The 72,089-nt window shown below is 36.6% G+C and overlaps 1 protein-coding gene and 1 non-coding gene across 4 annotated transcripts; both read right to left on the reverse strand.

Moving 5' to 3' along the window:
- Positions 1-18,198: 18,198 nt before the first annotated feature.
- On the reverse strand, positions 18,199-53,328 carry XIAP (X-linked inhibitor of apoptosis). Of its 3 annotated transcripts, none has more exons than XM_032475941.1 (7): positions 53,176-53,328; positions 35,276-36,184; positions 34,085-34,184; positions 32,495-32,573; positions 31,759-31,801; positions 27,165-27,365; positions 18,199-22,687 (listed from the first exon to the last, which is right to left on the reverse strand). In XM_032475941.1, exons 2-7 carry the CDS (start codon positions 36,150-36,152, stop codon positions 22,494-22,496), a joined length of 1,494 nt encoding a protein of 497 aa, XP_032331832.1. In that variant the 5' UTR covers positions 36,153-36,184; positions 53,176-53,328; the 3' UTR covers positions 18,199-22,493. The 3 variants fall into 3 exon arrangements, with proteins under 3 accessions (XP_032331832.1, XP_032331831.1, XP_006193946.1); XM_032475940.1 differs by lacking the exon at positions 53,176-53,328 and adding an exon at positions 52,783-53,113; XM_006193884.3 differs by lacking the exon at positions 53,176-53,328 and adding an exon at positions 52,548-52,772.
- On the reverse strand, positions 38,066-38,137 carry TRNAA-AGC. Its single transcript has one exon. It is a non-coding gene; the product is annotated as a tRNA-Ala (tRNA).
- Positions 53,329-72,089: the final 18,761 nt, after the last annotated feature.

A 72,089-nucleotide genomic window follows, 5' to 3' on the forward strand; every position in this document is an offset into this window, starting at 1 on the left:
CAACTCATTTAATCCTTAAAATAATTTTATGAGGTAGGTATCATTATGAATTTCCATTTTATAGATGAGAAAAATGAAGCACAGAGAGATTAAGTAATTTGTCCACACAAGTGGTAACATGTACAGCAGATATTCTAGACTGCCTCTGGCTATAATGTTTGTGCTCTTATTCACTGCACTGTACTACCTCTACTACTGATTGTATGATACCATTTAATAAAGCTTAAAATATGCAAAACAAAGTTCTATATAGTTTTTGGATAAATACATATGTAGTAAAAATTTGAAAACATGCATGGAAATGACAGGCATCAAATCCACAGATGTGGCCCCTTCTGAGAAAGTGAGACAGGGGAAATGAATGGAGGCAGGACACTTCAACTGTATCTGTAAATTCTTATTTCTTTTTTTTTTAACTTTTTTTTATTAAGTTATAGTCATTTTACATTATTGTGTCAAATTCCAGTGTAGAGCACAATTTTTCAGTTATAATGTAAATTCTTATTTCTTAAAAAAAAAGATCTTCAGTAAATATGACAAATTTTTAAGATTTGACAATGCTGGGTAGTGGGTACAATGAAGCTTACTATATTATTCTCTATATCTCTCTGTATTTGTAAAACATTTCATAACTTTTAAAGCATAAGTTTTGAAAGAAGAAGAAAAGAGAGAAAAGGTATGTTATAAAGCTGAAACATGTGTCTTGGATCTCCAATATAATAAACAGCTCTGACTGTAACTTTAAATATTTATACAAATAATACAAAATAAAGATTCTGTGACATTCAGAAACCCTTTTTCATTTCAGTTGAAATGCACTTGGGTATTTAATAAAAGCTCCCTGATACAATCTAAAAAAATTAGTTTCTACATATAAAAGTAATGAAAACTTCACAATAAAATATTATCAGCATCTATTCGTATAAGCACAACATATACAGTCTCTTGAGAGACCATGTCCAAATTCAATCCATAAGTCCACATAACCATTTGGAATGCAGTACTGTTGTTTACACATTTAAATTATATTGTTTAAAGAAAGTTGTGCTTAATCAGGGAAAAGGAAGAATTTTCAAAACAGCTTTCAGAAGTATCCTGATAAATGATCAGGTTTGAAAAGATGCATAATTCTACTTGAATAATAGGACATTTTATTTGTGTAACAACTAGTCCCACGTTTTTAATTTAAAGGTCAAGCCATTGATTTGGAGCAAGGCAGAGGAGAAAAGACACTGTCCTATCTCCCTGTTTGCAGACATTCAAGTAGTTACACAAGACCTCCCAAGATCTAAGATGCAATAGCTTTTTCTTAGTTTGGTGGAAAGGGGACTTCTGTTTTTGCTGACAACAGAAAGAAACACCTTTATTCTTATTTTTCCCTTTTTAGTGAAGTAGGAAATCCCACAGATTTCATGTCAATATATCTTTTCTTCGAAAATATAGCCAAGAGAGTCAAGAGAGCAAATATTTTATAAGTATTCCCATAGACTTCCCCCCTTTTAATTTTTTTCTGCCTCCCTCTTACATATTTCAAAGCACATTTTTCCTGTCTAGAAGAATTATTCCTAGCCTTTAACCTGGGAGTGAGAGGAATTTTCCACTGCAAATGTTGTTGTCTAGCTACTGTGCCCATGAATTATGTTTCTGAAGCATTGATTGTCAATGATTTCCAAAGCAGTATTCACTCCACACTCGGGGGGTCAGACAACTTTTGGCACATCCTCAAACCTTGAAAGTAACATGGAGTTAATTACCATGTCTATGAGACATTTGTTGCCTCCTCTCTCTTCCTCTTTGTGTGTGAGCTCATTCCTTTGGTGTGGAAGATCTGAGAAAAGAAGGTGAGAAGGAAAAATCAAGAAATGATAATACCCTTAATTTCTATGTCCTAAAAAGGAGCTCCAAATACTGCTATTTTATAATGTTTCATTTCTCTTTGCAAGTGCGAATGTGTATGTGGGAGCTGCTGAGGGGAAGGACTGTGCCCATCATTTAACCTTTCAGTTTCATTATCTGTTAACTAAGAATAATAATACAGGCTTGACATAGTTTGGTTCTTTGAAGATAAGGTTAATAATAAATATAATACATGAATCCATTCTCATTTAGAAAAAAATCAGAACATTAAAAAGATAAAGGTAAATCCTTGTATTAGTCAGTGTTCTGCAGAAAAACAGAATCTACAGGATCTATATGTGTATCTATATATGTATTTAGGGGGGAAGGGTATAGTTCAAGTGGTAGAGTGCATTCTTAGCATGCACAAGGTCCTGGGTTCAATTCCCAGTACCTCCTCCAAAATCAAATGAATAAATAAACCTAATTACCTCCTCCTCAAAAAAATTTTTTAAAACAGTTTTTAAAAGGTGAGAAAGATATAGCTCAGTGGTAGAGTGCATGCTTACCATGCACAAGGTCCTGGGTTCAATCCCTAGTACCTCTGTTAACAAACAAACAAACAAATAAATAAATATAAATAAACCTAATTGCCTCCTCCATCATAAACAAACAAACAAATTTATATATGTATTTGGTATTTGTGTGTGTGGAGAGAGAGAGAGACAAAGAGATTGATTGATTATAAGGAATTGGCTCAACACAGTTTTGGAGGCTGAGAAATGCTAAGATCTGCTGTTGGAAAGCTGGAGACTCAGGATAGGAGACTCAGGAGAGCCAAAGGTCTAGTTCCAATTCGAGCGCAAACAAGCTTGGAGACCCAAGAAGAGCTGATGTTTCACTCACTCAGGCAGGAGGGAGGGTCAACCTTTTTATTCTATTCTGGCCTTCAACTGACTGGATGAGGATCACCCACTTTAGGGAGGGCAATCTGCTTGACTCAGTCTACTGAGTCAAATGTTAATCTCACCCCAAAACATCCTCACAATCACACCCAGAATAATCTTAGATGAAATATCTGGGAAACCCATGGCCTTAGTTAAGTTGACACATAAAATAAATCGTCACAGTCTCCTTGGCCACCTCCCCAACTTGCTCCCTCCCTTCTCATAGATAACCATTTTTGAGTTTGATGAGCATTCCTCCAGATAAATCTTTTAAATAGTTTTACCTAAATAGATATAGAAAAATACATAGGATTGTATCATAGTATTTGATACAAATGGTTTCATATCATACATATCCTTTTGTGGCTTGTGGTTTTCAAACAGTTAGGTTTTTGAGATTTATCCCAGTTGATACATGCACTAGTTCATGACTTTTAATCAGTGTATAGTGTTCTGTTGAATGAATAAGCTACATATTATTTAGTCATTCTTCTGTTGATGGACATTGAGGTTGTTCCATACTTGTTACTATTAACAACAGTTCTATAGTAAACATCTTTCTGTACATGTGGGTGTATTTCTCTGCTAGAAGTGCAATGTATGTACTTCTTTTGATGGGAGAGAATTAACTAGTTTAATGAAAACTGATTGTAAAGTTTTAAGCTAGTCTTTTTGGTTTGTATGTAATCTTATGAATTGTTGTGGTTTTTTTGAGGGGGGAGTGTAGTTAAGTTTGTTTATTGATTGATCGATTGATCTTTCATTATGGAGGCACTGGGGCCAGAATCCAGGACCTGTGCATTCTAAGCACACACTCTACCACTGAGCTATACCCTCCCCGCCCCTCACCCCAAACTGTTGCTTTTTGACAGAGAGTCTAGAAATTGAGATAGTATGACAAGAAGCCAGCTCTCCACCCAAACAGAACTTTTCAAAGAGGCTGTACATTAGAGAGAATCAACATAATTCAGGATCCAGAACTCACTTCTGCAAATCCAGGACCTAATTTTTTTCAATGAACCCTCTGAGACACCACATCTCCAGTATTCAGGTACTGTTGAAGCCATCTTAGGTAGAAATAGGTAGATTCTTATTTCCCATTTTCCAGAATACTTCATATTCTTTTTACAAAAATTTCTTCCAAAGTCTTTGGGATCGCACCAGATTATTTGAGCCTTTTGATGCCTGTGACTCCTAAATTGGGTTGTTATTCATAAGTACAAGCTTTGTTTTTTCCAGAGCTCACAAACTGAACTTTAGTTTTCTAACTGGTTTTTAGACCTGTTGTGTAAGTGAATGAAACCCCTCATTCTGTAAATAGGTATTATTATCTCTATTTTATAGATATAGAAACTGAGGATCAGAGAGGTGAAGGGAATTTGCCCCAGGTCACACAACTCTGAAATGGTTGAGCCAGGATTGAGTCCCTGGTCAGTTTGATTTCATGTCCAGTGCTTTTTTCACAGTATACTGCAGGCTTTCATGACATATTTTCTTTCTCTGTCCCTAACTCATGTTGAGACAATATGTATGTATTTGAGGTGTATAAATGGCCAAGTAAATAATAAGTGAAACTGCCATTTATTGACCACCTATTCTATGTCAAGCACTGGGCTAGGCATGGTGTCTGATCTGTAAAACCTCATAATGTCCCTCTAAGGTAAATATGATCATCTCCATATTACAGATGAGAAAACTGAGGTCCTGAGAGCTTAAGTGACTTTCATAGAGAGTGCCACGGCAGGATTCAAACTCATATCTATTAGGATGCAAAATGTATGTGCTTTCCACTACAACCAGGCCACCTTTCAGTGTATTATTGTATTATAATTCTATATATTATTAATATCTTTATTCTGGTCAAGGACATATCTTTCTTAGGCAGCCTTTGTGTCCTTCTCTAGTTTCCCTTAAGAGTGGGTTTCATTTCATGTCTTACCTTAATGGGGAGGAGTTAAAGGAAGAATTAAACTCTCTGTTATCTAGTGTCTTCTTCACTCCGTTGTTGTATATTTTTTCTTAATAAAATGATTTTGCTTGCATTTTTTAAACTGCTGACAGAACATCAGTAAACAGAAAATTTATCACCTGTGTGCAGTCCTCTGTTGTTTTCCTTAATGCAATTTGAGTCTTTATTGAAGTATGTTTCTAGTTCTATAAGCAGTTTTTATCTTTTAAAAAATGGCTAAAACAAGAGCAAGAGGAATCATTCATAAATTTCAGGAGTCATTCATTCATTCGTCCTTCCAACCATTCAACACGTATTTATAGATTATAAATTATGTCACAGGCACTATGTTAGTTTCTGAGGATAAAAAGATAAGTGAGACATAATTTCTATTCTCAAGATACTCACAGTAGGTGGGAGAGACATACAGATAAATTGACAATTACAATCCAGAGTGATGAGTGCTGTGTCTGAGCAGGAAAGCAATATAGTACTTTCAACAGTAGTTCTTTAGGCCACCTGGGTTCAAATCCCGGCTCTGTCATTTACTAGCCATCACTATAAGAATCTACTTCATGCAGGTGGTATAAGAATTGAGTTTTTCATATGAGTGATCAATAATTATTGTTATTCTGATAACCATAAGCTCTAGGTGCTATCTCGACACAGAAAAGGGGCAGCTAACTGAGATTGAGAGAGTGTATGGGAAGTAGTCCTAGAGACTGAGTCTTGAAAGAAAACTGGGGGTTACCCAAGCAGAGAAGGCAATGGTTTTTGACATACAGTCTAGCATGAGCAAAGGCACCAAGACATAAGACAGCATGGATTGAGGAGTTACAAGAAGTTTGGTATTGCTGAAATATGAAGGGCAAGGGCAGGGGGCAGTAGAGTGAAATTAATCGGGGGCCAAATCGTGAAGGAGCCTTCTAATCAGTGCTATCAGTGCTAAAGACTTTGAACTTTAGCTCGAGAGTGGTAGAAATCCATGAAGGCTTATAATCAGGCGGCTAACATTAGCAGATGGTTTGGGTGGAATCATGCAGGATGGAAAAGGGGGCAAGACTAGTATCAGGGAAACTGTGACAATAGGTCAGAGGAGAAATAATGAGAGAGGTCCTGGACTAAAGCTATGGCAGTGTAGATGGGAGGATGGGACAGAGTCAAGAAATATTTAGGAATTGTAAGAAGTAGCACTTAGAGGCCATTTGAATAAGACAGGTAGATGTGAATCCTCATTTCTGCCATTCACCCAGATAGGAAATATGGGAGAAGCAGTTTGGAGAGAGATATTCTTGACTTCAGTTCTGAGTGCTTGCAAAATAAAACCTAAATTCCTTTGTATGGCATTCAAGATCCCCCATGTTCTGGCCCCAAACTGTATCTTCAACTGTATCTCATCAGTAGAGCTTTCCCCAGTCAGATTACAGAACGTGGTCCTTTCAGACTGTTTTCCTAAACCACTGCCTCCTTCAAACAGACACAGACACAAATAATGAGATAATGTGATCTTTCTCTCTATCTCTCTGTATGTGTGTGTGTATATATATACATATATCTCACAGATGATGAATGAAGAGATGACGTTTCAGCTGAATGATTGTTAAAATGGCTTCCAATGAATTCTACCTCCCTGCATCACATCCCTTCACAAAGTGATGCTACAGCTCCTCCTATCAAGAGGTGAAGTCTATTTCTCCTCCCCCTTGAATCTGGGCTGACTGTATAACTTGCTTTGACCAATAAAATGCAACAGAAATGACATTCTGGGATTGTGGAGCACAGGCAGGCCTTAAAAGAACTAGCAGTTTCTGCTTTTGCTCTTGGAACCCAGTTGCCATGGAAAAAAGTCCACGCTATTCTGCTAGAAAGAGGATATGTGGAGACAGAGGCCATGTGGAGACAGAGGCCCTGGGGGATGAGAGACCACATGGAGAGAGAAGACCAGGTGTGGGAGTGTCCCTGCTGAGCCCAGCCCCCAGATGACCCACCAGCTGACTACAGCCACATGAGTGAGTCCAAGGAGACCAAAAGAACTGCCCAGCCAGCCCATAGAATCTTAGGAAATAATAAATCAAGTTGTTTTAAGCCACTCAGTTTGGGGAGAGTTTGTTATACAGCCGTAGGTAAGTGAGACGAGCTGGCAGTGGATAGGTGAGTAGGAATCCTCCAGAAGACAATGGAGACAAGAGCTTTCCCCGGCAGAGTGAATATAATGAGCAAAGGCGCAGAAGAGTCAAAGTGCACAGCCTATCTCAGGAAGGGCAAGTGGTATTGTGTGGTTAAAGGGAAAACAGAAGGTGCACGGCAGGGAGTAGCTGATGAAAGGGTAAGCTGGGTGTAAGTCTGGAAGGGAAAAAGTGTTGTTAGCAGTCGTAATTTAATATTACAGCGTCATAGAACATCACACAGGAATTATGCTTCTCTTGTAATGTTCCTTTCCTTTGTGTTTTCTCCCAACCTCCTCAAAGAAATTGTTAGGTCATTATCTAGTTTCTTCAATGTCATCTTGTAGAGATTATTAAGAAGCACTTTCAAAATTTAGTTGCCTACCCAGTGGGTGGGTTAACGTTGCCTTTCAATTTTGCTAAATTTGCTTTGCTTTTCCTTTATGAAAGAAGCAAACATTTATTGAGTGTCTAGCATATGTCAGGGACTTGGGATTCAGAAAAAGTAAGCCACAATTCTTACGTTCTAGAAGTCTGTAAGTCTATCGAGTGAAATTGACAGGCAGTAGGAAATTAGAATACGGCATGCTTAGCCCCAGAAAGGATAGAGAGGCTTTCGAATAATTATTATTATCTAAGACAATACTATATTTATGGGAGAATTGCCATCAAAATCCTTTTTTTGTTTCTGAAATAGTAAACTCTAGGTTTTTAAATGGCCATGAAACTGTGATTGGCTTGATGCCACCAGCTTTGGTTAGAGACCACCTGGAATACTTGAATGTCAATGTAAACTTTGCTCCAGAAATGCCAAATTACATATGGCCAGACTCCCTTTTCAGTTCCTATGTAATACTTCTCTGAAATCCTCATTTTAAAAATTCTTATTAATAATTTTCCTTTCACTTTCTTCTTATAGTCTAGGACCAGTGCTACGTTTTATACAGTTTCCATTTATGTAAAATTTCTCAGCCATTTGGAGGTCTTGGAATCAGTTCTGTGATAATATTTGCAGCCTCTGGATCTGGAGCTCTTCATTGCTTCTTTCTGCCTTTTTGCTTTCAAGAATCCTGTTTTCAGTTCCCTACACCCAGTCTTTCTTCTGGCTCATTAGATATCACTGTATAGCCCTTTAATTCTTTTATCATGTACCTAGCAGACAGTTCCCTTTTGCCCGTGTGTCTTTGAAAACCTCTAGGAGAGCAGCCCTTCCATTTCTCCTATGTTTTCCCCAACGTGGTAATCTTGATCTTGTGTCTGCTAAGTATGAGCTCTCTCCTATTCCACGCTGGCAGTGAGATCCCTAACTCAGCCTCCAGGAAATTATTTTCCTTCTTGCTTGGATGATATCCTTCAAGTCTTTGTGGGGATGGAAAATATCATCCTGTTGAGACTTCAGGATGTTGTTTGAAAGAATGCTGTTATTTGCCAGGAGTAGCTGTACAGTAGTTGGACTTTCAGCATATGTATTATTCATTATTGTTCAGCCACGCCTAGTCTTGCGTATTATACCAATAGGATACTAGGCAGAGATTTGACTTTGACCTGGAATTCTTTTCAGTTCTATATCAAGGTGTTTATTAGTTTGATTCTATCTGAATTACCTCATTATTGACTCATACAAAATAATTTAATTGGAGAAGTTTTAATACTTAAACAGATGGGCTAAGCTGGTTTTTCCTCTTTTATTCCCTCAGGATAGTAATTATCTAACAGAGAATATCAATGGCTCCAGCTAGTGTCTTTTCCATCTCACTTTAGTCCTATCTACTGCTTCCTTTTTGGTTCAAATATATATTCAAAACATAGGCTTAATATTTTTGTTCATTTCCAAAAAAAGTCTGTGTCGACAACATTCGCTGTCACTTGATACTTAGTGTGAAGATTTAACCTTTATAAGTTTTATTCATTTCTCCAAACAAATCTGAACTAGTCATTTCCCATTGATGACATGTGGGTTCAGACAAATTTCTGCCCAAACATCAGCATGATTTCCCCAACCTTATTCATAAAGATACAATTTTATAATGAAATAATGGAATAGGCATTAGAAAGTACAGCTATTTGTTTTTTTGTTTTGTTTTGTTTTTTTCTTTTTTTTCTTTTTTTTTTTCTTTTGTGGGGGAGGTGACTAGGTTTACGTATTTATTTTTTTAGGGGAGGTACTGGGGATTGAACCCAGGACTTCCTGCATGCTAAGCATGCGCTCTAGCACTTGAGCTATACCCTCCCCCCCAGCTATTTGTTTTTTAAAGTTCATATCTTAGATCAACTTTTAAAAGAAATAAATATTAAATATTTATTTATAATATTTCTTTATATTATTATATATTTATTTACAATAAATATTTAAAACAAATATTGTACAATTCAGCATCTTTTTTTTTAACTAATTCGTAACCTAAATCCTTTATCTGGAATGTTAAGTTGTAATCAAAAACCATTTTTTTTCTTTTCTGATTTATCAAATTTTGGTTCTGGGTCACTCAGTCTTCAGGGTCTAGCTTTCCTCTCTTGGTCTCAACCATGGGTAGTTTGTCTCCTTGCCTATACTATTTGAGTGGGGCCTAGAAAAGTCCTGGTTAACTTTTTAAAAATTGAAATTGTTATTGAGATAATTATAGATTTGCCTACAGTTGTAAGAAATAATATAGAGAAATCCCTTGTACACTTTGCCCAGGTCTCCCCAGTGGTAACATCTTGCAAAACTATAGCATTATATCACAACCAGAACATTGACATTGATACAATCCACTGATTTTGCTCTGATTTGTGTGTGTATGTGTGTGTGTGTGTGTGTGCATGCAAGTGTAAATAAATTATATTAATTTATATACAATTTTGTCACCCATGTTAATTCATGTATCTAGCATCACAGTCAAGATACAGAACAGTTCCAATATCACAAGGATTCCTCAAGTTGCCCTTTTATAACCACATAACTTCCTCTGCCTTCTCCTTGTTATATAAAAAAAGAAATAAGTCTATCAAATTAAAAATCTTGTCAAAACATACAATGTCAGAGCTACTAATAAAATCTATTTCTTCTGATTTTTAGTTTAGTGACCTTTACACATTGTTCTTTTGGGGGGGGGTGTAAAAAGGTAGGTAATTAGGTTTATTTATTTATTTTTAGAGGAGGTACTGGGGATTGAACCCAGGACATTGTGATTGCTAGGCATGTGCTATACCACGTGAGCTGTACCCTCCCCCCTCCAATTGTATTTATTTATTTTTTTGGAGGGGTAAGTAATCAGGTTTATTTACTTATTATTTTTTGTGGAGTTACCAGGGATTGAACCCACGACCTCGTGCATTCTAAGCACACACTCTACCACTGAGCTATACCCTCCCTCCCCTATATGTTCTTCACACATCACTTTTTTGGAAAAGCACTGGCTAGGCGGTCAGATTAGTGGTATCATTTCCAAAATGTTATATAAATAGATATTTTTCAAAAGTTTTCTGCACTTAGAGTGAGAAACATATGCAGTGCTACAGTATTTCAAGAACAGTAAAAGCCCTCTGTGTTTTTTACTCCATTTGAAGGAAAATACTTCCTACCAGCAAAGTAAAAGAGTAAAACTGACCCACTCTCTGGATATTTTACTCTGGTAAAGTTCTCGTTTAGTGACGGTAACTGAAGCCCTTCAGCAATGGGCACTGCTACAAGTAGTGGTTTGTATTAAAGGAAATTGCCCCCCAGGTAGTGCAGACAGAACTTTGGGGATAGGGGTGAATGAGAGAAAGCTGTTGCCTGAGATTTGTATGTCAAAATTGTCACACGTATTGGTAAATGACAGAACCAAAAGGAGCTTAAGAAAAAAGCTTGATTTATACTCATAGTCTCGTATTCCATTTCATATTCCATCTTGGAACCAAACGTTAAGAAAAAGTGTGCTTTCCTTTGAACATAAAGATGTCACTGTGAACCCAAGGTCCTTAGGATATATAATCTTGACGTTGTTTTTCCTGTGATGAGCAGCGATACCACAGTCTCTTGCTTCCTTCTCTCAAATGGCAAAATGGCAAAAGGAGTTTGTGGGAAGGCGGCCTGGAGTTAGGGGTCAGTGGTTCTTTTCTCACATGTTCTCAATTGGCTTTGTTGTTCTAGGTTTCCCCTTACTACCCGGGTGGACTCAGCATGTTGTCACAACATCTTGCTCGCATCTCCCCTCTTGTTTTCTGCTTGGCCAATCCCAGCCTCTTTCCTCCGCCCACTCAACAGCTCAACATTGGGATTTCAGCATCTCTTTTCTTCTCCTGCTGTGGAGTCATCTAAAGAATTTCACCTGCTGGGTGTTTCCAACCGGTCAATTAAAATGGGGAGGAGGGAAAGAAGAGGAATAAGAACAGCAAAGAAGAAATTATCAAGTATTAAGCAAAGCAGAGGGGCCTCCTGTTTGGTTTTGGTGAAGCCTTTGAGCTGATCTTTTATAATCTTTTGGGACTATCAACAGAGAGGAGATAAGTGAGCCAACTGAAGTGGAAAAATTCAGAATGAAGGTAGAGAGTGATCTGGAAAACTAAACTCCTCAAAAGGAAAGACTTTAAGAATCCTAAAGCCAAAGGATTAGTGGTCCTGACTACTACTGTGGGTTGCATTCTATTTTAAAGGTAACTGGTATCAGTGGCTAAATAATGTAGTAGTAACTTAAGAACAAAGAAAACCTACCTAAATTAGGTCATTTTAAATACCTATGAAAGAGTGAGTAGAGGAAGCCAGTCTGAGAGACTCACTGCAGTGTGTAATTACAGACTTTGAAAGTATGGTTCGTCCTTCTATCTCAAAGCACATTACCAACTTTAATTATTTTTCGTAACACCTCTGTGAGACCAGTATTTCCCACAGACGGATGAAGAAACTGAGACAGAAAGGGAACCAGGCCCCTTCAATCACACCATGAATCACCTGCTGAGTTGCTCCTGTTCCTGATTTGTCATTTGAGTTAATTGACCATTTCCAAAAGAGGGAATACTTGAGCAGGGCTTTGAACACATTTTGGCTTCTATTTTTCGCTTGGAAGTAAAGGAGGCTGAATTCCTTTTAAGATGGAAAGCTGTTCAAAGAGTCATTATTTGATGGAATGTGTATGGAAATATATTAAAATGTTATTCAAGACACATGCCAGAACACACACAGAAGCCTATAGCATAACAGCCCAAGTTGGTCCTTCTGTCCTCCATCATTAACCTTGCATAGAAAACAAAACAAAATGACAACAACAAATATATCACATACAATCATGGAGTTTTAGTATCTGGAACAGCCTTCAACAATCTGAGGTCCTGTAGCTTTAGCCATACCACTTTCATGAAACCTGCTCCAATTATTGGGCTACGCCCTCACTTGTCCTTCACTATCGTCCTCACACAGAAGGATGATAGTCTATACCACAGAATCTAGTGCTCTGTCACACTATATTTACATTCTTTTGTTCCTTTGATTTTTTTCTTGCATTAAATAGCACCGTGGTTACCAACGGTCCCTGTACTATGTTTGGAATGGGGAAATACCTTATGAATGACAAATGTAAATCTTTTTTTTTTTTTGGTTTTTGTTTTTTGGGGGAGGTAATTAGATTTGTTTGTTTGTTTGTTTGTTTATTATTTTAATGGAGGTACTGGGGAATTGAACCCAGGACTTCCTGTATGCTAAGCACATGCTCTACCACTGAGCTATACCCTCCCTGCTAAAACTCTTTCTGCTACTAAGACCGTAAACTCCAAGAGGACCTATCCTGGGTCTTATTTTCTTCTATCACTACCTCCCAGAATTTCTGTGTACACTGCAAGCACTTAATACACACTGTTGGTACAATTTAACAGGATTGAGAAGACATTGGTAGAGGTCAACAATGAAGTGAAACAAGATTTTGTTAAACTTACTGAACAAGGTGGCTGAATTTGAATATGTATTTCAAATAAAAAGAAACCTGTGTGAGCCTTGTGTATACTATCCAGCCTCAGCAAAGGCCTAGAAAAGGTGATGGTTGCCTGGTGAATGAATATCCTTTCTCTTATCCCCCAACATACCTCATGAAACCTGCTTCAGAAAATAACTTACTAGTTTCTTGCTCAGAAATTCAAAACCCATCAAACCACCTGGATTTCTCTGATCTATAGGGGGAAAGAGAGACCAAATTTATCCTAAATGTGTACCCAAGGAGACCTAGTGCACATAAAATGCCCTTGAGGATTCCTAATAAATGCTTTTGGACCTCTCATTGAAAACCTCCACTTTTAGTCTTCAGATGTGTCAGACTTTCTGGATTCTGAGTTCTGCACATGCTTCTCTCCTAGGCAGAACTGCTTTCCACTACCTTCTTGACTACTTCAAGGGCCCACCCTCCAGAAAACTGCTCCCCAAGACCCTCCCCAAACAGTTTGAATTAGATCCAGTTCCCATTCTCCTTCATGTTCTATGATAGAATGGACTCCCCAGCATCTAGCACAGAGCCTGGCACATAGTAGGTGTTTAATGTTCATGCATTAAAAAAAGTGAAATCTGTAGAAAGTCAGTATTGATTCCAAGTTTTATTTGTCACTGCACAACTTTTAGATGAGAAGGCTTTCCTACTTCATTCATTTATTAAATTTTTCATTCATTTCTTCACTCATACATCTATGTACTGAAAAATTAACCTAGTGCTTATTAATGGACGACACAGCATCCTAGTCATTGGGAACATAGTGATTAGGAAGACATGGTTCCTGACCTTCAAGTTTTGCCTTGGCAATATAGGGAAAGGTTGTCTTTCTCATTTCCAAATCCTTGAGGTCAGAAACATAGTTATTAATTTTGGTGTTTTTTTTTTTTTTTTTTTACAATTACTTTAATTTTTCAATTCTAGTTGAGTAGACATGCTAAGGACCACATATACCCATTTATTACTTCTATTTGGTTTTGTGGTTTGGTATCATATGGCCAGCCAGGTCTTGCCATCCAAAAAAGAGCCTAGATTTGGACATATATACTCAAAGTTCAGACAGTGAGGCAGCCAATTTAGCTAACTCATGCCAAAAAAATTAGCTAGAAACATTTTCACTGCCCATAAGAACAGTTCAACTGGTGATTCACCATATGATTTAGGTGAGTCACATAACCTCTATGTCTGGGGATCTTCAGCTGTAAATTACAGAGATGCTATGAATATAATGAATGAGAGACACAATGGCATAGTGCGAGAGTACCAGACCAATTATTTTATCATCCCCGAATTTATGTTTTATATATTCTTGTTTTCATATGTTAGAAAACATAGCTGACCCAACTGCCCAAGCAAATCTATTTAAGGGCCACTTGAATGGCAGAGTTTAATGAACATAATTTCCACAATTGTACATAGCAACAATTTATCCAATTATCTCTGTGCCATTACCCGTATACTTCTGATTTAAACATAGGATTAACCATGTAGAGAGTGGAAGGCAAAGAGATAATGTATGTAAAGGATTTTGAGAGCCATGGAAATGGCTAAGAAGCTATATAAATGAATTTCATCACTATACACCCTTGATTAATCAGATACTGGTCCACAACTGTTTCATTTTGTGTGAAACTAAGCCATAATTAGTCTAGTAAACTGAAATTAGAGGAATGATTCCTTGAGCTTATATAGTTTATAATTTTTGAAGCTCTTTTTTGTGCATTTACTTATATGAGCCTTGCAAAAATCCTCTAAGGTAGGTGGAGTAGGGATTCTTATCCCCATGTATTAATATTTTGTTACATTTCATTACATATAAGTGACCAAATACTGATTTATAACTCATACATAGGATAGGTCTTTTTACTTAATTCTTATAGCTCACATAAGAATATAATGTATCTGAAATACTTACAGTAGAAAACCAAGAAAGGTTTAAGTACAGTAGAGTATATTCTTTTTAGTAATCAAATAACAAACAAACAAACAAAAGTCTAGTTGAAAGAAAACCAGGTTTTTCTAGGTCAGTTAGGTCATTCTCTTAATGATTAACACAGGACTTTGTTAAATTTCTGCTAGGAAATCCATGCACAATGTTTATTTAATAAAAAATAAAATGATTTTTAGCAAGTTTTTCTCCACTTCAGTTTAATTTTACAGAGGAGATTTGGGGTCTTTGTTATTCATTTAAGTTCCTCTGAAACACCAATAAGTTTTCATGAACATACTCATGTGTTCTCTTTTCCTGAATCCAATTTTCAGCAATCTGGCAGAAGGGGAGCCTAGTCACTGCCAAACAAAATTCCAATATTTAATGAGAAAATACATTTTTGATGCTTTAGCCAAAAATGCAAAGCCCCTTATTTAAGCTAATGGAACTAAAAAGAAATCCCTAGTACCCAGTAACGGAATAAAGTTAAAGAAGCACAATGCACAGACTTAAAAGAAAGAACTCTCAAAAGTTTTGTTAACAAATGGACATTTACAATTTTGTATGTAAAAAACAGTTTGGGAACATAAAAGTCTTTGAAACAAGAATTAGATTTTGAAGCAAGATCATTGTTTAAATACTACTACCTCAATTAATTATACCATAGTCTTTTTTGAAAATTTAAATTCTTCTGGGAAAATAAAAGGGAGGAATAAAGTTTGGTTTCTCTTAGGTTCTTATTCCTTATTTGTTTTGAACCAGTATCCTTCCAATAATTTATTCATAAGCCTAAAGTTAGCAAGTATAGGCCCACGCAAAAGATTTCTTATGCTGTACTCATTAGTTATGGTGCTTATAGGGTCTTGGAAATACCAAATTAAACCAAATAAGATTGGGGGGGGGACCCTCTAAACAGACCAAATCTATACAAAGCCAAATGGCTAGGTTTTAGAACTGTTTTTTATAAGCAAACTAGTGGTTTGCGGGGAAAGAAAGAAAACTAAATCTGACTTTCATCTAGCCTTACCTACCTTAAGATTTTTATTTTGGTTACAGTTAGAGACCAATATTGACCTTAGTGTGGATTTACGCAACTCTCCAGGCCTTTAGAGACATAAGATCACTGTAAGAATTTTCTTTGGTTCTTTTGTGCCACAGCTTTAAAAATTTCAGAATTCAGAACTGCTAGTTTTTATGAATTAGAGGCTGAGCCCTTCCAACTCAAATTCTATCATTTGTAGATTAACTGCTCACATTTTACTGAAGCTTTGGCTCTTTCTAGAAGTGCAGATCTGTTCTGTACAATTTCAACTGATTGCTGTCACACTAGCGCTTACAAGTGAGTCTTCAAATACTTAACTCTTCTGCTGCTTGATTGGAGGATAGTTTAATAGCAGAGCAACATGGGGCTATTTAGCAGTGTAAGGGCTGAAGATTGATTTTCATTACAAAATTCAGAGTACTGTCTGGAAGAAAACTCTGTTGAAAAATGGAATCAGAAGGGACTTTCAGGATGTTGCATTTTATGTCTTCGCATTTTGGTAGCAAGAGAAAATACAAGTCTGGATCGTCAATGAGTTATCAGAAGAAAGGTGAGGACGACAGCCATCTGCAGAGTGACATCAATTTGATTTACAGGTTTCAGCCATTTAGTTATTTCTGGATTCAGACCCCATACCATATTCCAGTGGTTTTTCAAACTTTAGCCTGCATCAGAACCACCTAGAGGGGTTGTTAAAACACAGATTGCTGGGTTACATCCCAGGGTTTCTGATTCAGTAGGTTTGAGTTGAGACCCAATAATTTGCATTTCTAACAAATTTCCATGTGATGCAGATGTTACTGATCCTCAGATCACACTTTGAGAACCACTAGGTATCCATACACCATGCAGTTAGCGAACCAACTCTTATTTAATTTTTTAAAACTGAAGTATAGTTGACTTACAGTATTATATTAGTTTCAGGTGTACAACAATGTGATTCAATGTTTGTATAGCTTTTACTCCAATTAGTTACTACAGAATAATGGCTATATTTGTGTTGTACAATATATCCTTGTTGCTTATCCATTTTATACATAGTAGTTTGCATTTATCAATCCCTTACCCCTATATTGCCGCCCCCCTCCACTGGTAACCACTAGTTTGTTCTCCACACCTGTGAGTCTGTTTCTGTTTTGTTGTATACATTTGTTAATTTTTTAGATTCCACATATGATATCATATAGTATTTATCTCTCTGACTTATTTCACTAAGCATAACACTCTCTAAATCCATCCACGTTGTTGCAAATTAGCCTACTAAGTACATTTATTCTACAATCTATAAGCAAACTACAAGTGAAACAGTGAGAACATTGTTTAAAAATATTTTTAAATGATAATGTCAGTTTTGAGGGGATTTATTTCCCTTAATCTTCAAATAGGGAGGAAGAGGGAATAAAGTTGATTTTAAGTCTTGTTCAGATGTCCATTAAAATTTAGCAGTGATACTGGTGAGTTAAAAATTCACAATTTATATAAAAAATGTTCTAATCTAGTATAGGTACATAACAAGGCAATTTTACAGGAGAAATAACGTCTAGGATTTGCTCTAGAATATATCAGTGAAAAAAGAAAAAGAGGGGGTGTCCTAGATCAAACAGGATTGGCAATGTTATTTGTTGAAGCTGAATGATGAGTACCATGGGGCTCATTATACTTTCCTTTCTACTTTTATGTAAGTTTGAAAATTTCTGTAAGAGAAAGCTTTGAAAATTCACATCTTCATCAATATTCATTGAAAGTGTAGTTGACATGTAAGAAATGTGGATTGCATTTAAGACAAAGTCTTATGGTATATCTCAGATAACATTGATAATAGTCAAGGATTCAATAATCAATCACTATACAGACTAGGCCTGAAACAGAACTCTCAATTTAGGAACCTCCACTGTGGGCAGGAAGGGGTAGGGGAAATAGCCACTTGAAACACCGATTTCTACATTTCTCTCTCCCTTTAATGATCCTTTATTCTCTCACTTTTTATCCCACCAGATTTGCTTGCAGCTTCTGAAACTCTCTAGGAAACTACCTCTACAGACTCACAAAAATCCTTCTCTCCTGTCTGCCTCAAAGGGGCAGTGGCTTTTTAAATCTCTGGCTTGTTCAAGCCTTGTTATGCTGACTTTACTGTCTCTTGAGTCAACCAGGCCAATCTTTGTGGGGGAGGTGGGTTCATATTTTTAAATATGTTAAAAACTAACTTTTCATGCACGTATAGAATTCTATAAATTCATGTGAAAATGGGTGTCTTTTTTTTTTTTTAAACATGACATGACTTGATGTGTACCTTAATGCCTGGCCCAGTGGCATAGAATATATTTAGGAGGTTACATTTTAGTATTTTTAAGAGGTCTATTTTATTTTTTTCTGAGAAGGTGAAACAAATACAAAGTAATATCATTTTAAAGAATAGTATTTTATTGAATAAGCTTTATTCACAGAAAAATAAGCTTTAATCTATGATGACTGCCAGATTATACAGTAGAAAGCTATTTTCTTAGTTTTCCATACTGATGGAAAGGTTTCTACTAAACGAAAAAAGTCATAAAATTATATTCACAAATATAGTACTCTATCTCAAACATTTCACTTGATTATTCACAACACTAATACAACGACAAGAATCAGTCATTCTGTCAGGTTAGATAAAGTATAACAGTAATGAAAAAAATGCAAAATCTAAAAGATTAAAGTCTTTGTTACATCAAATCAAAAATGCAAATTTGGTACTAAGTATAGACAGAATGACAAAATATACTTATATAGTAATTTTAAATGTTCCATTAATGATACACAGTAAGAATGTAGTAAATGCCAAAAAACTATACGCATATCTGCAAACTTTAGACTTCAAAATAGAATCTTACCACCCAAACATTAATGTAGTATTGTACAATTTGAACCTATATGTATTTAAGATTGTCCTATTGTATTAGTTATAAAGTGTCATTTAATATGTAGTGAAGATTATGGTACAGAAGAAAGCATAGTTGAAAAAATAAACATTTGAGGCCTCCCAGGAGAGGAAGCTTGAAGTTTCTCACCTTTAAACTATTTCCCAGTCTGGGCTACCACTAATTAGCTATACAGCTTTGAACAAATCATTTCATCTTTGAGCCTCAGTTGCCTCATCTGTAAAACACGCGGGATGAATGAGATACCTCTCTAAGGTCACTTCTAGCTCTGACACTCTATGATTCTATTATGCTGCAAATGAAATTCACATTGTGCTAAGTGTGTAAGAGTCAAATTGAAACTGATTGTGAAGGTGGGAATAAGCCAACTGTTTTTATTAGGAAAGCTCAACCAAACTTGGTAAGAATAATTTTTTCAAGTTTTTAAAAAAGGAACTTAAATATTTTTAAGGACTTGACCTACTTGTTTAGTGTAATTTGCATCTTAAGTTATGAGAAACTCCGTAAAACATAAGAGTTACTGAAAGAGTTATTATCTAAGTTTTAGCCCAAATTTCCAGAGTCAAGGCAAACCCATGGAGGGTAAAAGAGTATTAGGAAGGGAATTAACATTTATAGCAGGTATCTTACATATATGGACTCCTTGAACTCTTATAACTTTGTAAGACAGGTACTATTCTTATTTCACAGATGAAATGGCTATATCTTTTTCCTTTTTTAAAAAGCAGTTTTGGCTAAAAATAACTATCTATCAGATACTCCCTCCCATTTTCTTATTTCTCCAATGGAAATGATATACAATCTATCCCATTTCTCCCACCCCTCCACCCTTTCCCCCCATATTCAACATCCAGGTAATCAGGAAATAAAACAATGACTTGGGTCTAAAGGGTACAATACGTGCAACTAATGCTGTGGTGGTAGTCTCCATTCAGAGAGTTCAAAATACCAATTTTAACCACTAAAATGAAAACAAGAGAAAAACTACCAACATTTAAATAACATAACAATAAAAACAACAAAAGATCGTAACACACAGGGCCAAATCACATTATATACATTTGCTACACCCCTTCTACCTGATCTTAGCTCCTAACCAAAGGGGGAAAAACAAAAACAAAAATCTAGCAGGAAAGGCAATACAAAGCCATGAATTAATAAACTACAGTTTATAAACACTAAACCCATTTCTCAAAAATTAAGACTTTTGATCAGCATACTAGATTACTACAAATAAAGAAATTATTATAGAACAACTTGACTCTTCACATGTTTAAAATGCTGTAAAATAGGTGGTACCTTTGAAATCTTAGAGGAACTTTATACAGAAAAGGAATGTCTACATGTAGATACTGAAAACTATTTTGGGAAGGGGAGGCAGAGATTTGGATCTGGCTGTATTTTCGACCTTCCAAGTGATTATTCTTTGCACAATTAGATGGGAAGGATCCAGTGCTTTTTCGAGTGTGAACACAGACAAACATTGGTAAGTCTTTAAAAATCTGATTAGAAGTTGGAGTGCTGAGTGATTTAAGAACCTGAAGCAACAGCACTTCTAAACAATTCTTAAAATAAACTTGTTAGCCACATCAGCTTCATGCATTAAATTTCACAACTCATGGGGAGAAAAAAGATCTTGCTTAATTCTAAACATACAAAGCTTTAAAAGAGTTGTAATGAACTGAAGCTCCTAGAATGGGCAAAGCCTTTTGTTAAAACAATTCAGTCCTCGGCCAAAAACTCAACTGAACTAACTACCTGACTTGGAGCTGACGTGTCCTGGAAAACAGTTTAAAAACTTTAACACTTTTCTCCCCTTGTAATTTAAGGTTAAACTTAAAGCTTAGACTATACATGTAGAATTTACCTTAATGAATATATAACTAAACCTAAATGGAAGAAAGTGCAAAGGTAAAGAACTGAGGATTTATATAATAAAATAAAAACAGGGCAGTCATTATTTGAAAATTTTCTCATTTAAGTTTGCAATGCTTTAAATGAATATCAAAGTAGTAACCAACAGAGGTTAAGAGAACATAACAATACTCTTTCCCTTAGAAAACACAACAAAAATATAATTTTTAAGTTTCACTCTCAACAAAATGCCTCACTCACCTCTACAATAGGTCATTGTGAGAATATTTGCCTGGGTGTTCTACGAAGCATTTTTAAACTTTCATTTTTTATCTATATGATTCTTATTCAAGTTTTTTTCTCTTTAATATTCAAACAACTGTTCTTTTCTTGTTAGTATTTTATAATTTCCAAGAGGTTTTTAAGGATCTTGAGAGAACATTTATTTCAGAAGTATCTATTACTATTACTAGACAAGAAAACAAAACAATTTAGGTAAAGACTTGACATTTTGTCCTATATACATCTTAATCATCTTAACAGCAAAAACTTACATGAAACTTTAAGATACAAGATGATACGAGAATCTCAACGTGGAAAGCTGTCACTATAACTACGAGCAGTGTACAAACATGCTTCTACTTTTACCTACATAAGCTGACAGATGTTTAAAATACTGGGTTAACAAAGATCTTTTAGTAAAGTGACTTAGGCAGGCTTAAACTAGCAAGGATTAAGGATGAATCCTTACTAATTAATTGGAAGATCTGAGACATATTTTATATTTCATTTTACAAAATCAGGAATATTTATTTTGAAACAAGAGAAGACATGGTCTACCTGTCAGAAAACTACCACTCAGAGATATTTTTCATCCACAAAGCAGGAAAAACATATAAACATTTAAATTTCACATTGGCACCAAAAAGGTTAACTGCCCTGCCTTCTTGGATTAGAAAAACTAAAGCTGAGCAATAAGTAGTTTTGCAGGCGTTTGAACATGCCTAAGCCTTTAAATCAGTAACATACTTTCTAAAAATTCTGATTACAAAAGTAATACATACTTATAAAAAACTCAAACAGAACAAAATGAAAAAAGTAGAAACCAAAAGGCCCCTGTAAAGCCCCAGTGGGACCCATCCCCCCACCCCCTCAAAAGAAACCACATTTAACAGTTTGGTGCCTATCTTTCCAAATCTTTTGTTCTATACATATATAAAACACACATACACACACACCTTCATTTGGCTCATTCTATACATAGTGTTTTGCCACTTGGATTTTACACTTAATATACCTTTGATATCTTTCCTTGTCAGTACATGTAGGCTAGATCGTATTTTATCATTAAATACCCTTTTAATAATGGCAAAATCATTTTTTAAAATCATCCACCCAAGTACATGTGCATAACTCTAAAAGAAATGGACAGAATCCTAATACACAAAGACAAACATCCAAAAATAATCTCTATCTTTCCAGCAGTGTGGAACAGTTCATTCCTTTTTCACACAAAACAAATTATATGATTGGGGAGATTAACTCTAATCCCCACATTTACACAGAATGCTCCATTTGTTAAGCCTATCTGAAAAGAATGAAAAAGTCGGTTGATTAATTCACTTACATTTAGAAAACTAAGTCAGTGTACTACAAATACACATTGTGATCAGTTACAATATGTTGCTTCTTAGTCTAGGGTTTCAATTAAGTAACAGTGGAAAAAATAGGACAAGTAATACAGCTAAAATCATGAAAAATCCAGAAATTCAAATTTTAAATTGCCAACTATAACACTGCAGTTTACATTTTTTTCTACTTGGTAGCAAATGCTAATGGAATTCAAGGCTGATTTCTTAAAGTTGGTTCACATCACACATTCAATCAGGGTAATAAGAACATAACACACCTACTGTAGTTAGATTAAGACATAAAAATTTTTTGCTTGAAAGTAATGACTGTGTAGCACATGGGACATTTGTCAACTGCTTCAGCACATTGTTTACAAGTGACCAGATGTCCACAAGGAATAAAAACTACAGCAATATTTCTATCCATACAGATTTTGCAAAGCTTCTCCTCTTGCAGGAGCCTTAGCTGCTCTTCAGCACTAATTTCTGTACAAAGAGAAAAAAAAAAGTGGTAATTTTAGACTTTTTTAGTTGTTTAAATTCATTAAACATTGTGAACCCCTACTAAGTGCCAGACACTAATCAAGTGTTGAGAGATAGGATGACTCACACATGGCATCTGCCCTTAGGCAGCTCGCATGCCAGTGGGAGAGGACATGAGGTGAGGCTACGGAAGTAAGCACACAGTACAAAGTGATGAGTGCTATAATGAAGTTACGTACTAAGTGCCCTTGGACAAGATGAGAGAACAAGTTCTTCTGTTCAGACTAGTTGGGGAAGGCTCCACAGGTTGGTGGCTACTGGGTGGGGGGGAGGGGGGAAATGCAAGAGTGACATTTAAAACATGGCCAACAATTTGCTAAGCAGAGAAGCAAGGGTTAGGTAAAAGTAGCACCATATGGAAAAGGCATGGCTTATCCCAGACACAGAGGAATGGATTTGAGTGACTGACCCCACATGAGGGATGAGGAAGAAAGAGAAAATCAAGTCGATTTCAAGATTTCTACCATCGGTGACAAGGGGATAATGATGCCAATAAGAAATATTAAAAGAAGTACAGGTTTGAGATTTTCAAGATATTTTTGAGGTGTTTGCAGGGAATCCACATAAAAATGTTCAGCAGGCCGTTGAAGAGTCAAGTCTTGAGGTCAGGAGAAGACAGTGCTAAAGATAGAGATTTTGGTGTCATCAATATACAGGTGGCACTGAAGCACTTGTTTAATTCAGCCTTCCTCAAACTAAGTTTTATGAAATGTTAACAAATATGCCACAAAAATGCGCTTCACGGTCAAATAAAATTATAATGACAACAATATCAACAATAGCAGCAGTTAACAGGAATAAAGCATTTACTACCATATGCTGGGCACTATTCCAAATGTATTACATATTTTAACAATCTTTGTAATCATTGTATACCTGTAGTTTCCAAATTTAGCCTCACATGAGAATCACTTGGGGCATTTTTTTAAAACAATAGACTCCTAGGCCTGAAACACTGAATCTAAAATTTCTGGGGCTGAGCCCACTGTCATTTGGGAAGCATGGCTATCAAGCTCAGGGCAGTAAAACACAGTGTTATGTCCTCTCTGAGAAATTCATAATGCATTTCCCTGTTTAACTACAGAGCTCCTTTTTGACAGCACCTCTTTTAACATCCCAGAGAACACTATTCTGAAAACAAGTTTGGGAAACAGTGGTTTAATTTTATTCAAAAAATAACTTACTGAATACTTAGCTAGGTTCTATGTACTAGAGATAGAACAATTAACAAATACACAGACCCTGGGCTCCCAGTTGTTCCTAGACAAGTAAGGAACACAAGTAGATGATAAATTATAATACAGTGTGATGATAAAGGTAATTACAATGTGTTATGAAGGACACAGGAAGGGTGTGTGTGTGTGTGCACACACACATTAAAGGGAAGGCCTCCTAGAAAAAATATACCTAAACTGGGTCCTAAAGAATGAGCAGCAGTAAACTAGGACAGGGAGAAGGCCTTGAGGGGAAGGAGCAGCGGAAGAAGAGGGTTCTGGTAAGAGGAAATGGCATAAGCAGGCTCCAAGGGGAGAGACAGAACTGGGCCTGCAAGTGCACAGGTAAGGCATGGGAAAGAATCTGAGAGGGAAAAAGCATGAGATGAGGGTATAGAAGGTTAGCAGGAGGCTTATCAGGAAAGATTTGGCAACCCATGTAAAGGAGATTGGACTTGACACTGAGGGTCCTGGGAGCCAGGGAAGGGTTTTAGCCTGGAAAGAGATATGATCAGATTTGTGCTCTAACCTTTAGAGTAACTATAGGATTCTACAACCTTCCTTAAGGCACCTTTCTCCTTCCACTTCCTACAAGGCCCTCTTCTATCTAGCTCAGGAGGTTCCGGGCACATAGCAATAAAGGCAATAGTTACATAATTGTTTATGTTATTTGCTAATATTTTTACATTATTTTATACCACTTCTAGAATAAACTGATGATATTCATGTTCCTATTACAGGACATCCATATGGAAAGACAGACTGATAAGGAATGTGTATGGGGGGCAGTAATAGCTCAGTGGCAGAATGCATACTTAGCACGCATGAGGTCCTGGGTTCAATCCCCAGTATCTTCATCAAAAAATAATAAAATAAATAAAATTTATTTTAAAATGTATGTGGGTAATTTGATTTTTATATTATATACTGTAATATACACAATGAGGATTAAAATAAATGAAGTAAAAGGCTTTATATCATACTATGCTATTTTTAAAAAGAAAGAAAAATACTGATTTGGTACTATCTTTAGAAGACTAGGGCATTCTCTGTCACAAGCAAATAGGATAAAAGCTAGTATCGAATCTAGGATCTCTGAGTGAGTAACAATAACACTGTAGTTTTTCTAACAACTTCCATCTGCTTTATTTCAATTAGGCCCACCCTCTATTTTGTACAAAATTAAGAGATTCCTAGTGCCAGTCTTTCCTCATCAGCTTTTGGGAAGAGAAACAAACAGCAGCCCTTGCATGAGAAGATAGCCTGGATCAATTATCTGCTTTTCAATTTTGTGAGACCAAGGAGAGGTCAACTGATGAATTCCAACCCATGCTCCTGAGAGCTGCCATCCGCTTAGGCCCTCTTTCCCACACCACCCTGGCTTGTAGTCTCAGTGATAATAAGAACTCCCCTACCAATTCCTGTTGGACAGAGAGCAAACAACCCCAATGCACTCTGTCCCTTGTTCACTTCCTACTGCAATCCACTAAATCCTTCAGTTGCAAACACATTCAGGTATAAATCTAACACCTTACTGTCAAACTTAATTAAGCCTGAGTTGTAGTTAAGATGCAGGGCGAAATGACACAATCACTTGCACTTCCATTGCAGTAGAAAGATGACGAATTAAATGGTTTATTTACCATCACTAAGACAAGTAGAATTTTTATAGGTTTTAAATAAATGCATCCTTAGGAAAAGAGTAGTATGTTTTCTGCTGAAACTTTTACATCAACTAATGTAATCTTAAAAATCATTAATGTAACAATGTTTTACGACTTATGTAATTATCTGAATAATGTTTCAAAAGCATCTGAAATAACTTAAAGATCAAAATTTTTAATTTTTTAATATAAAAAAATAAGTAAACTTTTAGGTTCATTAGCACTAGAATTCTCATCTTTTGGGAGAGGTGGTCAAAAGCTTAGAGAATAATGATTATAATAAAGTACCCAAAAATGTATTCATTTTAAAACCTTTTCTTTAACCTTCAGTGTTGCTGGCAAGTTCTAAAGTAGCTGTCATCCTTAAAGGAGGAATTGGAATTTTTTATCTCTTTTTTCCCCTAAAAGGAATTTATATACTTTTATATTATTTAATACACTTTCTATATATGATTCACAGTATTAAGATGTCATTCATTCAAGGCTCTATTTAGCAATATGACCCTTTTATATATTTATATCATATAAAAAGTTACAGAACACTCTAAATCCAAACAGTTCCAACTACAAAACTTAGAGTCTACACACAATGACAAAGTTTGCCTTTGTTGTTCTTTATCTAAAATAGAGAAATAAACTCACACTTCTAAAATTAATGGATCAGTAGATCCTACTTGGATCCTGATTAGAACAAATCAACTGTAAAAACATTTTAAGACAATGAGGAAAATTAAAACCAACTGAATTTCAGACGGTATTACGGAATTATTGTTAATTTTGTTAAGTGTGATAATAGTATGTTGTGGACTAAATGTCTATGTCTCCTCAAAATTCATATGTTCAAGCCCTAACACCCAATGCAATGTGTACTTGGAGGTAGGGCTTTTGGGAGGTAACTAGGTTTAGATGAGGTCCTAAGGATGGGACCCACGATAGGATCAGTGTCCTTATAAGAAGAGGAAGAGAAAGCAGAGTGCTTTCTCTCTTGGCCATGTGAGGACAGAGAGGGAAGGAAGCCATTTGCAAGCCTGGAAGAGCATCCTGACCAGGAACCAAATCTGCCTGCACGTTGACCTTGTACTTCCCAGCCTCCAGAACCATGAGAAACAAATCTCTGCTGTTCAAGCCACCCAGTCTATGGTATTCTGTTATAACAATCTGAGTAGATTAACACACAGTATTGAAGTTATGTTAAAAAAAGTTCTTATCTGTTAGATGTTTCAGTCTTCAAAGGTAAATGATAGATGAGGTGTCTAGGATTTACTTTGAAATACTACAGCAAAAAAAAAAGTTGGGGGAAGAAATGAAACAAGATTGGAAGAGTGATGATAATTATTGATGCTGGTTGATAGGTACATAAGGGTTCATTATACTGTTCTCTTCACTTTTGAGTATGTTTGACATTTTTCATAACAGAAAGTTATGAAAAAACATTTAACCTATGAGAGGAGGGAAATGAATGGGCCACAAGGTCATATAAGATAATATTCATAATGAAGTGTCAATAGGTGTTTCTTGCTTTTTAAAAACAGGCATGCGTACCTTTCTGTAGTGAAGTCTGACTTGATTCATCTTGTGTGTTGTCTTTCTGAGCACTCACTAGATCTGCAACCAGAACCTCAAGTGATTTATAGTTGCTCCCAGATGTCTGAATTTTTTCTTCCATTATTTTCTTAATGTCCTTGAAATTGAATCCCATTCGTACAGCTTCTTGTACCATAGGATTCTGGAATATGGTATCATCTGAAATGAAAATGGGTGAGGAAAAAGAACACAGTTTAAATACTTATGTTCATTAGCACAACTCAACAACAAAGTATACTTAAAAGAAAAATTTAAGCAGAAAGTAAAAAAACAAAAACAAACCAGCAAACCAAAGATGCTTTGGGAAGAGGATTTTGATTTAGGCACTGAATCTTATAATAATTGAAAATGCAATGAGCATGTATTTTGTATCACTATGAATTGAGAATAGGTGCTTTAAAGACTATGATGAAACAGTGAAAGATAAGGTAAAACAGGTAAAAAAAGGGTTAAGTGCTTCAAAAATCTGAACATTTTTCAAATCAGCTGTGCTTATGAACAACTAACATAAGTTACTTAAAGGGTGAATGTCTTTACTGAGTCACCAGCAATTATTTTGAAAATTGGGAAATTTTCATGGGAAATAGAGAGAAGTCTCAGTCTGTGACCTTGAATCTACCAGTTTCCTATCTCTCAGACTTAGTTTCTGCAGCTGAGGAGGGTGGACTACATAAGGCAAGAAAGCAAATAGAATACATCTATCCAAATTCATCAAATTGTACATCTGAAACATGTATAGTTTACTATATAGAAATTATACCACAATAAAATTGTTTTAAAAAAGGAAGCAGATAGAAACTATCTTTAATGTACTCAAAGTAGGAATACAGATTGTGTAGGATATGCTAAAAGAGGAGACGTCTATCCTGAGTCATCAATTCCACTCTTGGGTATTAAAAATGAGTACAAACATCAACCAAACACATACACAAGAATATTCATAACAGCGTTATTTATAACAGCCCCAAAGTGGAAACAACTCAAATGTCCATCATCAGGTTAATGGATTAGTAAATTGTGATATATTCAAATACTACACAGCAAGAAAGAAGAATGAACTACTGCCACAGACAACATATGAAGCTTGTAGCTATGATGAGCAAAACATCATCATAATGATTAACCAAAGACAAAAGAGTACATACTGCATGATTACATTTTTAAGATGTTCAAATCTAATCCATGGTATTAGAAGTCAGAATATAACTTGGGGGTGGATATTGATTTTAGGAGGGGGCCTGAAGGAGCTTCCTGGGGTGGTAAAAATTTTCTGTATCTTGATCTGGGTGATGGTTACACCATATATACATTAAAATTCATTGAGTTGAATACTTAAGAGCAGTGCACTTCGGGCACTTTATTGTATGTATACATCATTAAACGGTTTTTAAAAGAGAAGGCTGGAAAGAAAGACATTCAGGGGTTTGATTATAAAGAACATTATATGGTAAGCAACTAATGATATTTTCTAAGTAGAAAAGTAATTCAAAATTTGTGTTTGATAAAGAAAAATTCTATCAGGATGTTATAATGTAGATAAAAGACTTGTTGGGAGACTACTACAATAGTCTAGATGAGAAATAAGGGCAGGAACTATGGTAGAACCAGTGGATTTTAGATAATATTAAAAAGGTGGAAATCATCAAATCTGGTAATTAATTAAATGTAGAGGGATTAAGGAATGCAAAGAGCTTAAAATGACTCAAATCACCAGGTGACTTTGTGAATTGTGGTACTATTAATCAGTATGGGGGAAAAAGAACAGGACTGAATTCAGTCTGAACGGTTTTTAGAGATACTGAATTTGAGCTGCTTTTGAGATTTCTAGGTGGAGATGTTCAGATGTCTGCTGGATATCATTCTTTCCTGGTTCTATTAACTCTAATTGTTTCTTTTCTTTTCTTTTTTTTTTTTTTAATAGTTTGCTTTGCTGGCTCCTCTGCCCACCTGATTAGACTTTGGTGGGTCCCTTCCATTTCGTCACTGACCTTTTTTTTTACCATTTCTCTTGACACTCCCCTCCTCCTATCACAATTTTAACCTCATTTATGAGTTCCAGGTTTTAATATCCACCTACATGGATATTCTGCAGGTATCTCAAGCTCAACTTGCTTGAACCAAAAGCAGGGACAACAGGATAGTCACATGAGAAAGAATGAAATGAACTCCTACCTCACACCATATACGAAAATAAACTCAAAATTGATCAAAGACTTGAATGTAAGAGCTAAAACCATAAAACTCATAGAAGAAAACAGGTGGCTTTGACTTAGGCAATGATTTCTTAGATATGATATCAAAAGCATAAGCAACAAAAAAATAGACAAGTTGGACTTCATCAAAATTAAAAACTAACATGCTTCAAAGGACATCAACAAGAAAGTGAAAAGACAACCTAGAGAATAGGAGAATATTTGTAAATCATACACTTGACAAGGGACTTATATGTATAAAGAACTAAAATATATAAAAAATTATTACAACTCCATAGTAAAAAGACAAGTAGCCCAACTTAAAAATGGGCAAAGGAGAGGAACAGAAATTTCTCCAAAGAAGATACACAACTGGCCCATAAACACATGAAAAAATGCCCAAAATGATTAGCTATTAGGGAAATACAAATCAAAACCACAATGAGATACAACTTCACAACCACTAGGATGGCTGTAATAAGAAGACAGACAACAAATGTCAACAAGAATGTGGAAAAACAAACTGGAATCCTCATACACTGTTGGTGGGAATGTAAAATGGTGCAGCCACCTTAGAAAACGGTCTGGCAGCTTATCAAAAGGTTAAACATAGAGTTACCACATGGCCCAGCAATTCCATCCCTAAATATATACTCAAGAAAATTAAAAACATATGCCCACACAAAAACTTCTACACAAACATTCATTGCAGCATCAGCATCCTTCATAATAGTCAGAGAGTGGAAATAACCCAAATGTCCACTGACTGATGAATGGATAAACAAAATGTGGTATTATCCATAAAAAGGAATATTTTTCCACTACAAAAAAGAGTGAAGTAGTCATATATAATAAAGGTTGAACATACAAGAGTAGATGAACCTTGAGGCCACATATTATGATTCTATTTATATGATATGTCCAGAATAGGCAAATCCATAGGAATAGAAGTAGATTAGTGGTTGTTTGGGAGTGGGGAGGGCTGCAATGGGGAGTGACTGCTAATGGGTATGAGATTTCTTTTTTGGGGTTATGATAATATTCTGCAGTTAAACAGTAGCGATGGTTGCATAACCTTGTGAGTATACCAAATACTACTAAAGTATATACTTTATAAGGGTGACATTTTTGCTATATAAATTGTACCTCAATATAAGAGCACTAATCCTAAATCAGAGAAAGAGTCTCATTAGTCATAAAAAGAATAGTATGCATTGTAAGAATGATTATTATCAAGAAATGTTACAGAATCTCTGTTTCTGGATAATTTCAAAAATATAGGCTGGAATAAGTGATGTCTTAAACTGTATCATTTATGTACATTACAAAACCTTTATCAAATAATTATCATAGTGGCTCTCCTTCTCAAGCATATTTATGAATATAGCATTCTCTTGCCTTGTATTCCTTAAGATATGAAATAGATGATGCTATGAGTACAGGGAATGGGGGAATCAGCAGACATATTCTAAATTAAACTTTACTATTTTTGAAACATGATGCCTAAGTTGAGAATGAGATCTGTAGTGTGATGTAGGATTCAGAAGATCTTATTTACAGTCCTAGCTCCACTAATGCTCTGTAATGTAACTGTGGGCAGGTCATTGAACCTCTATTTCTTCATCTGAAAAGTGGGATAATAATATATTCTCTGCTTAACATATCTTTCTCTGCACACTTTTTTAGTTTTTAAAGATGTCTATGATGAGGAAAAATAACTTGTGATAAAAACCTCTATCTCTCAGGGGTGAGAGGTATTGCTCAATGATTGGGTGCATGCTTGCACAAGGTCCTGGGTTCAATCCCCAGCACCTACATTAACAACAACAAAAAACCCACCTCTAACTCTCTAAGGTATTAGGAGGTAAACAAACCAAACCCTCTGTGAAGAAGCTGGGGAAGGGAAAAAGGCATGGTAGATAAGGAAGCAGGTAGGTTATGGCTGATCATGGTGATGGCACATTAGTAGAGCATGGAATTCAAGACTGGCTAACTAAAGGAACCCCAGAGACAAAAATACACTTTACTCTTCCTTTTGTGATTTTAACAGAAATGACAGTGGACAGCCTATAGCTGCTCCTTTCAAACTTGGAAACTAACTGTCCAACTTCTGAATGAATGTTCCTAACATAAAAATATCCAACTTATATTTATAGGCACTTCATTCTTTTTTTTGAAAGTAAAAATCACATTTAATCAGCCAACAAAGTAATGACATTTGTTGCAGTTTTTTACAGTTAGTTCAGTTCTAGGCACTTCATTAATTCTTAAATTTATAGCAATCTCATGTCAAATATACCTTGAAAGAATCAGTTTATCTTTCCACCTTATAAATAACAACCATTAATAAGTATATTTACCAATTCTTTTAGTTAATGATGGTGTTTTTTCAGCAGTTCTCATCTAAAATAGAAATGTGAATTATAAGTTAGAATTCTTTTTGTTAGAAGGCAATTACCTCAATTTGAAAAGTTACATTAATTATGAACTTATAAATTGACTTTATTCCAATTCAACATGAATATTACAAAAGGCACAGCCTGATGAAGCTAGAAGGAAGTTAAAAGATCATCTAACCCAATCCATTCAACTTTACAGACAAGAAGCTGAGGCTAAGTGAGATTAAACAACTTGATCAAGGCAATACAGTTCATGGCAGGGCCATAATGGCAACTCCTGTCTCCTATTCTAGTCCAGTGCTCTTCCCATACAGTACTGATGCCTTGGGCACCCCAGGCCACACTATCAATTTAGACACATTTTTGAGATTTTAAATATTATCTGTGAAAAGTTAAAAACTATTTATGACTACAAAACACATTATACAAGTCTCATTTCAGAAGGCTGAGGGATTTAAGTATTTTAGTTCTTCAAGCCCATTTTCGCCTACAATGATATTTAAATTAGTTCATCCTGATACCCTTTCCACAAATTTGCTTCAGGTTAAGAACAACAAGAACTCTTTGAGATCTCCCCTTTAAAGCTCATCATGTATTATTAATTTAAAATACTATACTGTGAATTTTACACCAAGAAATCATTGCAAAATGAATTATATAATATTTGAAAATATATATTCTACAATATGTGACTTACCAGAGACTCCTCAACTGAATGAGTTAAATGAATATTGTTTATATATTCTTCTCCCTTCTGTTCTAACAGATATTTACACCTAAACAATTAAAAGAAGGTTAAACTTTAGTAGCTCATAAATTAGTAAAGTATAAGTAAAGATGTAATCTCCATCATCTTAATTCCAGTAACTCACTTTTTGGTATTTCTAAGGAGCCACAAAATAAATGTTACTCAAGTCCCTCTCCAATTATCATTTTAAGGTTAAAAAAAATTTCCCTTTGTTATGCTACTATGCTAATGTTAGTAAAGCAAAAGAATATCTAATGAGAACTTTCAACTTTTAAGCAAGGTATTAAGTTAGCACCTTGACATTAAAAAAAAAAGTTTTAAATAATTAATCTTAACGAGTTTTATTTAGAAATTAACCAATTGTACACCGTTTTTTGCTTTTGTTTTGGAGCAGAGAAAGCTTTATTTTGAGGGCCAAGCAAGGAGAATGGGTAGCTAGTGCTCAAAAGACCTGAACTCGCTGATGGTTTTATAGGCAACATTTGAAGTGAGGGCTGCAGGGTGTGTGACTTTCTTCTGATTGCTTGGTGGTGAGGTACCAGTGTTGTTGGAGAATAGGTTCTCGCCTCATGCAGGAAAGAATTCAAGAGCAAAGCACAGTAAAGCGAAAGCAAGTTTATTTAGAGAGATACACACTCCATAGGCAGAGTGGGGTCCGTCTCACTCAGAAGGGAAAACAGCTTAGGGTATACAAACTCCATAGGCAGAATGTGGGCCATCTCATAAAGGTGAGAGGGAGAGAGACCAAGAGGTGTGGGAGTGCTAAGTTTAAAGTTAAAGTAGATACACACTCCATAGACAGAGCGCAGGCCATCTCAGAGGGCAGGAAAGAGTGACCAACCAATTGTACAATTTTAAGGAATTCTTTAGGTTTTCAGTCTTTCCTTTTACGGCTGTTTAAGGTTAAAATTTATTTTCAAGTGATCGTTCTGAAGTTTTATGTTGTACTATTTTGTATGCCAAAAATTCACATCACTTATATATGTATGTACTTTATTTTAAAGAGGCAAGATGGCAGAGACATTTAGAATATGTCACCATTCTAAGACATCACTGACTATAGGCAGTATGATTATATATGTACCACCATTGCCAATTATGACCCACACCAGATGTTTCCTGATTTCAGAGATCTGAAAATGTGAACAATTGTGTGTTTCACAATCAGTGAGACACAGTAATGTTTGCTAGGGGGTGTGATGAGTTCTTAAGGAATCTCCTTGGCAACATAGGCTCTTTTGTGCCCATAATTGAAGAGCCTACTTATAACAAAAGCACACATTCCTAATTTGGTGTTTAGAAATGGAATCATCTGAATGTCATAGATATGATAAGTAATGAATGTTTTGGTCACCAGAGAAGGCTTAGGTGTTTTAAAATAAATATATATACAAAGTAGGTGACCCTGTTTTTATAAACCTGGTGCGAATTTCAAGCCACTGGTGAAGGCAAAAATAGTTGAGGTGAAAAGTTATTCAAATCTTCCCACTGCATACAGTCCAACCCGCCTGTCACTGAATGAACATTTAAATACCTTACCCTGGATACCACTTAGCATGCTGTTCCCAAGGGTCTTCACTGGGCTTCCAATCAGTTAGCCCTCCTCCACAATGAAAGCACTTTACTTTATCACCTTCACCTAAGAAAACACAGAAGTAAAAATACATGTATTTGTGCAGTTACAAGCTTACACAAAAATATCCTTTTAAACACTATAAAAGTAAGCATTTCTAAATTACATGAAAATCTCATAGCTTAAAAGAAGATACATGAACTCATATATAAGTAACAGATAAGATCATTTAAGGAGTAAATACACACTAAATTCACTGATTCAATTTGAGGTATTTTACAGAAGACAAAAAGAAAGTTGTCCAATTTTTATACGAAAAATTACAATTGTTTTAACATATGTCATTTGGGGCCATCAATACTACATTTACTTTTACAAACTGTGAACTTAAACAATAAAGTTCAGTATAATGAAATTTCAAGATAAGTTTCTCTAAAGTTATAGCTACAAGACATTAAACAAACCTTCAAGATTGCTATATGATACTAAGTAAAATATTGAAATAACCAATATTTGTATTTTGGCACTATTCAATATTAAAGTAAACAGGTCAGATACATAATGGTATAATTTCTCTGAGTATTCCTGGAAGCCATCACAATAATGGCCCTTCCTTCCCTACTGATATGTCTACAGTAGTTCGTTTGAGAAGTGCTCATTTTAAGCAGTAAGGCATGATATGGAGCAGCTTTCAAATATACAGTCTCTGTACAAAAGGCAAATACTGATTTTAACATCAGCCAAAGGAAACTCTCTAATGTTAACTCTTCTTATAGGGTTATTGTGAGGCGTCAAGAAAATGCATGCAATATACATATTGAGCACATATCGTAGGTGCACAATAAATTATAATTAGTATTAATATCAGACCCATTCTTTGATCAGGGATATCTATCATCTTTTGCATGTCATCCTTCTCCAAAAAACAATTCCATGAAGATAAATATAATTCATAATATGGTAGTCTTTTACACATAAATTCAGTGGTTATAGTACAGATTCAACATTAGCATTTACAGAATAGTAACATAAATAATCATGTCAGCCTACACCTAAATATTTACCACTTCAGAGGGCAAATGGCATCTATTTACTTTTTAGGAGACCTGAGATAATTGGAAAGATATTTATTAGCCTAGTTTTATAATAAAGTTTACCTAAAGCATAAAATCCAGCTCTTGCAAGCTGCTCCTTGTTAACTGAGTATATCCACGTCCCAAACGTAATGATCCGTGCTTCATAATCTGCCATGGCTGGATTTCTTGGAGGATTTGTTGAATTTGGGAAATTCCTATCAGAACTCACGGCATCAGATTCACTTCGAAAATTAACATTCCGGCCCAAAACAAAGAAGCAATTAGGAAAGTGTCGCCTGTGTTCTGACCATGCACGATCACAAGGTTCCCAATTTTTCAGTTTCCCACCACAACAAAAGCACTGCACTTGATCATCAATACCTGTGTAGTAGAGTCCAGCCCTAGCTAACTCTCTTGGGGTTAAGTGGGCATAGTCTGGCCAGTTCTGAAATGACTTTAATCTAGCTTCTTCACTACACATGGCAGGGTTCCTTGGGTATATGGTGTCTGATAAATCTACAACCTGTCCAGTTCTCAAAAGATAGTCTGCATGAGTCTCTGATGGCCGGTCCAAAACAAAATGACTTCTGTTTCCCAGATAGTTTTCAGCTTTATATTGACCATTTTGGACACCAGGATTTGTAGGTTGCGCAGCATTATTTTCAAAATAAAAGCCATTGATAAATCTGCAATTTGGGGATACTTTCCTGTGTCTTCCAACTGCTGAGTCTCCATATTGCCATCTATCTACTGCTGCATGACAACTAAAGCACCGCACGGTGTCTCCTTCACCAGTATACAGAAAACCAGCTCGTGCTAGCGTTGATGCTGAAACAGGACTACTACTTGGAAAATTAGCAAAAGTTTTTAATCTATTAAACTCTTCTACAAATTCTTCATCCTTATTGATGTCTGCAGGTACACAAGTTTTAGATCCTTCAAAACTGTTAAAAGTCATCTTCTCTTGAAAATAGGACTTGTCCACTTTTTCTAAAACGAGAACATTACATTAGGAAATCCAAAATGTGAAACACAGGCAATATACTTTTGATTAGGAGCTAACAAATTACCCACCAACGACATAAAAGTAATTGTACAATCTCTAAGAAACATGCTAATTCTAAATACTAGAATTCTACATTACCACATGTTTCAAGTCATAAAGTAAAAACTAGCATTTTTGTTTTCTCTTTTAGGGGAAAGTAATATTTAAGCAGATAGAACTATTCATTTTAAGTGCTTTTTTTACATAAATTTGAAGATGTGATACAGAATATGTTAAAATTATTAACCACGTAAAATCATTAATTAGGAAAAATACAAAAGAAGCATAAAATATGCAGATTCTTAAAGTCTATGATAATTGTTGTAATGAATCATTGTATAGTCAAAGCATCAAAGTTCAGTTTTTATAAAAGGAATGTTAATGAATTAATTTTTAATTTTTTTTATTGCTTAGCAAAAGGTAAGTTTTATTCACAATATTGGTTCCAATGTGTTCTTTAAGAGTATCAAATGTTTATGATTTTCACGCATACATAGTCCATTTTTTGTTGGTATCGGATCAGTTCAGATGTATCTAATACTGCCCTCTAGAGGGTAGCTCGAGAAAAATACTAAGTGCGTGTAGACCTTAACTGCAGTTATTTTTGCTATCAACTTCCCAGGGTCAAGGAACAATCTATTCACATGGGAGAGAAGTACTATTGCAGCCTCATTAGAGCTGCCAAATTGCAGCTGTGTAATATTTAACCCAGATAAAATACTAAAAGGAACTGGCTGGGTTATGAGAAGAGTGGCCAGATAATTTATCCTCCAAACTGGATTCTTTTGAAAGTGAAAAGTGATGCTACTATAATAATTACACTGGGGCAAGAGGCGCAAATCAGGGTTGCTCCAGGCAAACCTGGCTCTCCAGAATCTCGCACTGTTCCTGACACTGCTCAGTATAAGCTTGTCAAACGTAAAATAAGAGAACGGTCATAATGACATTATCTCTATTCATATGTGTATTAACTGATTTCTTGGGAAGAACTAACAGCTTTCTTGGCATTATGTTGGCACAGTATGTCTTGGAACATCATCTTTCTTGGAGTTAATGTTCAACATAAGGCTTCTGTCTTGCAGGCTGTCAAAGAACTTCAGTCTTTACTGAACTTGTCAATTTATAATGGTATTAATTCATATACACCTCAAGAGCTGAGTTATATCTACATACAGTAATTTTTAGAAGACAGTCCTCATGACTTCTGGTTACTGTTTTCCAGATGTCTGAAAACATTCCAATACTAGCTTCAAGACTCTTCATTGAATCAGCATAAGCTAGATGACAAAAATCAAGATTCAAAGAAACCAAGGCTGGCTGATACGCTAATCAGATAAAATTTAATAGAGATATGTGTAAAGTCTTACATTCTGACTTTAAAAATCTGTTGTACAACTAAAGGAAGATGGAATCTTGGTTCAGAAAGAAGTTGTATAAAGGGAAACCTCCAGATTAAAATCTTGGGATTTTAGTTAATTACAAATTCATCATGAGCCAACATGACATGGCTGCTAAAAAATTTGAAGCAACTTCAGTCTGTATTAATGTCCAGAGGTGAAACATCCAGATTCAATTCAGCTACATATTGAATATTATTTTTAGTTCTGAACACATTTTAGAAGGGACATTAACAAAGGGTAATGTCCGCAGAGAGCATCAGGATGAGGAATAGTTGGAAGAGATGAGGATATTTATCTCAAAGGGAAAAGACAATTGTGGGGAAAGAGGTGGAATAACTACCTTTGTTAAACATTTTTTTTATAACTTTATTTTTATTTATTTTTTGGGGGGGTAATTAGGCTTATTTATTTTAATTTACTTTTTATTGGAGATACTGGGGATTGAACCCAGGACCTCATGCATGCTAGGCATGTGCTCTACCACTGAGCTATACCCTCCTCCCATTAAACATTTTTTTAAATGGAGGTACTGGGGATTGAACCCAGGACCTCGTCGTGCATGCTAAACACATGCTCTACCCTGAGCTAAACCGTCCCCCAATTAGAATAACTACCTTTATATAACTAAAAGGCTGTCATGTAGAAAAGGGATCCAAATTCTGTTTAGCTTGAGGGAAGAATTACAGTCAATGAATATAATTACAGCCAGTAGATTTTAACCCAATACAAGGATGAAAAGTTACAACAATCAATATCAGTATAAAATGGATTGGGTTGACTTGGAGATTACGACTTTGGCATGGACTAGGAGGCAGAATTAAACATTCTAAGTCTATAATTATTGTGAAGAATTAATGCTCAATATAGTCTAAACCATATGAATGTTACCTTCTCTGAGGTGGTTAAGTGTTGTTTCTTAGGTCAGTCAAAAAGGAAGTATAAAATCAACAAACTATTTTCATTTTAACAATAGTGAACATTCTGTGTGGTTCAAGTAGTCACCCCATTTCAGATAATATCAGATAAAGCTGCAGCATTCAACAATAGCAAGAGAATCTGTATTTGAAGCTTTCAAGTAGAGACCTCATCTTCCCAGGGGTTATTTCCATGCTAATAGTTTAGATTTCACTGTTTTGAAAAGCAGGTTATTTATTCAGAAGCACTCAACTGAACACTACTTACACATTATCAGAGTGTGAGATTTTGCAAAAGGGTGAGAAAACTGAATTACCAGAGGTTAGCAGTGAAAGGGAGAAAGAATGACTGACAAAATACAGAAACCTTGGGATTGGAGGAAAGCACCAAATGAAATGGATGGGAGATAATTTAAAAAAAAAAAAGAATTTAAGTGAAATAAAGGTGGTGAAAATGATATTTAGAAAGTAAGTATATGTGGAGCACAGGAACTGTGAATACAGAGGAAAATGGGGTATGGATTTAGGAGAAGGATTATAAAAAGGCTTTGGATGTGAAAAGGTTTCAGTGCAGTAAAGTATGCTGAGATAATTTAAGGCTTCTTTGTGAAAGCATATTCAGACTTTGTACTGGGTAAGCCAAAATGTAAGAAGGTACAGAGAGAATGATGCCCAAAAAAGCTTTGACATAAAGGGGCTAGGCAGTCAGGAATCTTGAGGGAACAGTGGTTGGGAAAAAAAATGTCACTATGAAAGCCAACAATGACATAAAAAGAATCAGCAAGCAGTGGTACACGTTTATAGAGGGGTGTGGAAGATTTCAAGATGGTGAGATGATGTGTTTAAAATATACAGATACATACACACACTATATATATACACACCCACACAACACAGACACACACATACAGCCTAGTCAACTGGGTAAAGATAGCCATGGGCATGTGCCAAGGAGAGGAGACTAACTGCTAATCTAGTAATAATGTGGGAATATGGGGGATTGGAAGGGAGAGAAAAACACACAGAAAACCCACCTACTTAGTATCTGTACACAAGTTTCTATTTCCCTAAGGTTTTTATTAATAAAGTTGCCAAATACACAGAACAAAGCTTATTTTAAAGGGGAAAAGAATATAAAGTAGGATGTACATCACACTGCCACTGCGTGAAAACATGTACTTGTGGACAAGACTTGGAAGGTAATTTTTAATAAATTGGTAAAATATTAAGGTAGCAGGATTACAAGTGGTCTTTTTTTCCAAAATGTCTTTAATAATGTTTTCACTTAAAGTCTCTCAGGTTGGCACCACTGGCCTGGATCAGGAGTCCAGTCGTTGGGAGGCAGCCGAGAGCAAAGATGTGAATGGGCTAGTTGCCCCCTCCTCCTCGACCACCGGAGCTCTGCAGCCACCAAAGCAGAGGGAGGGAGGACGGAGTTGTATCTCTACCTGCCACACAAGACAGGCCACCCCGGCTGCCCTGTGGAGCTCAGGAGTGAAACTCAAGTCACCTCTGCAGGTGCATTTGGTGAGTTTCGAGCTTCTGGGCATCTTGGAGGAAAACAGTAGATTTGGCATTCATTTCAACAGTTTTCGATAGAAAGAGCAAAACTTGGACATTTTGAAGAGTTTTATGGATTACTGAAACATGTTCATAAGATACCTAATGTTAACATTTTATTAGACTATGCAGACATCCAGGAAGACTTACTGTCTATAAATAATGATGATAATTGTCACAAAGCTGTTTCAAGAGCCAACCCACTGCTTAGGATTTTTATGTTTAAAAAAAAAAGATAAAGGAAGATGCAAAGACTGCTTTGGTACAGACATGCTAATAAAGGAAAGTGTTTTAACCAACGCATTGTTCTCTGTCAACCACAGAAAAAAGCCACATCCAGTCATTGGTATGCACCAAAACTTTAGACCTGTGAATTCTATTACAGATGTGGATATTCTCCCAGAAACACATCAGAGGATTAGTTCATTTTTACAAACACAACACTGAACAGTCCCTAGGACTCTATAGCTGGGATGGTTTCAGCCTAGCTGAGACAGCACATGGCTTAGAGAGGGTCCCAGGGATCTTTATATCCTGGCTTGTTCCAGGAGGTCTGGCTCATAGCACAGAACCACTGGCTGTTAATGATGAAGTTTTAGAAGTTAATTGTACAGACGTTTCAAGGAAGAGTTGAGATCAAGTAATAGACAGGATGATTGCAAACAGCCGCAACCTCACCATAATAGCAAGACAAGTAAACCAGGAGAATAATGCTAGGAACAATAGGACTTCTGGCAGTGCTACTGACAATAGCTTTTTTGGCCATTCACAGAAGATTGAACCAAAGGATGAAGACAGTGATGAAGGTGACATTATTATTGAAGATAGTGGCGTGCCACAGAAGATTCCTAAAGCTGTTTTTACTATGGAAAGCCTAGAAGGTTAAACCAAATAGAACAAACTCAGTTTTGAGTCTGGACAGAATGGTTCTATTCCTTTTAATTAAATGAGTTTAGCACCCCTAGCAAGTGGTACAAACAGAATTTGAAACACATGTTCCAGATCAAAAACTCTTAGGAGATGGAATAGTCATAACATCATGAAACCATCATTTGAATGTTTTCTGAGTGATGAAGTCACAGGACTTGTAAATTTGGCTAGTTTAAGAACTTTTAAACCTCTGAGCTGGTGACCTGGAATAGGCATGTGAACAATAATGTTGTAAATTTAAAATGTCGTTAAAATAAATAGAAACAGAAAGTAGATTAGTGGTTGCCTACAGCTGGGAGAGGAAGGAAAAGGGATTAACTATAAATGGTTACTAGGTTTCTTTCTGGAGTAATGAAAACATTAGAAATTAGACTGTAGTGGTGGTTGCACAACTCTGTGAGTATACTAAAAATCACTGGACTGTACACCTTAAAATTAATTTCATGGTATGTGAATTACATCTCAATAAAGCTATTTAAATGTTATTTAAATAGTAGTTTGATAATTGTTAGTACAAACTTTGGATCACAGTGATTTTTAAGTCTAAAACAAAGGGAGCTCTGCTAATGAAATTATGTGCTTTTGATATGGAAGACTAGATGCTACAATACATTTTCAGAACTATGTGAGAGGCCCAAATCACTTCTATTTGAAGTGGTTAAATATTTAACCTGTTACAAAGATCTTAATTAATTTTTCCTTTAACTACATTCTTTGAGTTCTAATGTGAAGTCTGATTCTCTCTCTTTTGGTACTCTGAGGACCTCAGTTCTTGTGTTGCTAGTATTTTATTTATTAATGTTGTTGTTCTGTTGTTAACTATTACAAATTATTTTCTGAAATGCATTCTTTCCTAACTTCTAAAAAAATCAAACCAACTGGCTATTTTTAGGAGTTTCCTTCCATATCATGAAGCATTGAAGCTATGATCATGAATTATGAAATTCAGTGTTGTTGTTTGTCCATCCTATGCATTATGTATCTAGAAACTAATTCCAAATAGGTATAATTTATGTTTTAAAATGACATTAATTTCATTGACTCTGGTAATATAGGAGACGCTGTCCTTTAATTCTTATCCTCATTCAAAATCTCATTGGAAAGCATTCCTTTTGTTTTGGGTATGTCTGTATATATGTTGGTGCACCTTTGAACTCTTTTAATGTCTAGATTGTCCTCAACTTATGATGGTTCAACTTATGATTTCCCAATTTTACAATGGTGCAAAAGTGATACCCATTCAGTGGAAACCTTACTTTGAATTTTCATCTTTTCCTGGGCTAGGGCAGTTTGATGCTCTCTAGTGATGCTGGACAGCACAGCGAGCCACAGCTCCCAGTCACCCACCCAACTACAAGGGTAAACAACTGATATATTTACAACCCTTCTGCATCCATACAACCATTCTGTTTTTCACTTTCAGTATAGTACTTGATAAATTACATGAGATATTCAACACTTTATTATAAAATAGGTTTATGTTAGATGATTTTGCCCAACTGTAAGTGAATATAAGTATTCTGGTAGGCTTTTTAGGTTTAAGGTAGGCTAGGCTAAGATGTGATGTTGAGTAGGTTAGGTGTATTAGATGCATTTTCAGCTTATGGTATTTTCAACTTAGGATGGTTTTACTAGGACATAATGCCATTGTAAGTTGAGGAAGATCTGTATTCAACTAGTGCAAATCGTTTTGGATACAAAATGCACTTACATTAAGAGATTTTTTATGCATAGGACATACTTGTGCCCTTTTTTGTACAAAGATTTTGGATTTTCTTCAGTGGAATTATTCTAGGAACACTGCCTACACTTTAGGAGAAAGTTGTGGTATTTACTATTGACAGGTAGAGATTATTATTTTCATTAGGTTATTTATTTCCCACATATCCACTTAGAACAAGTAAGGGTAAGGCTGCCAACTTTCATTCTCTGCCTGATTTCTTTGGTAATTATCATTGTACAAAATGCACAAGCACTAATAGTATGCATGTACATAGAAATTAAGAATACTATGAAGTAGATAAGTTCCCTGCGGTTTATGGCTAATTCCCCCCAAAGCTACTTATTAATTAACCTTACAGTAGGCCTAGTATGGATGCCTTTATAACAGTTGTGCACTATTAAAACAATGAAGGATTGAAGACTTCACTTTGAAAGATAGCTTCTCTAAATGGTAAAAAATATGTAACGAAATAAAGTCTTGATTAACTGAAAAAACCTTCTAATGTCAAAGCAATAGAAAAAAAAAATCCCATGCAGGGAAATATTTTTGTGAGATTTAATATCAGAACACTACTCAGAAATGTATTTAAGTATTAAGCTTTCTAATAAAAATCTGCCTTACTTGAAATGAAGATTAACAGTGAATATAAAAACACTATTTGGTAGTCAATTATTATGGCTTATGCAATTTTAGAAAACAATCTATTCCATAATATCATGAGTTTCAGTTATCACAGCAATGTAGAAAAAAAAAAAGCAAGCAGTTTCATATGTGTACAAGACACTGAAGAAAGTAATTTTGACTCTGAAGATTAATATAAATTTAATTATTTAAGATGGTTAACTAGGAAACTATCTCTGATGACTGAAAATTAACTATTACAAATACCCATTAAATTTTTTTAAAGTCAAAATAGTACCAGAATAACAAATCATTGTTCTTAACAAATAAGTAGCAAAACCTTGAGCCTTTTTTTTCCATTGTGCTTATAGATAATCTATAACCTGTCTGTGCTTCACCCTTCTGGTCTCTGGATGAAATTCATCCAATCGCTACAGGATCATTTAATGAACTACAAATACTTATATTCTTGCAACCAAAGGCTTTGTTAACCTCTCACCATGAAAAAGCATTCCTTAAGTAACTATATTAATGTGGCACAGTAAAAGGAAATTAAACAAATGTTATGAGTTGAATTGTGCACACACACCGCCCCACCCCCAATATGCTGGAGTCCTAACTACTGGTTAGAAATGTAACCTTCTTTGGACATAGGGTCCTTACAAATGTAATCAAGTTAAAATGAGGTCATTAGGATGCCCTCATCCAATGTGACTGATATCCTTGTAGAAAAAGGAGAAGAAACAGACACAGGGAAGATGGACACGTAAAGACAGAAGCAGAGACTAGAGTGATGATGTATCTACAAGCTAAGGAATACCAAGGATCAACAGCCACACCAGAAGCTAAGAGAAAGGCATGGAACAGGTTCTCCCCAGAGCCTTCAGAGAGAGAGCATGGCCCTGCCAAAACCTTGACTTTGGACTTCTAGCCATCAGAACTGTGAGAAAATAAATTTCTGTTGTTTTAAGCCACTCAGTTTGTGGTACTTTGCTATGGTGGCCCTAAGAAACTAACACAATGATATTAAAAATACGACAAAAATTAAGCAAGCAATATAACCCTATTAGCCCCCAATGCAGTACTACTATGCTGACTGAAACATATTATGTGATTAAATAAGGGCATTTGCTTAAAACTCAGAAAATGAATGTTTTTAGAATCTCATCTATGACATCTTTGCTGATTCTTCCACTCAAAAGCCCAGTAAAATGACTATTCTTTGTGCCTTCACTATATCCTCTAATTTGCTGATGACTCAAGTTGTACTAGAACAATATTGAATAACTTTTGCATACACACACACACACGTGTGTGTGTGTGTATGTATTGTGAGAAGGAAGGTCCTATATGGTAAGGGCTGTGTCTTATCATATTTGTATTCCCAATGCCTAAAGCAATGCATGACACACAGTAGTGCTTAATCAATGTTGGGCAAAATAATGAATGTGAAATACCTCTATTATGCCAACAGCTGTTACTATCCCACATCCCACCCACTACCTCCCCTAAACTCTTGAGATCACTGTGAGTACTAAAAATTGTTAATATGCCATTGTCCCCAGGAAATGTGACCCAAACAGGAAATATATGCATATCAGGCAAACAGTACAGTTCTTCAGTGATACAAACCTATACTAAAGTCACATTTCAAAAATATTACAGGATTTACAAAATTTTTCACAGTAACATCATAAACACTTCTATGTGCTAACCCAAAACACCATAATAATTTAAAATTTATCTTAAGATTCTCTCTTTGCTTATTACATGCAGAAATATTGTAAGATTTTCTCATCAGTTGCTTTTTTTCCCCTATAGATGATCCAGCATAGAGATTTTGTCAAATAAGCAACATTCTCCCTGACCCAGTGGAGGTCAATCCCTCTTTTAATGATCTTAAAGTATTAGTTCCCTGTTTAGAAATAGCATGTTGATTTACAAAGTTGTAGTATCTAAGAACTGTATCTATGTAAATGTATCACAGTATAAAAAAAGCTGAATTTTAAAAGTAATATGCCCTGAACAAAAAGGGATCATTTAAAAAATTCAGCTTTTATACTATGATATATTTACATAAAAATTCAACTTTTGGTCAAATTGTTCATTTATACTACTACGGTTCTTCAAACCAAGAAGCATATTTCCTTTTAACTTTAGGTTAAATGGTCAATAAAACATTTTTGAGGTTAATTATATTCAATCCAATCAAAAGTTCTCACCCTAAAATTAAGCACTAGAGCCATTCAAACAACTGAATGGCATTAATAAGCACTTAGCCCATAAGTTCAGTCAACAACATAAACTTATTAATACTTCTGTCTACAACATATGCTTGATCATGAAGCCTACTTCTGTAAACACCTGAAAGGGCATACTGAGAATCAACAAAGGGAGTATCAATTACATGTTCTATACTTAATTGAGAAAGCTACAATAATACTTAAATTTGAGCCCAGACCTCCAATCTTTGCCAAATTACTTATAATAATTAACTCCACAGGTACAGTTCTCTCAGAATGGACAACCCAGGAAGGTATTCCTTCATTTTTTTTTCTTCAACAAATTATGGGACTGTGTTTCCCCAAAAGAATGTTTTCATGAAGAATATACAGGTTTGGGGTTCAAGAATTCACTCAAAATCATTAAAAGGTCACGATTATCCCCACTTCCACTTTACTGAAAACTGCTCAGAACTTAAGACAATTTACAGTGCTTGTTAATCAAGTCTTTGATTCAAGAACAAACCACCTACAGCCCAAACTCTAGATCCATGACATAGATTAATACTATTTGTGCTTATTCAGAGTCCAGATCAAAACCTTTGCTAAAATCAGAGCAGGCAGAAAAACAAAATCTCAAGATGGACACCAACCCAATATTTAATATAAACAATAGTTTTCCTTTATAAAAGAAAGGGGCAAAAATAGAATCCTACTATTCAAGCTGTGAATACTTTAATATGTTTATCCTTTAAAAGCCTTTTCTATGTGCAGGTAGCATATGCACATTACAAATATTTCTAAAGGGGATTTATTGTACATGGTATTTTCACAATTTGCTTTTTCTCATTTAGTAATATATCATAAGCATCTTTCCACATCAGTTTTTATCTGGATTAGAACATTATTTTAAATGGATGACTAGTATCTGACTATATTAATGTATCATAACCTCATCAATTCCATATTGCTGAACATTAATTTTAAATGTAATTTATAAAAAAGAAAATATACACATGATCAAATAATTCAAGAGGCACAATAGTTGTATCAATTCCACCTCTGAACCTTAAACCTCCAGTTCCCTTCCTAGAAGCAATCACTCTTACCAGTTTCTTGTGCATTCCTCCAGAGACGGGATACGAACATGCACGCACGTATGAGCATTTTAAAACACATAAATGTTAACATATTCTATACACACATAGTTATGCACCTTTATTGCTGGACATTTAGAAAGCTAACAATTTTTTACTACTATAAAAAATGTTGGAGTAAATGTCCTTCTATCTGTTTATTTGCTTTTAACATCAATATGAAGTGGCCTCAAACAGGAGTGTGTCCTATTTCCACCTCCTTTTAATCTATCTTGGTTTTGACTAGGAATAGTCTTAAGAAAAAGCTGGAAAGCACTTATTAATCTATGAGAAAAAGGTGAACATCTCAACAGAAAAGAGACAAATTTACAAATGGCAGATACTAATGGCTAACAAAACATATACAAAAATGTTAAATAGCATTAGTAATCAAAGACATAAACATTTTAAAAGATATCATTTTTGTCCTGTTTGGCAGAGACTGTCTTCACTATCAACAATAAAAATTTAGCAGAGGAGAAGGTATGGGACAACAGGTACTCTTGTTGATGGAACTAAAAACTGGTACACATTTTCTAGAGAATAATCTGGCAATATATTCTAAAAGTCTTAAATATGATTACATTTGAACCAGTCATTCTAGGTCTAAGTATGAACTCCAAGGAAATAATCAGGGATTTCTTTTAAAAATGTATTTAAAAGGATGTTCAATACAGCGTTATTTATAAAAACAAAAACCCCCCTCAATTCCAACAAAAGAGGACACTTTGGTAATGTGGATACTAGACAATCTTTAAAAACTAGGTTGTAGAAGAATACTAAAGAATACAGATACGTGTTCATGATGTTGTATTAAGTGAAAGCAGATGGTTAACAATACAATATTGTTCAGTATAATCCCAATTATTAAAAAACACATATAAAGACAGGCTAAAATTCAAAATTCTACTGTGGTTATTATCTTTGGGCAGTGGGACTACCAATTTTTTTTTTCTTTGTGGTTTTCTTAATTTTCCACATTTTATCCAGAATTTATCTAAATTGTATTAGATTCTAATCAAAAGAAAAAAGCAGCTGGACTCTCGATTAATCAAGGTCCCTTATACAATCCTGCCCAGCAGACTGGGGGTATTATTTGGCTATTTGCCACGTGACAAGGCTTCCTTAGTTTGTGAATACACTGGCCCAGTAAGCTACCGATAGTGGGACTTCCTATCCCAAGGTTTTGGCTCTTCCTTCACAGAAGATAATTTTTATAACTCAAAAGGAGAGGGAAGGGTACTTTCTTAGTCTTTATGTTTTTGCCTGTCCTGAGAATTTGTGCCAACTTTCTACTTTGTAATATTACTGTCTATCATCAGCTTAAAAACAAAAAAGAGGATATAGGTCAACTCCCAGAGATAAACACAGTAACCACGTCACGTCCACAGTAGTTGGCCATGAACAAATGTCTTTTGGTCCACTGTTTGTGTAGCAGTAAATCATTAGCAGAGAGGGCTGAGAAATACAGATAATAATAATACCTGATGGCTACTTATTGTTAACTTAAGTTGAAAATAAAAGACTTCATTGAAAAATGTTGAGTGATGCCTGTTGTTGGAGTTCTAAACTTGTTCATTCATTGCCTTATAAAAACAATAAATTAATTTGGGGCCTGGTAAAAAAGGAGTCTCCCCTGATCTCTGGCCAAAATTTCTCTAAAATAATTTTTACAGAAGGGCAGCTCAGAAACAAGTACACTGAAAAGATCATTATATTCTGTAGACATCCACAAGCAAAACTTGTTCAATATAATTTACTTATGTTTGTGCTTCACAGTATAATAGTAGTCACACTTTCACTTTAAGATAAGGCAACTAAAGCATAAGGAAGTTAAATGATTTGACTAAGACCGTAGAAACTGGAACTTATTCTACTTGATACTTGTCCAGATAACTTATTCTGACAGAGTAATTAGGATGTAGTACTTAGAAATCAAATGGCTCCACAAGTGCCATGCTGAGGTTCTTTCAATGAACGACTTGGTGAATGGGTCAAACCTACCCTAGATATTTCTCAGAATTCCCTTTCATGATCATGTTGGGATCTCAAGCAAGTGCTGAAACAAGTTCTTGATAAAAGTCAGTATCTTTTCTTTTTCTCCCAGTAAAAATATTTAGTTCTATCTAATAGCCACTCTGTTGCCTATATGCAAACATTGAGTAGGTTTGTTTTCTGTTCGGCTTAAATTTAAAAAATGACACAAAGTAAAGGAAACTTTGCCACAATAAATAACCAGAAGCCAAATTAAAATAGTACAACATATTTAATGGACGCTCACGTGTTCTAAAAACTATCCATAAACTAATTTTCATTTTCCTCCACCCCATCATTTTAGCTACATGTAAATACTTCTCTACTAAAACATGCTATTTGTTTTAATACAAGGTCAAAATTTAAGCATGAGCTTATGTGATTCCACAGATCATCCTCCTTTTTTTTTCTTTTACCATGTTACCTCTGATTACAATTAAATATGTAACGTGGCTTACAATTTAGCATTTTTTCATATGTGGTAGCTAATCTAATCTATACAACACATCATACTCACATTTGAGTTATGGAGAAACTGTGGTTTTCTGACTGGTTGTTACTCATCAAAGAGCATGTGGCCAGTAAATGACAGTTAAAAAAAATAAAAAGTAAAATAAACCCAGTGATTTGGACCAACATAGGTCTAAGGAAATTACTATAAGGATCACTGGCAAAAAGGGTAGTCCAGTGAGGTAGAAAATATTAGGCTCCATGCCCTTTCAAGGCTTGAAAAATTAGCTGGAGCCATAGAAAGGTGTATCATGTATGCTGACATGTTTTAAGGTCAACAAAATTATTACAGGAATAAGTATAAAGTTCAAACCATATTAGTATTTATAAATATACCAGGGAATGCACAGTGGGAGCAGCTTTGCCCAGTTTAGGAAATCAGCCTTAACTCACTCAGTTCAACCTCTGTCTGACCATCTGAGTCCAAGCTATTCCCAGTCCACACAGAACACCTCACTTATCACCACAACCCATATCCTTGAAAATACATAATAGACGCAGATCATAATACTGAATCACATGTATCAACAACAAAGACTGGGTACCAATCACACCAAATCAAATCCCAAAATGTATCAAACAGCAGAGCTACAACTGTATTATATTTAAAAATAATAAAAGTCCATGCTGAGTCCTATAAAATGGACATAAATATGCTTTTATCACACAAAAGACAACCTATTACTAAGTATACACAGAACAGATTAAACATACAACTCTTAAGTTTGGCCTCAAATTCATATGATATACATATTTTCTTTTATAATATATAGTATTCCAAATGGCCTTTTCATGTTTTGAATTAAATGGAATAAATATATTAAAAAGTTATGAAAAAGAAAAAAGAAAAAAATAAGGCTTAGTGATTTGCTGACAATCCCACAGCTAATCGGAAACAAAGACAAAACAAGAACCCAGGCCTCCAATGTAGGGCTCATTCTACTGTATCACATGACCTCTAAAACATGAAAATAATATTTGTTCAATTCAACTTATTTTACCACTACTGTTTTTATCTCCTCAATTCTACTCACACAATGACCTTAAACAGTGCCGCAGATTACATTTTTTAATACTATTACCAGATTAGACCAGAGATAAAGTTTGAGAATTGACAGCTCATGATGATCTCCCATTCTCAAAAGAACAAGGGCATCTATTTTGCCATATTCATCTTTGGAACTCTACCACATAGTCAATGCCTGGCATATACAGTAGGCACTCATTAGTTTTTTTTAAAATATAAACCATAGCTTTTTTTTTTTTCTATTAGCACCAGCTACCAGGCTTAAATAAGAGACCAAACAAAAACAGTGAAATATCGTTATTTTGTATTTGGGGTCTCTAAGCATTTATAATATTTGCTAAATATTATATAAACATAATAATATATATGTAAATAAATATAAAAGGATTTACTAAACAAGCTAATGTCTACAACCAAATATAAGGAGAACATTTACATTACTATTTCAAGCACTATATAAATTAACTGGTACATTAATCACAGTAATTCTTATCTACTGAAATGGGCCTGACTAACCTTTAGTCAGCATTACTTTGTCCCCTTAATTAGTCATCGAATGTACTAGAAAGCAATAAAATTACAGGTATAGTACAAGGGGCACTGGACTAGGACCAAGACCCTAGTCCAAGTTCTATTAATAATCAGATATATAACCTTGGGCAATTCACTTTTTCTTGTGTCTTAACCTATTCATAAAAACAAAAGAACCACTAATCACCAGGGACCGCTTCAGACTTAATTTTTTATTATGATTCTTACCCGCAAAGATTCTACATTCAAAATTTTATCATTGTGCCAAATTTGATATCCTGAATGTTATTTCCTACATTACTCAATAATCAAAAGCTTAGCACATTTTATAAAAATATGTAAAGACTAATAACATATATTATTGCTACCTTCTTACATTAGGAGCAATAGGAGAAAACCAAAGAAGAAATGTGAGCATCCAAAAATCAGGACTGCTCTGCCAGTAGGGCTGACATGAACCATCGCGGATTTTACAATACAAACCACTGAGACATAAATGTATGTATGTATATAAATACATACACACATACCATTGAGACTTGTTTATATGGATATACATATATGTGTATGAACTCTAAAACTTGTTTTTAGTTATAAAATCAATACTTGTTTATGATAAGAAGTTCAAACAGTACATTCGGTCACATGTGAATGCAAAGTAAAAGATTCCCAGCCCCCTCCACCTCCCAAAGTAATCACTGTTAACATTTTTCCTGTGCCTCCTTCAAGAAGTTAAGCACATACAAGTAGATGGGTGCGTATGTAGAAATCTTTTTAAGCTAAACTGTTGCCACTTCTTGAACGATGGGGAAAAATATCTCCAGCACTGGCTTCATAAGCATGTTAAATATACAGCAAGCAGTAGCACGGTTGCATGGCACAAGTGGTAAATGCTTCAGAAACGTGCACGGAATACATTTAATTTTCTTGCTTGGAGGCTATGTGAAGCAGCTGAGCAGAAAGAGTGTTGAGCTAGGAGCCAGACAACCTGGGTTCTAATTTAAGTAATCAAGTAGCTTTAGGCAAGCCATGAAATCTTCCTGTGCCTTAGTTTATGCTTTTGTAAAATATCAGGGTTGGACTAAGATCCCTTCCAACTAACTCTAAAACGTTATAATTCTAAGATGGCCGTCTGTAACAGTGTACTCTTGAACTGGATGTAACAAATATTAAGTAAAAAAAGAGAAGAAAAGCACTAAAGCAACCTCCAATCTTACGAGAGTAAATTTCTAAGTGTCATTAGCTATCAAGGTAGTACATTTGTGACATGAGTAGTGACGTAATTATATTTGAAAGCAAAGTAGTAGATTATTAAAATCTGATAGGTTTTTACAAAGCTTTGATTGACGTTTTTCTTTTTTGGAGGTGGAGAGGGCTGTTGCTTAGTGTCAGCAATAACCATTCCCCTCCTCCTGAAAAGAAAACAATTAAGTGTATAATGGAGTTAAAATAATGAAACTGAAAGTTAGATTGAATTTTGTTTTACTCCCAGAAGGTGCTAGGGAGGTGACCACGGCAGCAAGGGTTGGAAAGAATTACTAATTTCCTCTTCCGGAAGGTCTTTGACTCCTATTCTTTCTGCTTCACACGCCCTCGCCAGACACACTCCACCCTGCTCCATACCTGCCACAGGCACCAGCTGTGGGGGGGGGGTGTCCCCCCTTTGATCATTATAAAAAAAGTTCTTTGACTCGATTTACCTTAGGGGCCACGGGGTTTAAGCAGGCACCCGGGCGGCCTGAAGCCACCCACGTACCCACGCCTTCCTTCGGCATTCGCGAGGACCTGGGCAAGCAGCTCCGGGAGAGCCACCAGCGCAGGGCAGGGGCGGCTTTCTCGCCCTCCCCCGCAGCGCCGGGCCCGAGGGGAGGGAGGGGAGAGAAGGAAAGGGGAGGGGAGGAGAGGGATGAGGAAGCCCGTACGGGCAGTACCCACCGCGCCAGGAGAGCCGGCCTGGATCGCCCGCGGCGCCCCGCGCGGTGCCGAGGGGAGGGTCCTGGAGGAGGGGCAGCCCAAGCCCCAATCTGGAAATGCCAACTCCTCGCCGCGGCCAGGCCCCAGTCGAAAAGGAAACGGAAGTCCCTCCGTCTCCCTCACGCTCATCCACCAGCCCGCCCATTCCCTGGGAGGACCCCGAGTTGGGGAATCCAAAGTGCGTGCACGTCAGGGCCTCAAAGAAACACGGCACGCGGCGCGGCCCGTCCGTCTCCCGGCCCCTGCCGCGCCGCTGGGCCCCCCGCAGTCAGCTTGCCTCTACCCTCGCCGCGAGGCCAGCCTCCCGCCCTGCAAAGCCCCTCCTTCTTTCCCCTCCGCCATTTTCGAACTTACCCCTCGGGCCTGGACGTCCTTCGATTAACGCTGAGCCCGCTCGGGGCGCCACCGAGGTCCCGCCACTTCCTGGGGTCGGAAAGGGGGAACCAGGACAAATGGAGCCCTATTTCCCCCCACCCCACCCCCCCGAGTTGGAGCCCAGAACCTGAAGGAGCGGGCACGCATGCGCAGTGGGCACCGCGCAGTCCCCGCCCCCAGCTCCAGCATTTCCTGCTGTAGGCTCGAGGTGTTTTTTCCCACGGTTTTTATATGCTGAGCTCTGAGGTGGAGGAGTAAAGGGATAGAGGTAAAAGGATGAAAAGACAGAGAGCGAACAGGTTGAGTTCTTACTATAGTCCAGGCACTGTGGTCGGCATAGGACTTGTTGTGTGTTCTAATTTTGACAACCCTCTAAGGTAGGCACTCTCTTAAACCCATTTTAACAGAGGAAATTTGAGGCCCGGAGAGGCTGACTGTGCCGATAGCACGCACCAAATAAACGAGGAAGCTGAGATTAGAATATGATCTGTGTCCAAGGAGGGAGGGTGAAAGGGAAAAGAAAGGAAGACTCAGTCGGGGCGGGAAGGGGATTGGGAGATGAAGGGAAAATGAACAGGGAAGAAAGAAAGCGGAAGGAAATTTGTGTACATAAAATACTTATAATCCTGGATTTATTTCAAATATGCTGTAGGAATCAATAAATGAATCAGACTAACAGATGAATTTTACTTCAGAAACTTGGGCCACCTTACAGGCTAGTGTAGTGAGATGAGAGGTTCTGAATGATAATGTTTCATGTCAAGGGGAAGATCATAAGTATCACCTGCATCCTCAAATGATACTGCCCTTCATGAAAAGGGAATTTGGAGGGAGAAAAGCAGAAACTTTTTGGTTCTTAGGCTTTTGCTAAGATATCCCCTCTGATCCTCTCCCATTGTCACAGCTCTGGAAATCTCACATCTGACTTACTGTAATAATAGTAATTGCAAGCAAATATATATTTCACTCAATCCTCACAGCAATCTTATGAAATATTTAACTATCATTTTCCTCATTTTACAGATGAAGACACTGAGGTTTAGAGAGTTTCAATAGCTTGCCCAAAGTCACACTGCTAGTATGTGTGGGAGCTGGAACAGTGATTCAAACCTTAATCTGTCTGATTACAGGTGGGTCTGGCCATTACCCAAGTCTCCCAACTGACCCCTCTGTCCCTAGACTGGTCCCCGACAATTCAGCCTCCCCAAGGCCATATGAGTTAAACTGTTCAATGCTGCCACCAAGATAATGTTAAAATTCCTTAGCCTCTTGTTCACACTCCCTTCTTCTGACAAATGGAACCACTTGCTGTGCCCCTGCCCATCCTCAGCCTTCTTGTCTTCCATCAATTTGCTTAAACTGCTCCCTCTGCCTAGGTGAAAAGACTGCCCCTACTCAAAGCCTTCTCTATTCCCTTAGCCGAAGCTCATCTCTTCTTCCTCCTCTGAACTCTTTTGGCACATGAATTTTTTTTGACTTGCAAGGAAATTTTATATATATATATATATATATATTTTTTTAAATTGAAGTATAGTTGATGTACAATGTTGTGTTAGTTTCTGGTGTATAGCATAGTGATTCAGTTATACATATATATATATATATATTTGTCAGATTCTTTTTCATTATTGGTTATTACAAGCTATTGAATGTAGGCACTTGAATTTTTGTTTTTGGTTTTCTTAGCACCCTTTTAAAAATTGTGATTAAATGTATATAACATAAAAATTACCATTTTAACCATTTTTAAGTGTACAGTTCAGTGACATCAAATATATCCACATGTACATTCACCATCCATCTCCAGAACTTCTTCATCTTGCTTGACACTTGAATTTGTGCCTTTGTTATTGAGCACAGTGCTTGCTGCCATGTAGTATAGGTACTTGTGTACATGTCTTATCTCTCCTATATTGTAAGTTCACTTATGGCACGATCTATGTGTAACTCATTTTTTAAAATTTCTCCAAAACCCTTGGAGTCATCTTTAATTCCCCTCTCCTATCCCACATCAGTTTATCAGTGAATGCTTTCATCTCAATTTTCACAATACATTCAGAATATCACCAACTTTCATCAACACCACTATGACCCTGGAATGCTTTCCCCAGATATCTCCATGGCTGTTCTTCACCCTTCAAGTCTTTGCTTAATTCTCACTTTCTCAATAAGGCCTACCATAACCACCATATTTAAAATGACAACTTCTCGACATGCAGATGGCCAACGGGCACATGAAAAGATACTCAATATTGCTAATTATTAGAGAAATGCAAATGAAAACCACAATGAGTTATCACCTCACACCTGTCTGAAAGGCTGTTATCAAAGAGCCTATAAATAACATATGTTGGCCAAGATGCAGAAAAAAGGGAACCCTCATACACTGTTGGTGGGAATGTAAATTGGTGCAGCCACTATGGAAAACAGTATGGAAGTTGCTCAAAAAACTAAAAATAGAACTACCATATGATTCAGTAATTCCACTCCTGGGTATATATCCAGAAAAAACAAAAACACTAATTCAAAAAGATACATACACCCCAATGTTCATAGCAACATTATTTGCAATAGCCAAGGTGTGGAAGCAACCCAAGTGCTCATCAACAGATGATTGGATTAAGAAGATGTGGATTGTATATATTGGTGTATGTATATATATATATACACATACACACACACAATGGAATATTACTCAAGCATAAAAAAGAATGAAATATTGCCATTTGCAGCAATGTGGATGGACCTAGAGAATATTATACTTAGTGAAATAAAGACAAATATTATATGATATCATTTATTTGTGGAATCTAAAAAATAATACAATTGAATCTAAATACAAAACAGAAACAGACTCACAAACTTACGGTTACCAAAGGGGAGAGGGAGGAAGGGAGGGACAAATTAGGAGTATGGGATGAAAAAGATACAAACTACTATACATAAAATAGATAAACAGCATGGTTTTATTGTATAGCACAGGGAATTATACCCAATATCTTGTAATAACCCATAATGGAATATAATCTGAAAAAAACACAAATCACTATGCTGTACACCTGAAACAAACACAGTATTGTAAATCAACTATACTTCAATAAATAAATTAATTCTTTAAATGAAATTAAATCACAACTTCTAGCACTCCCTATCTCCCTTCCCTGCTCTACTTTTACTTTTTTCCGTGGCACCTATCACTTTCTAACACACGTATGTGTATATAGTTATTTATTATGTTTATTGCATATCTCCCTCCTCCCACCCCTGCTAGAATATAGGATCCAAGAGAGCTGGGGTTTTTGTTTTGTTCAGTGATCCATTCCAAGTGCTTATGACAGTATCTGGCACAATGTAGGTACTCAGAAGATGTTTGTTGAATGAGTGATCAAAACTTTCATAAACATGCCAGACCTTTGGTAAATACTTGTGGGTGAATTGTCAGTTGGGAGATGTGAACAGCAAAGGCAGATATATCTGGGGTATGGTGTCTAGATTTTATATTCAGGGACACATGGAGGTGAGAAGTTAAACACCATCTATGAAGAGGTTACTCTAACCTGTACAATAATTTCTTGTAATTGTTTTGGTTGAGGAAAAGGAAAATTTAGAGAGGGAAAGAACAAAGATATATTAGTTTAAACCATGTGAAATTGCCAATGTTCCACCATTGCTAGATGTCCCCAATAGCAATTTAATATGGTTCAGCCTTATAGGAGAAAGGAAAATTGATGGCATAAAGACTCAGGAAATGAGAAAGAGATGGGATCAAGCATGAGTAGTGGCATTAACCTTGAACAGGAAAAAGGACACATAGTCAGAGGCTCGAGGGCATGAGATGTGGATAAGTAGAGAGGAATGTGAGGGTAGTCACCGCACCTCAATGGAAGCTGGCTTCTAGGGAAAGTAAAATACATAGTTATCTGCTGAGGGAAACAGCAAAGGTTTAGCACTGCAACACTTTTTGCAAAAGCAGTTATAAGTGAAAGTCCAAATAAATAAAATAGATACAGAAGTATTTGAGTGAAAGGAGGTGGGGTGAACCCTGACTTCCAGGCCTTGCCCTTGGAGCCGTGGGTTTGATGTAACTTCTTCTGGCAGGAAGGGGTGCACACCTGCACAGGATTACTCTTAACTCAGTGTCAGAGAACAGCTTTTGTGACGATCATTCATGTTGAACAGTGTCTATTGGCAGCATCTGCCCCTCAATCTCCTGACTTTTCACAGATATCTTGATCACTAACCTCTTATTCCCTCCTTGCTTCCAGAAAGGCTACAACTGTAATTTCCTCTTATCTTATGCAGGCAAAACTAGCATCTCCAGCCAGCCCTCCCCTTCCCTTCTCTGCCTTTATCTTCCAGGGACCCAGTCTTACAGAAGCGACTTGTTGCTTATTTGGGGTGGAGACTGAAGAGCACAGTCTTGCCTCAAGCTAAAGGAAGATTCCACCTGGGCTTTCTATATATGAATCTATTTGTACATTTATACACAATCTATTCAGTTTGCAAAAATCCAACAGTCCAACAATTGTCAAGGTCAAGATGTTGTCACAGTGTGTCTGGAGTAGGGTAGTGGTGAAAGCTACTGGAGTTGAGATCCAGGAGAGAGGTTAGCATGTTGGAAGGGTCATCACCCAGGATGGTAGTGGGATTTGTGTTTAGAGTGGAAGACTGGGAGCAAGAGGCCAAAGACGTCAGTGGCTGTGAGGTAGTGTCCTGAATATAGATAGATAATAATAGCATTTACTGAGTGTTTACCATATGCCAGGCACTGTCTTAAGTACTTGGCACACTTTATCTCTTGTAATCCTCTCAGCAACCCCATGAGCTAAGTGTTCTTTTTATTCTCAGAACCTAGAATGGTGCCTGTCATATAGTAGATACTTAAGCCAGATGAGGTCAGTCCTCCACTGAAAACCCTGCAATGGCTTCTGACTTGATAGAGGCGAGCACAGGGTGCTGTGGGAGCCCAGGGTGGGGCTCCAGACTAGGGGAAGAGCTGGCTGCACCAGGAATTCAGTCCTGAAAGGCAATCAAGGGTCGGCTAGGTGAAGCCATGAGAAAAAGGCATTCTAAGCAGACATGTCAGCATGTGCTATGTCATGGAAGTGGAGTAAGACAGCATACATTTAGAGGATGGCCGTTAATGCCTTATGGCTTGAGTGTAGCTGCTAACATTTATTGAATATTTTATATGTTCACAACCGTGTTAAATGCATTGCATAGTTGATGGCATTTAATCCTCACACAACCCTAGGGAGATAATACTATTATCCCCATTTTATAGATAAGAAAACTGGGTACAGAGAAGTTATGTTGCCCAACTCTAGTTCAAAACTACTAAGTGTTGGAGGTTTGGGTGGGTAGTGATGGGAGGATGGATGGAGCCTGACAGAGCTGGGGCTCTAGAGAGGTAGTCAGAGCCTGGATAAAATCCGTGTGTGTTTGTCTGCTCTGGCTGCCATAACAAATACCACAGACTGGGCGGCTTACACAATGGAAATGCATTTTCTCACAGATCTGAAGGCTGGAAGTCTGAGATCAGGGTATTGGCAGGTTCCGTTTCTTCTGAGGTCTCTCCTCTTGGCTGGCAGATGGCCATCTTCTCCCTGTGTCTGCACGTGGTCCTTCCTCTTTGTGTGCCTGTATCCTAATCTCCTCTTCTTATAAATACATCAGTCATATCGAGTTAGGGCCCACCCTAACCACCTCATTTGAACTTAATTACCTCTTCCAAGGCTCTAGCTCCAAATACAGTGACATTCCGAGGGACTGGGGGTTAGGATTTCAACATGTGAATTTTGGAGGAACACAATTGAATCCATAACACCTTGCACAACACATTAAATATCATATATCAGTGGTTCCCAAACTGAATGGTGAAATAGAATCACCTGAAGAACTTTTTGAAACTACTGATTTGGGGATACTCCTTCCTCCTGTGATTCAGAGTCAGAGAATGTGGGCTATGTTTCAGGAAAATATAAAGCTTCTCCATGTTTTCCAGCTGATTTTGGTGCAGCCAGGTTTGAGAACCACTTCTGGAGAAAGGGAGTAAAATGAGCTGGGTTTTAGAAGAACCACCCTGGTATAGTAATGCAGAGAATGGATCGGAGGGGAGTGGTGGTGAGATAGCTTAGGAAGGGAATAAAGTAACCAGGGAGTGAGGAAGGTCACAGCAGAGGCTGTGAATGGAGTGTAAAGTCATGATTTCAAGAGCCGTGAAAAGGGGATATTTTTGAGAGGAAGAAGGGGGAAGCTGAGGATGAGTCATGTCTTCCTATCTAAGACAGGTCCCTCCCTTTAAAGACCCTTCCCAGAAGCCTTATGGAACTTGCACTTACACCTATTGACGATTCCTAGCTGCAAGGGAGAGTGAAAAGTGTATTTTTTTATCTGGGCACATTTCCACCCAAAATAAGTCAGGGTTCTGTTAGAAAGGAAAAGAGAATGGATTTGGGATAGACAACTAGCTTCTCTGCCACTGCAGTAACTCAATATCATAAAGATATTTCCCCAAATGAATCTAAATATAGATCCTGTGCATTTCCAATAAAAATCCCAACAGAAATTTTAATGCAATTTGACAAACTAATTCTAAAATTCATATGGAAGAACAAACAGCCAAGAATAGCCAAGACAATTTTGAGGAAAAAGAACAAGATGTGGGGACTCAATGTGATGTGGTCCACACATAGGTAAAGAGGCCAATGAAGTAGAAAGAAATTCCCAAAATAGACCCACATGTTTCCATATGGAAAGTTGGCATATGATCAAAGTGGCATTATGAATCAGTAGGAGGGAAAAGGAAAGAATGGATGGGCCAGTCAAGAAATGATGCAGGGTCTATTGGGGCTACATGTTGGGGGAAAATATATTTCTTTACTTGATACTCTGTAAAAAAAAATCAATTCTGGCTTGATTAGAGGTATATATGTAAAAGGCAAAACTTTTACATTTTTAAAGAAAATATAAGAGAATACAATTTCATCATAGGGTAGAAAAAGATTTCTTAGACTAGTGGTTTTCATGGTTTTTGCTCTCAGATCTCTAATAAAAGAATTTTGAAAAATTATGGATCCTCTTTCACATGTTCAATGTGACATAAAAATGTTTTCATTATGAGTTAAAATAATTACAGGGGGTATACTTTCCAATCTATTGTAAATATTGGCATAAAAATCAAATCCATGGTTATTTTAAATGAACTCTAAATACTGTAGTGATTTGATACTCACCATCACCCATTTGAAAATTTAAGGAATAAGTTCTTCGTTAACAGCCAGAAAACTTGTATCTATTTTTGTCTTTACTTCATTTTTCCATTCCACTTCCCTCATAGAATTTTATCTTAATATTATATATGTTATATTTAAAAGTCTTTTATTGATTACCCTATCATATTTCTTTGCAGCAAGAATATGAATATAAAATAAAATTTTAACAAATGTCTTATAAAAATAAGTTTTTAGCTATTACTATTTCTCTGCACTGAGCTATTGTAACCATTATTATTAGTATAAAATTGCTCAAAATATAAATATTTTATACATTTTGATAAATGAATGGAAAACACAAAAAGTCAAATTTTATTGGAAATGCACCCTTGATTGAACTGGATTTTTTTCCCTCCCTTGTATGGATGGATAAATATTACTTGTTGCTAGAATGAGAATTCAGCTTCAATTCTATTTCTGTTTTTATTTTTATAGGGGATACACTGAGAAACTTGTTCAAACATATAAGAATATGGGAATTTATTTATTTAATAATTTAATCATTTGAACTCTGAGGTTTTTTTTTTTGCCAAAACCATATAGTGATCTATCAAAGTGTCTTTTTATGATTTTCTGACTGCCTGATTATATTTTCCTTCAAATTTGTTGAAAGCAAAGGATTGGAAACCACTTGACTTGCAAAAGGATTTGTTACTCTTTCACTAGAGCCATGCACTTTATCAGTTTCTAGGAACTGTAACAAAAAAGCTTTTTAGATGATTAGTAACCATGCCTACTTACTTTTTCACTTATTTTCCCTGATGGGTAACTTATTTTACCTGATATGCTCAGAAAGGAAAGGTTGGAAAAATAAAAATATTATTAATTTGAGTGAACTTTTACCAATATAGTATTTTAAAACCAGATGCTTCTGTTTTATCTTGTGCTTTAAATATATTTTCATTAAAACTTTTTGGAGCTGCTGATTTAAGTTTATCCAATTTATGGAAAATGCCTACCATATATTCTAATTGGCAGAGTCACTCCTATTCATCCAAAGAAAAAAAAAGTCAAATGAGACCTATTTTGTTTTAAAAGTCTGACTTTGTTTTTCAACTCAAATAAAAATATGTTAATGCTTTCCTTATAACAACTATCTCACTTCTGAATTCTAAGGTAGATGTTGCCCAGATGAAATAAAGCATTGCCACCTTCAGTATTTCTTACCAAAGCTCCCATTGCTTTGTTCTCATGGACTTCTCAGGAGCAGAGAAAGACACAACAGTTTGAGTAGAGGTTTCCTCAGCATCAGTAGTTTTTCCCCCTAACATGTTAATATGGAAAATTAAAAACAAATTGAGAAGTTGATAGACTTGTACATAAATGTCCATATCCTCAGCACCTAGATTCTATAAGTAGCATTTTGCTATGTTTATTACCTATCTTTCGATCTACCTAGCCTTCTATCCATCCATTAACCCATCTTATGTTTTTATGCATTTCAAAGTTAAGTTTCAGGCATTAGTACACTTCACTCCTAAATACTTCAACATGCTTGTTATTTGCTTTTGTGTTTTTTTATTTAAGGTAGTCAATCTTCATTCCCACCCTAGAAGCAACCACTGTTCTGATTGTTTTCACTGTGAATTCATTTTCCCTGTTCTATAATTTCATATAATACAGTATGTACACTTTTAACACCAATATTTAGATTTGCCCCATTGTTTGGTTCACCAGAGGTTTTATACTTGGGACAATGTGCAATACTAAGATTCAGGCTGGGGAAAAGGGATACAGGCAGGCATTTGTGAGAAGAAAGGTAGAAAAGGAGACCCAGAATGAGGCCACTACACAGCCATTCTGATATATTACAATTTTAGGAAAGAATAGCTATAAAAGTTGAGGATCTAGAAATTGATTCCTTCAATGCCATCCGTAGTTTTAAACACCTTAGAAAAGTTTTCACATACCCCTAGGGAATGTGTACCTTAGACTGAAGATCCCTGTGGTAGACAAGATAGATAAAGTACAAAATGTAAAGGAAAAATTGGTAAATTTGGCTATGGTAAAATTTAAAACTTCTGCATAAGAATACATACCATAAACAAAAGGAGAGACAAGATATTTGCAACACGTAAGAGATACATAATTAGCATTTGAATAAAGAGCTTCTTAAAAAATTAAAGACAAACAGCTCAGAAAAATGAACAAAACATTGAAGTAGCTAGTATATAAAATGAAGGGGGAGGGTATAGCTCAAGTGGTACAGCTCATGCTTAGCATGCACATGCACAAGGTCCTGGGTTCAATCCCCAGTAACTCCTCTAAAAATAAGTAAATAAATAAACCTAATTACCCCCCCCAAATGAAGACAATATATAAAATGCAATATGGTTAATATGAAAATATGTTCAATTTCATTAGTAATCAGAGACATGCAGATTAAGACAGTAAGAACCCAAGAGAGATGAGAAGATTTGTCCACAAAAAGACTTGACAAGAATGTTCATAGCAGCCTTATTTATAATAGCCAAATACTGAAAAGGCACGAAGTGTCTATCACCAGAGAAATGGATAAACAAGCTGTGGCATACAATGGAATTCTACTCAGCAATAAAAAGGAACAAACTAGTGATAGATACAACAGCCTGGTTGAATCTCACAAACATTATGCTGAGTGAAAGAAATCTTCCACAGAAGAGTAAGAGTACATATGGTATCTAGAACAGACAAAATGAATCTCTCTTGAAAACAAAAACAAAAATAAAATAGTGTTACCTGGTGGGAATGGGGCCAGGGATTGACCTGGAGGGGAGTTAGGGAGCTTTCTATGGGTGACAATAATGTTCTATATTTGGATGGAGGTTTGGGTTACACAGGTGTATATGCATTTATTAGAACTCAGTGAATATACAATTATGGTTTGGGCATTCCACTGTGTATAAATTTTACCTTAAAAATCTGTAAGCGAATGTTGAACTCTAGTTAATGATCTGCATGCTGAAATGTTTAGGAGTGGTCTACTGATGTGTTCAACTTACTTTTAATACATTACAAAATATGGTAGATTGAATTATGGATAGATATGGGATAAAGCAAATAAGACAAAATGCTCAATAGAGCCACCACCTGAATTCACTGAATACTTTTTTTAAAAACTTTACTATATGTTTAAATTCTTTTCATAAGAAAATTTGGGGGGGAAAGCAATCATGAGACACTTACACCCATCAGATTGGCATACATGAGAACTGACAGTGTTGCATGAAGATGTGGTGAAATGTAGTGGAATTATAAACTGATACAACCATTTTGGAGAGTAATTTAGCAAAATCTAGTAAAGCTAAAGATGCTCATATTTTATGACTCAGAAATTCTACTTCTAAGTACATAACCTAGAGTTTCATGTGCCCAAGAAGATATGTGCAAAAATGCCCCTTGCAACATAGTTACCTCCCTAGTTTTTTATTTTCAAACATTTAAAATACTAAGCTGCAAGAATAGTGTAATGGATACCCATACACCCCTTATCAATTGTAAGCATGTTGCTGCATTTGCTTTATCTATGTGTGAATACACATTTTTTTTCCTGAATCATTTGAGAGCAAATGGCACTTAATTCCTAAATACTTCAGCATGTATTTCCTAAAGCAAAGGCATTCTTCTACATAACCACAATACACTGATCACATTCAAGGCATTTTAATGTTTGTCATAATACTATTATCTGATTTACAATCCATGTTAAAATTTCTCCAATTACTGTAATAATGTCCTTTAGTTTTAAACTCCATCTAGAATCCACTCAAATGTCATACATTGTACTTAGTTGTCATTTCATTTAGCCTCTAATCTAGTAAAGTTCCACTGCATTTTTTGTGCCTTTTATGATAGTGACTTTTTTGAAGCATCTAGGCAAATTGGGTTTTTTTTGTTGGTTGGTTGGGTTTTTTTTTTTTTTTTAGATTTTAGAGATTTTATTTATTTATTTGTATTGAAGTATAGTCAATTTACAATATTATATTAGTTTGAGGTGTACAACATAGTGTTTTTCATCAACTGTAACAAATATACCACTCTGGTGAGAGATGTTGATAATAGGGGAGGGTGTGCATTGGTGGGGATAAGTTGTGTATGGAAACTCTGTACTTTTTGCTCAATTTTGCTGGGAACCTAAAAGTTCTCTAAAAAATGAAAACTATCTAAAAGGGAAAAAAATGGAGGGTTACACAGATATTCCTTTTTATTACTCTCTATATTTGTTTTTATGTTTGAAATATTCTATAATAGAAGGAAAAGAAGATGCAAACAAGCATTTCTTCAGGATTCAAAACAATGTTGAATTATATGCAAATATTAATGGCAGTTTTATTACTAATAGCACAAAACTGTAAACAACTCAACTGTCCATCATCAGGTGAATGGATAAACAAACTGTGGTACATCTATCCAATGGAATGCTACTCAGCATTAAAAAAATAACACTGATATATGCAACAATTTACAAGAATCTCAGAAACGTAAAGTTGAGCAAAAGGAGCTATACACAAGAGTTCATACGTTATGAGTCCATGTATTTGAACTATTTATTTAGTATTAGATGCTTTTATTATTATTATTCCAGTATATGAAGCATTTATAAATGGAAATTAGAACAGGGGTTGCCCTTGGAGGAGACTGGTGGTAATTGACTAGAAAGGGGCAAGTGGGAACTTTAAAAAAAAAATTGAGATACAGTTGTCATATAATATTGTGTACATTTAAGTTGTTCAACATGTTGATTTCGTACATTTATATATTGCAGTATGATTACCAATAGCATTTGCTAACACCTCTATCATGCCACATAATTATTATTTCTTTTTTGTAGTGTGAACAATTAAGATCTAGCCTCATGGCAACTTTGAAGTTTATAATATAATATTGTTGACTATAACTGCTATTCTGTGGATTAGATCTCTCGGACTTATTTATCTACTAGTTGAAAGTTGAAGTGGGAATTTTTAGAGGTGATAAAAATATTCTTTATCTTGATAGGGGTGGTGCTTATGTGAGTATATATATGTTTGTCAAAAACTTATCAAGAAGTACACCTAAAATCTACATTTAATTTTATGTAAATTATATCTCAATTTCAAAAAATAGGAAAAATGCTGGAGATGTTATTGTGTCTCAAAGGCAATCTTAGCTGAGGTGTACAGAAGGGGAACAAATTAGTCTCTAGGCCTCTCACTTAGTGTTAGAAGCAGCAGCAGCCTCCAGCGGGTAGGAGGACTCAGACCTTATCAGTGGAATTAGCTGCAGCCTCAACCCATTGTGCTTTGATCACAATCACCTCTTGGTTGTGTGGAATGGCTCAAGGCTTGTCAAGGTCATGCACTAGACAAGGCAAGGCCAAGGCCTGACTGATTTGACCTGTAAGATATGGTGAGTCACCTCCAGATCCAGACATTTTACCACTTAAGTAGACAGCAAAAAGAAGAATAAGCCTAAGGTGCCAGCTCCCTGTGATCCTTGTCCCACACGCTAAAAAGGACATTTAAACAAGTTGTCCTGAGGAGCTGAGCTGCCACAACAAGGTTTTATGTCCTGCCACTCTGTTCTCAAGGAGTAGGATAGAAAGCTCCACGCCTTATCCGAACCAGGGCGGGGATGAGAAACTATCTCAGACAGCCTCCCAGGATGGGTAGGGAGGCCAGTGGGAGATGGCCTCGCAGGCGCTCCTTACAGGGCTCCCATCCCCTCATGTTCCAGGAGGATCAGAAGGCATTCCACCACTCCGATAGTCCAAGCCTTTGCCTATGTAGTTATATGCAACGTGGCCAAGGCAGAGCAGAGCCATTTCCCTAATAAGGCTATTTCTCTATTGACAATGGATAGAGACAGTGGCAGCTGGGTGAGAGGAAGGGCTCAGGCCTCTTTTGAGTGAGCTGGCAGTGACCTGGTTTGATCGTGATTTGCAGGAAATCCAAGTTCAGATTTTTCAGGTAACTGGATCTGTTAGTTCCTAGAATCTTTGTGGTGCCCTAGAAATTGATTCACTTCCCTTTGCCACACTTAACTAAGGGAGAGAAGGAATTAGTGATCGCTCACAAGTTTGGCCTTTATATTATTATTAATTTATTTAAATGAAGGTACTGGGAATTGAACCCAGGACGTTGTGCATGCTAAGCCTGCACTCTACCACTGAGCTATATTAACTGATAGTAATTGTAACATGCTTTACTTTTTATTACATTGTTCTTTCTTTTTTACATAGTGTAGGTTCTGCTTTCTCAATTAATTTTTTAGGTTTTCTTTAGAAATTCCCAAGCAAAGATCTCTTTCTGGATTAAGGGAAGAGCCCTTAACTGGTGGTTGGTCCTGAAAAACAGTTGCAGGCCGCGTTCTGTCCACAGAGAGTACACTAAGTCAACAGCTCTACTTCACCATGGGGTCTGAACAGGCCTATTCCTGTTTGGGTATGCCACATGTTATAAGACATTAGGAAAAATTAAGACTAACGTTCAAAAAGTCAATAATCCACAGGAAGCCTCTGGACTATTTAAAAAATACCATATTGGAAGCCTGAGAAAATGTATGCCAACTATCAAAAATACTAGGCACTTGGGAAATAAAATATGCAACTTGGTTAACTGGCAAAGTCAAAGAGGCTATTGTACGGGGGGAAAAGGCATCTTTCAAAAAATGGAAATATAGTTTCTAATAAGGAGAACAGGGAAGTCTGGAAAAGATGGCAGCTCAGATACAAAGTAGAAATTACATGGGCTAAAAAAGAATGATGAGTTCTTTGCCAGGGACTCTAAAGCTCCTCTCTGAAATATATCCGGGAGAAAGCCAGCTAGAGAATCAGTGGGATTACAAGGATTAAAAAGGGATTTGACGTGTGGCAGGAGCCTGGGAGGTGGGGGTTTCAGGTTGCTGGTGGCTTAAATGAGAGGGCTTTAGTAAAGCTTTGGGTGAGGCCCTGGGGAGGTGACTGAGTAAGAAAAGTTTTATCTTTCCCTCTCTCTTAGTCTCTCTTTCTTCCTCCTATTTCACTCTGTTCCTGGCCTTTTCCTGAACTGGTTTTCCTTTGCCTCTCTTGGCCTTTAATGTCCTTTTTTCTGCTTCTTCTTGACCTGATCTTGGTCATTTCCATATTGTGGTGCCTAGGGAGACTGCAGAACCCTTCCCACTGGGCTTACTCTGCAGGCATACAAGTTCTCACCTGAAATTGGTGCTAAGAAATTTCTGCACCTTAGTAGCTCTGATCAGGAGTAGGTGAGGAACAAATAGTTGAGTCCAGGTCCTTTGCTTCTTCCTCTCCTATTGGAGAGGGTAGACGACCTGGTCACCCTTGGCCTGGTAGGGTTTAGCTAGGGGAGGCTGACACCTGGTGGTCACACTTGGGAGGTGCAGAAGAGTTCATAATAGTCCCATGCCTTTACCACTTACTTACCATTTGTTGAGCTATTTGCTTTATATGAATTATCTTATTTAAAACTCACAACAACCCTGTGAAGTGAGTATCATTATTTCAGCTTGACATATGGATGATTTATGTTAAACAGTTATGAACTGATTTAAGCAATGGGGTCAGGGATTCTTTTTTCTCCATTTTTCCTTTTCTCAGCTCCTGGGATGATACCTGGCACATAATATATTCTCAAGAAATATTTATCGAAATAGTGTTTTTTACTTATTAACATGATGAAACTTTAATTCAGAGGGCAGTCTCTTTGTAATTGACTTGATTTGAATACTGTGGCAGATAAGCCTAGAATCTGTCTGCTGCAACTCTTGCTTAAATACCTTTCCCCAGAAATCTCACCATCTCAGATACTTGGAGACCAAGTCTGCTGCAGAGAAAAATTCAAATCTATTGAAACTCTACTCAGCTGTAATCATTCTAGACTCTCTGTCCTGGACACCACAAGGCTGAATCTCTCTACAAATCTCTGTACCGATTTCATATTGAGAAACCACCAGGAAACCACAAGGTTTAGTCAACTGAGGCTGTCCAAATGCTCCTCCCACCCTGGACAGTAGGTGCCCAAGATGGATGCTTGTTGATAAGAACACTGAGATTGCCCAGGATGGTGACCAATTTGTTAGAGAGGAAGACTGTGAGTCAAGTGGCAAAAAAGAAAACAAATAAGAGAGAGAGAGAGAGGCTGGCCAAGAGGTTATTAGACTACTGCAGTGACGAAGAGAAAATGGATGGTATAAACTTTAAGGAAGCCATATTGAAAGAGTTATGGTTTGGAAGTAGTGATGACGTAGTAGGAGGATGCTGACTGTAGTATGTGGAGAATGAATGGATGAGCAGCTTGGAGGGAGATGCAGGGGAAGAGATATCTTGAGGAGAGAAACATGTTTCATTTAAGGCCAGAAAGTGGGAGAGTTTCCATGGAAGAGAGTTTGTCTATCTTTGAATGAGAATTCCCTAGGGCCAAGTGAAGTGATCTGGGACGGAGAGGTGCAGTGGGAATTTGGGTAGGTGAGGAAGTACAGAGCAGGTGGAGATGAAAGGAAGCGAGAGGATAGATGATCAGAAGGGCTTCGTCTTGGATGGTGGACAAGTATGATAGGAAGGTATTAACGTTCCTCAAAGCTAAGGCAGGCTGGGGTCCTTGGCCATGGTAGGGAACTGGGATATTTGGAGTCATATTGAAACTCATCAGGGAGGGCTCTGGAGCTATCCAGGTAGGAAAGTGGTGGTTACAGAGGTAAAATTGAAACCATCTGAGTGATTAACTTGGCAGGTAGAAAAGGCAGGGATAGGAAAGTGAGTAGTGCCTTGAATAGGCTGAAGGGTGAAAGCCTCTTACACACTGGCTGACTCCAGGTGAAAAAGAAGTGTGTTCTCAGAAATCAATAGGTGCCCCACAAGAAGTGGTATATTCTTAACCTCACAGACCTTATTGGGCTCCTTCCTTGTCTTCTGATTTCAGCATCTCCTTGGATGACAGCTTTCTGAACTTTCTTGGCAGGCTCTTGGTGCTTCCTTTTAGACACCTCTTGTTGATCTGCATGGACTTCATTTAGGTCTGTGCTCCTTGAGACCATGGATTGACCATGTCTATCTCACAGATGCCCCTCTGTTTCTGTCTGCCCATTTGACATGCTTTCATAATTGGAGTAAAGGAAATGAAGCAGTTGAAGATCCAGAGAGACTCTGAGGTGAAGAAGAAGGAAATTGGGGAAGCTTATTTTGATGTCCTCATTCTTTTCTGTACAATGGAAAGCATGGTCATCAGCTGAAGGAAGGCATGGTCATTGGCTGAAGTCAAGGGGGGATAATTCATACCTAATATGGTTGTTGTGAGCGTTAAACAAGATAGTGGGTGTGAAGCACTTAGCACAGTGTGTGGCTCAATAAATCGGGGTTTTAAAAATCTCCCTGTGTGGAAGTCAAAGTCCTGGCTGGGCATGGCAGTAGTTAAGGCAACTGACAAAGGTTGGGCAAGGTTCAGCTTGAAGCAATGGACTAGTGAACAGACAGAAGCTGGGACCTGAGCGAGGAGAGACCAGCAAGCTACTAAAGCTCAAGGAATAAATTGAGGATCCATCACATCGTACAGCCTGAAGCAGTGAGTTTTAAGTGACGCATGGATCCTGGCAAACCATCTGCTAGCCAGGGCCACCTTAGACCCAAAGGTTATACCTTTCCTGGGTTGGACTTCAAGGGCCATTCATTATGACCCATTAGGGTGGCTTGAGACCCTGACTTTGTACAGAATCCAGGCAATGTGATTTAGAGAGTTTCTTTAATAACACCTAGTAGGAAGGAAGAGGGAGTAGAGAAATTGGGACAGGGCAGGGGACTGGCAAAAGGAGACATGAATGGGAGAATTTAGGGTAGTAGAAGGCATATCGTTGGAGTGTTTGATAGTGGGATGAAGCAAAAAGAGGGAGAATGTTTTGTACGACAGCAAATAACTATAAAAAAGAAGGGAAGGGGATGGAATAAAACATATATCTGGTTTCCTTCCATCATATATATATATGTGGTATTTTTCTTTCTCTTTCTGGCTTACTTCACTTAGAATGACATTCTGCAGGTTCATCCATGTTGCTGCAAATGACATTATTTTATTAATTTTTATGGCTGACTAGGCTCTATCATATAGCACCAAGACCCAAATAAGCAATTGCTAGAAATTTAATTCTAAATAAGAACACAATAGCCCTCAAAATATGAAGTGAATTTATTTATAAAAATGGATTAAAACTATACTATTAAAATTAATAAGATGAAAGAAAAAAACCCAGAGCAATCAGGATTGATGAAAGACATTTCCCTAGGAATTTTAAGAATTCGTTCCCTCTTAGAATAAAAGACTTTCTGTGCTTTAAATCAGTGGTAAATTTAAAAATTCACTTGTTATGCTGTAAAAACAATCTTGGTCCTATTTTACATAGGTACCACTTAGCTAACATGCACTGGTAATATTTTAGCAGTGACAGTTGCTTGACAGATGTAGATGTTTGATGAAATCCAGTTGGCTAAATTATACTCACTTGTCCAAAGAGGAACATACTAAAGAAATTAAAAGAAATCCTGACATTTAGACAGCGTCTAACCAAAAAGAATTGGAAACAGTGTGCATTAGTTTCCTATGGCTACTGTAACAAATTACCTGAAAGGAGTGGTTTTAAACAACAGACATTTATTATTCTCTGACAGTTTTGGAGGCTGAAAGTATGAAATCAGGGTGCTGGCAGAGCCATGCTCCCTCCAAAGGCTCTTGGGAAGAATCTTCCCATGGCTCTTCTTAGCTTCTGGTGGTTGCCAGAATTCCTTGACTTGTTGATACATCATTCCAATCTCTGTCTGTCTTCACATGGCCTTCTTCCTCTCTGTGTGTTTCTGTGCGTCTGGATCCAAAATTTCCTCTTCTTATAAAGACACAAGTCATACTGGATTTAGGGTCTATCCTAATCCAGTATGACCTCATCTAAACTTGATTACCTCTGCAAAGACCCTATTTCTAAATGAAGTTACACTCACAGGTTTTGGATGGACATGAATTTAGGGGATCACCATTTAACCCAGTACACAGGGGAAATGTACTCTCTTGAAAGCTCGGAAACTATCACTGGGGATGGCACAGGTAGAGAAGGTGGCAGATGATAGAGAAGCTAGAGGAAAGGCAAAGAGTTCACGAGAGTGGTGGAAGGGAAGGTCCTCACTACGTGTTTGTTATCCAGGTTTCTTAGTCTATGGGCAGAGTGAATGTTTGGGAAGACACCCTGGCCCGCAGGCAAGTTGAAGCTATTGATGTGACTGATGTAGGGAGAATCAAGTATCGTGTGTGAAAACCATAGTTGCTTCAGAATAGGCCTGCTCTATGGAGGAGTGGGTGATGCTATTCCAGCAGAAATTTAGGGTGCAGAAATGGGCAGCTTGCTGTACTGCTGGTGGGCTGTGTAGCACCCACCCAGACAGGGACCCATATCCTGCCACCACTCAGCATATTATAACATGGCCCCTTCCTGGAGCCGGGCCTATAGCTGCACCACTGTTTAAAAAACCATGAGGCTGCCTCCACCCAAACTCAGACTAAGGCTGACACACACATAACACTGCTTAACTCTCTAGGATCAACTTTGCCCAGTATCTCATGGCTAGTCAATACATTGCCAGGCAGCCCATGTGGTGTCCCTAGCACTACTCCGCAAACCTAAGTGAAA

The sequence above is a fragment of the Camelus ferus genome, chromosome X (assembly GCF_009834535.1).
Source record: "Camelus ferus isolate YT-003-E chromosome X, BCGSAC_Cfer_1.0, whole genome shotgun sequence".
Classification (NCBI taxonomy): Eukaryota; Metazoa; Chordata; class Mammalia; order Artiodactyla; family Camelidae; genus Camelus; species Camelus ferus.

Bases quoted from the DNA above. Each gene is read 5' to 3' on its own strand.
- XIAP (XM_032475940.1), bottom strand. From the start codon at position 52,966: ATGGGCGGGCTGGTGGATGAGCGTGAGGGAGACGGAGGGACTTCCGTT. The intron at 34,185-35,275 runs GTAAACTTTATT...GTGTTTTCTTAG, and splicing joins AGCTGGATTTTATGCTTTAG to GTGAAGGTGATAAAGTAAAG. The intron at 31,802-32,494 runs GTAAGTCACATA...TTTCTATTTTAG, and splicing joins ATTCAGTTGAGGAGTCTCTG to ATGAGAACTGCTGAAAAAAC.